The sequence below is a fragment of the Lagenorhynchus albirostris genome, chromosome 13 (assembly GCF_949774975.1).
Source record: "Lagenorhynchus albirostris chromosome 13, mLagAlb1.1, whole genome shotgun sequence".
In the NCBI taxonomy this organism is placed as follows: domain Eukaryota; kingdom Metazoa; phylum Chordata; class Mammalia; order Artiodactyla; family Delphinidae; genus Lagenorhynchus; species Lagenorhynchus albirostris.
This window is the reverse complement of record NC_083107.1, coordinates 15,335,688-15,407,776: the sequence shown is the minus strand read 5'-3', so window position 1 is coordinate 15,407,776 and position 72,089 is coordinate 15,335,688. Positions and strand designations below refer to the sequence as shown.

The following is a 72,089-nucleotide window of genomic DNA, read 5'->3' as shown; positions in this document are numbered from 1 at the left end:
ATTACAACAGTAAGCACTGCAATCAACTTGGATATCGTTCTCATCCTATTCATATCTCTAACTTCCTCATGAGAAAAAGCAAATGTGCCTTTTAGAGTCAAAAGAAAACAATTTTCTTTTCATTTAGCTTTTTCCATGACCATTAACAAGTCATTGGCACAGATTTTTGGAAGTCTAGTTATACTTTGCTAAAATGGAAATTAGATATAGACAGCTACTAACAGCTCTCTTAAGAGTTTGAATATTAGACTCATTAATTACATCAGAGAAGAGTGAGATTATGTACAATCAAATATGAATAAATAAAATACAATAGTACTTTATTAATATGTTATTAAAGTTTTAGTAAAATGTTAATACTTTATTAATGACAATTAAGATCCACTAGAATGGTGTAGGTTATAATGAGCACAGCTGATAAAAATATAATCCTTTTTCTCAGCAGATTTCTTTGCTGGTGGTGAAAGCAGGGTTTCTTATCACTGACTAATAATGTGCAAAAGGTCCTTCAATTTTCTATGATGGAAATCTCAAGGTCCTGGTCCACTGCAAACATCCCCAACTACTTCAGAGAGGCTATTAAGGTGTCTCCCCTGATGTGATTAATACAGGCCCTTCTGATACCATGTGGTGTCATTTTCACCTCCTCTGCTCTCACTGTCAATCTGGTTCTTTAAGGTCTCAGGCAAAACAATGTGTCATGGTGCATCTTCATCTCCAGCTGACACCCCCCAATGCTGTGCCCAGTGGCACCCAAACCACGCCCTGTGTGACAGTTACACAAGAGGGAAAGACCAGTGACCTGTCTGTGCTACATCATAGCATCCCTGGAGGTGGTAGACTGGACCACATGCAGGTACCTGAGCCAAACACATCCAATCAGAGTTCTTCTCCTGTATTTTCCAGACTAGAGTTGGAAGGACTGGAAACTGGGAACTGTGTCTGTCATTGATTGAGACTTTGGCACATGGTAGGTATTCTCACTGAATGAAGGAAGGAAGGAAGGAACCAAGGCACTGTCATTGGCACACTGTGTCAGCCTCAGTCTCTCTTCCCTCGGGATGAGTTTTCTCTACAGGAGCCTCATTTTCTCTTTCACAGGTGACGCCCACCCTACTAACCATCCAGACTTTCTAACACATGGTCGAATTTGGGTAACCATGGTTAGCTTTAAATTGGGACCCCTTTACCTGATCAATTACACTGAAAATGCAACAAGATGCTATGTGAAGTAGTGAATTACTCAGTACTCAAAACATATGGGCAGAGAGTGGAAAACCATCTGTTAGAAGTCGGGGGACAGCTTTTCCTTCCATTGGGGGGAGGCTGGGTTACATGACACCTAAGCACATTTCCAACTCTAATGTTTTATTTTCCTAGTAACAGCAGAGTAGTCAGCATCATATTCCCAGGTCTTGAAGACCCCAGCTTTGCTGAGAATCAGGGATTCCTGTAGGTAATGCTGATTTCAGGTACGTCTGCTCTTGGGAAACCAACTGTATTCTTCAATCTTAAGACATAGTTTTTTGCACATACTAATATCTCTGAAAGAGTTATGAGTCTTTCAATCAATAGCTTGTCATTGTTTAATTGCCAGTGCTTTTCTTTTTCTTCCTTAGTGGCCCATAAAATAATGGTGTGCCTTACGATTGATGACATCTTTGATTCAATTAAATATGTTAGGCCTTTTTCAGGCTCCTCTGTATGCATAGTCAATGTGTTCTTTTGTTTTTCTTGTGATTTCCGAATATATCTAATCAACACTCTTAAATATATACCCACAGGCTTTGCAGGCAAGCCCCTCTCCCATTTGATAGGGCAAGGACTAATGTTTTGATTACTCAACTACATGGAAGCAAAACAAGCAATGAAAAGATATTTCACAGCATTTAGAGATGTCTTTTTGCAGAGCTGCATTAAGTAACTTGTCTGTCCAGACTCATTGGTTACTAAATGAAGCCACTCAGGGGGAAAAGTTCAGTCCCACAACCATAATACACCTCCTATTAAATCAGTGGTAGATATTTGTACATGCTGGGTACTCCCAAATTCTCAGCTTGGAATTTTAGCCATCTTGTTAACAAAGACACTTCTACTTCTTAAGTACTGTAGCCATAGACCCAGGTCCAATCTAAATTTCTCTGTCTTGAAATTTTCTCTTCACCAGAGAGAAATTAAAATCCAGGGAAGAACTCGAAATAGTGTGAATCGTTAACCAAGCCCAAAATTCCAGACTCTGAAAGTTTCTAAAATGTATAAAACTGAGAGCCACTGAAGCTGAATCTTTGAGCTGCATGATATTCTGATTGTGAGATGGAGGGTGAATTTCACAAGAAGAAAAAATATTTGAAAAACAAAAGCCAACCTTCTCTGTCCTTGACCGTTTCTGGGCTCCTGGTTTCCTGTGATGAACATACCCTAAGGTGATCCCCAATGAGCCACATCCTTGTATAATCCGCTCCCCTTCAGTGTGGGCAGAGCCTGTGATTTGCTTCTAACCAATAGAATATGACAGAGGTGATGTCATTCCCACGATGGTATTACATTTTATAAGACCCTGTCTCAGCAGACTGGAAAGTGACGTTCTCTGCTGGCCTTGAAGAAGCAAACAGCCATGTTCTAAATTGCCTATGGGAGAACCACGTTGCAGGGGACCACAGGGCAGCCTCTAAAACCTGAGAGCAGCCTCCAGCCTCCAACCTGTAAGACCCTGGGCTCCTCAGTTATACTGTAAGGAAATAGATTCTGCCAACAACCTGAAGCTCAAAAGTGGATATTTTCCCAGATGAGCCTCCAGATGAGAATGCAGCCCAATTAACATCTTAACTGCAGTCTGGTGACACCCTAAGCAAAGGACCCAGTCATGCATTGCCCCCCCCCAGATTCCTGACTCTTGGACACTGTGAGATAATAAATGTGCATTGTTTTAAGTGGCTATATTTGTGATAATTTGTTATGCAGTGATAGGAATCTAACAGTCTCTCTCTTGCTCCTCCACCTCCCTCTTTTCTTTCTATCATCATTGTGTCTGCAAACATTTATTTATTCATTAAGTTAATATATATATTTTTTGAGAATCTACTCTGTTTAATGACCTGGACCAGACTCCCAAGATACAGCAAGGATCAATCAGACTTTGCTCTCCTGGAGTGTACATTCTGGTGAAGGAAGACAGACAATAAGCATAAAAACAACTATTTTTTGAAAAGTGGTTTGAGAAATAAAAATAACCAGGGACATGTTATTTAATTCTCTCTAATTTTATATTTGTTTTTAATTTCTATTCCCCTTTCTTATTTCTTTTTCAATATGGATAACTACACTTTGGGTAAAATAATAAAATTCATTCTATCAAGTGGATGACCCAAGGATTACTAATTTATCAAAGGAAAGATGGACTAATAGATGAAAGATAAATTACTGCAAAAATAAAATATTCCAGTGAGGCTAACAAAATAAACATGAGCTGGCACTAGGACTCATTAAATAAGAAGGTTTTTAATCACATACACTTCATCCAACTCCCTTTTTGCCTTTCTTTTCCACATAAAGATTTATACCAGCACATTCTGCCACATTCAGATATTTCAACAGTCCCCTCCAAGACTAACTAACCTTCCTCCTCTCCTCTCCTCTCTTCTCTCTCTCTTTCTCAACTAGTTGTAGACAGTGGTAAGGAATCTAGGAACCATGTTACAGAGGGAACATGTAGAGGAATTTGAGTTTCTAGCTTGGATAGGACTTTCCTTGTCCAAGTAACTAACAGGAAATACAACCAAAGTGCTAACAGGAAACTAGATCAATGAGCTCAGGTTACAAATAGATAGATTGCCGACAACTATAAAAATTTTTCTTGATAATTGGAATTTGTTCAAAACATACCAATACGCCTAAGAAACTTGTCCCTGGAGGAATTCAAGCAGAGCCTATATGCCTTCCTCTTACAGTTGTTATGGGCGATGCATTTATTACCCCTCTGTATCTAGGTTCGGTTGCAGAGGACAGAATTCACTCTGGCTACTTTAAGCAGAAAAGAATTTACTATATGTTGTTAGGTGGCTAGTAGAAATACCTGGAGGGCAGGCTCAAGGCTGAGATTTTAGGAGCAACTCGAAGAACAACAGAGCAGAACTCACCCTCTGAGGGAGCCTCTGCCATGCCAGAAAGAAAGCTGAGGAAACAGGAAGCTGCCATCACATCTCCTGGCTCCAGGACCACACTGCCTCTAACCTGATAAGCACGTCCAGAATGGAAGCATCTGCCTCTCTATGTCCACTCTGTCTTCCAAGTCTCATGAGGGTGTGTGCTGCTTGGTGGAAGATAGGACATTTGCAGAGCCCAAGATAAAGGAAGGCTGGGAAATGTAGGCTCTGGGTGCAAGAGAAGCTCTGTAGTATTTGGAAGTTCTCTCTTGGTTCTCTGAATCGTTAAAATCCCCCCAAATGTGGTCATTCCCAATTTTAAGTTCCTACTTCTTCCCACAAATGCTCCAACTTTTGCATGTGATCTAGTGAGGCTATGAGCTCAACCTCTGTTGTAAGCCCACATCAGAATCTGGAGCTGACTTTGATTATATCAACTCTTGGCAACAAGCGATAAGAGATTCTCTCAGGGCAGAAGAAACTCACTAGTTCTCTGACTGAGGCTTGAAATGAAATATTAGAAGTTCAAGGTGTTATTTTTGTTTGTTTTTAAATACTATTGGAAGAAGAAAGCCCATCCCCATAGTCCTTCTATTGCTATCCCAGTAGCCACGGTTCTAGTAGGCACTTTCTTCTGGATGAGCCTGGAATTTAGGTAACTTAAGTAACTTTTGTCTCTCCCTGTTATGTCTGGTTTCAGTGCCCATGTTTCCAAACAATACATCCCTTAAAATTACAAATCAAGAGAAGATTGCCTTCCTAACTTTTAATAACTTTCCATAATACTTAACTAAAGTTAAGGAGTTTCTGTTCCTTGCAACCACCGATCTCTGATTAGAGATCATAATATAGCAAATAGCCATTGAATATAAGAAGGATAGCGGTTGAGTGAAGGGTAAAGTTAGAAAAGAGTGTTTTCATGAAATCAGGAAACATGAGTTCTAATCCTAGCTCTGACTCTATCTCCTTGTGTAATTAAACAACTCACTTTACCTCTTGGTGACTACACTTTCTTATCTTTAGAATGAGAATAATATCATCTGTCCCACCTGATTTCCTAAAGAGTTATATGAGATATTGGATGGGAAAAGATTTTTTAAATCTACTGAAATAAAATTACAGGCCAAAGCACACATCAAGAGCCCTAGTTGGTCCTGTGCTTGAATTTAATAACCAGGGAAGGCTGGTCCAAGAAAGCAACTTTTGAGTTGGTAGATGCAACTGGTGGAGAGGATAAAGCAAAGCAGAGAGAGCAGGATTCATCCTGCTCATCCTGTTCACCTGCCCTATCCTCTGAGAAATACATTCAAATGATGCTTCAGTTACCCTGAAATGATCAGTCATTGGGAAGCCAAAGACAGAATGATCCTAGGATAATAAGCCAGTGGTTTCCAGATGTGAATACCAGATCAGTGCATCAACGTCATCTAAGAACTTGTTAAAAATGCAATTCTTGGGCTTCACTCTAGATCTACTATATTAGTTACCTGTTGCTTTGTACAAATTACCCCAAATTTTGGTGGCTTAAAACAGCAAATATCTATTATCTCACGGTTTCTATGGGTCAGGAATCTGGGCGTGGCTTAGCCAGGTGCCTCTGCCTCAGGGTCTCTCACAGGCAGTCAAAATGCTGACCAGGCCTGCAGTCATCCCACAGCTCGACATAGGGAGGATGTGTTTCCAAGTTCACTCACATGGCTAGTGGCTGGCCTCTTGTCCTCATTGGCTGTTAGAGATGTCAGTTTCTTGCCACCTGAGTCCTCTCCACTGGGCAGTTCACAACAGGTAGAGCATCATGGAAACCACAGTCTCTTAATCACAGAAGTGATATTAGACCACTTTTGCTGTATTCTGTTCATTAGAAGTGAGTCTTAAGCCCAGTCCACACTCAAGGGGAAGGGATCGCACAAAGGTATGAACACCAGGAGGGGGAATCTTTAGGCAGGTATCTCAGAGGTTACCCACCAGACCCACTGAATCAGCAAGTCTGAGGTGGGGTCCAGACATCTGTTATAATAGCTCTGCTGGTGATTCAGACACACACTGAAGTTGAAGATCACTGGTCTAGGCTAGAAACAGGTCTCTGCTCAGTGGGATCTTCCTAAAGAGTCTCACTTCTCACTTCCTCCCCAGCCTCACCACAAGCAGAACTGCAACCCACTCCTTTCAGTTCCACACGCGTGATTAGGACTCACAATCGGAGTTGGAGAGAGAAACACCAGTGAAATAATTCCTACTGTCAAGGACCTTACTAAGCCTGGCCACACAGAGTTCAGAGAGCTTGCATCTGCTTTTGCATTTACCAGCAGGTACCATTTGCTGGGTATATTCCAGGCATCTGCTGCTATGCTAAGTATTTTACAAATAGTATCTGTTTAATCCTCACAAGAACCCAGTGAGATAGGTATCATTATCCCCATTTAGTAAAGGAGGATTTTGAGGCTCAGGCCATGGAGTGACTTGCCCAGAATCACACACAGTAAGTAGCCAAGTTGAGAAGCAAACCCAGGCCTCCTGACTGCAGATTGAATGAGCACCTAAAATCCTAACATCTCTGTCTGTTTCTCCCAGTGACATGTCTCTCTTGAATATCCTGACACCCCACATAATCAAGTCTCAAAGCACCATGGCTCTGCTGCCTACAGACCTCATAAATCCTGCTTGCCCCACCAAGAGGAGGAGTTTAGGGAATCAAATGAGAAACTCCAGGTCCCAAAGCCCTATTTCTCTTCCGAAGCTTTCCAGGTCACAAGGGTTCTTTAGGGTCATTCCTTCCATACTTGTGTGAAGAAAGAAATGGATCATAGCCTGGGAGCAAAGCTTCTCTCCTTGTTTGTCAGAAAACTTAAAGTGGTCATCGCTATAGTCGACTGTGTATATTTAAAATGTACGATGTGATGACTTGATACACATATACATTGTAAAATATTTCCCACAATCAGGTTAATTCACACATCCATCACCTTGCATAATTTACCTTTGGATATGTGTGTGTATTCGTGTGTGTTGTGAGAACACTTAAGATCTACTCTCTTCGTAAATTTCAAGTATACGATACAGTACATTAACTACAGTCACCATGTTGTATGTTAGATCCTCAGAAATTACTCATCTTCTAACTGGAAGTTTATACCCCTTGACCACCATCTCCCCTTCCTCACCCCTAGCCCCTGGCAACCACCATTCTCCTCTCTGTTTCTGAGTTCGACTTTGTTTTTAGATTCCACGTGTTAGTGATATCGTGCAGTATTTGTCTTTCTCTCTCACCTGGGAGTTTTTGAAACATCTCAGTGGTGGGCCCCACCTCAGAGTTTCTGCTGTAATTGATCTGGTGCGAGATGCAAGCAGCAGTGCTATTTCAAAGCTTCCCCAGAAATCCTCCTGTGCCCAATTTGAGCATCGCTGCTCCAGTATTTCAGACGCTCTTTAGAGCTGCCAACAAAGGGAACAGGATTTCTTGCCTCCTACTTCTAAAGCCCATCACCCATAAGGACAGGAGCAGAAAGCAGGAGAGCACGGGCTCCGAGTCTCTCCCCTGCTCGCTGTTTCTTCTCCAGCAGAAATCAAACCAAGCACACTGTGGAGGCTCCAGATAGCTCAGAACAAACAGTCACTACATATGGACTGCGTGGCCTGCACTAGTTTTTAAAATTGTTACGTTTTTAAGCACTTATCTATGCGCCTGAGACAAATGATAAAAATACGTGGTCTCTGTTCTCTAAGAGCAGGAATGTGCAGTGAAATCATAATGTAACAAACAAAATAAACAAATAAAAATTAAGCCAGACACATGAAAAGATGCTCAACATCGCTAAATTATTAGAGAAACGCAAATCAAAACTACAACAAGGTATCACCTCACACTGGTCAGAAGGGCCATCATTAAAAAATCTACAAATAACAAATGCTAGAGAGGGTGTGGGAATGTAAATAGGTGCAGCCACTATGGAAAACAGTATTAGAGGTTCCTCAGAAAACTAAAAATAGAGTTGCCATGTGATCCAGCAATCCCACTCCTGGGCATATATTCGGACAAAACTATAATACAAAAAGACACATGCACCCCTATGTTCACAGCAGCACTATTCACAATAGCTCAGACATGGAAACAACCTAAATGTCCATCAACAGAAGAATGGATAAAGGATATGTGGTATATATATACAATGGAATGCTACTCAGCCATAAAAAAGAATGAAATAGTGCCATTTGTAGCAACATGGATGGACATAGAGACTATCATACTAAGGGAAGTAAGTCAAAAGGAGAAAGACAAATACCATATGATATCACTTATATGTGGAATCTAAAATATGACACAAATGAACTTATCTCGGAAACAGAAACAGACTCACAGACATAGAGAACAGACTTGTGGTTGCCAAAGGGGAGGAGGTAGGGGAGGGGTGGATTGGGAGTTTGGGATTAGCAGATGAAAAGTATTATATAGAGGATGGATAAACAACAAGGTCTTATTGTATAGCACAAAACACTAGAGTCAATATCCTGTGGTAAATCATAATGGAAAAGAATACGGAAAAGAATGTATATATATGTATAACTGAATCACTTTGCTGTACAGCAAAAATTAACACAACACTGCAAATCAACTATATGTCAATAAAATAAATATTTTTAAAAATTAATCCATAACATAGTGTGATTTTTACTCACAGATGGGAGCACATGTTCATTTATTCATCAAATATTCAATGTGGGCACCTTGTGTGCCAAACACCAGGTCTAAAATGGCAAATGTGGGTGAACAAAGAAAGTTATCTCTACTTTCATCAACCTTGCCGTCTATAGGGAAGATGGACATTAACAGAGCAGCATGCAAATAACTCTAAGCCGAATGTGTGTGCTCATTTCAAGGGTGGAAACAAGCAGACCGCTTCTCTGAAAGAATTAACAAGGGCAAGGAGGGGTTGAAACCTACCTCAAGAGATCCGAGAAGATAGACCTAAAGAATAGCCGGGAAAGACCACGTCAGGCTACGAATGTGCCTGTGGGCCAGAGGTGCAGAGAGAATAAGATGGGGGTGTCCCAGAGCTGGGAAAGAGGTTGGTGTGTTACAAAACACAGAGGAAGGAGGGCATGGTGGCTGTGAGTGAGGTGGGTGGAGGTGGGAGAGGGAGTAGGTAGACGAGTCCAGGAAATGGTCACACATGTAGGGTCTTTTGAACGGAGGCTTGAAATACATGTTGATCAAAACAGATGTGGTGGAAATCAAAGAGGTTTGCTAATGAGAAGCTCCCCGGGCCGGACCAAGTTTGGTGGGAACTGAAGTTTATGAAAAGAATGCAGGATGGGGAACATAAACTTGCCAGGGGCCCTGGAAGAGCCTTGGAAGGGCAGGGGCAAATAAGAGACGTGAGGCTTAAGCTTGACTGGTTTTGTGGTAAATCTGTCCACAACCTTGCTCCAATTCTGCTTGTCCTGTTGCCTGAAGTCGAAAGGGGGTGTGGGGTGCAGCACGGTGCAGGGGGAGCCTGCCATGCAGCTCCCTAATTAAGACTTACACCCCTTTCTAACCATATGCATTCCCATTCAAGCCAGCATCCCAAAGAAAGCACTAATATCAGGATTCGTTTGCCCATTGAACAAATATGCATGTATTTGCTAGGTTAAGTCTAAAATGTATTAGTTTTCATTGAAAATTATAGAGTACTTAATAGGCTATGAGCATGACCCAAAGAGACATATGTATTTCACATCTAGTGTGTACCAGGTACTATACTAGACTCCAGGGCTACAGCTGTGAATTAGATAGATACACTTGTTCACCTCATGGATTGAGCATCTTAAATTTGCCTTAGCAATTTTCGAGTACGAGAAGGTTTTAGGTCCCCTTAGTAAGTCTAGGCCAGTGACCTGGTCACCACAATTAATGACCTCCCAGAGAGGATGAAGTCCTATAAAAGTAGAACAATCTTGGGCTTCCCTGTTGACACAGTGGTTGAGAGTCCGCCTGCTGATGCAGGGGACACGGGTTCGTGCCCCGGTCCGGGAAGATCCCACATGCTGCGGAGCAGCTGGGCCCGTGAGCCATGGCCGCTGAGCCTGCGCATCCGGAGCCTGTGCTCCGCAACGGGAGAGGCTACAACAGTGAGAAGCCCGCGTACCGCCAAAAAAAAAAAAAAAGTAGAACAATCTTGAAGACTGCTCAAGAATCCTATAAAAGCAGAACAGTCTCAAAGACTGTTCAGCAATCTCATAGAAAGACTGCCTTGTGAGAGAAATGGTGTGATCTCTAGCATTCTGCTACTTGCTGCATTTTGCAGATAATATATACACACATATTATATAGTTTATTATATATTATAGTTTATTATGTAGTATGTATTATGCATATATATATATTGCTCCTCTGTGTAAGACATCTTAGTACTTAGCAACTATTTAGATTTTGAAGGCAGATAAAGCCTGGTGAGAAAAGAGGGGCAGAATTTCTGCACGTGGGTTTCCAGGTGTGTGATGTTTGTCTTTTCCAGCAGAAGACTAAGAGCAGGATTCGGCTGTGGCATTGAAGGCTGGATTCCCATGGGGTGATCCTGAGTAAGCCACTGCCCTGAAGTAACTCAGGCAATAATGACTCTGAGAGAAAAGGGAAAATATTGGGTCAACACTCATTTTTTTAAAAAATGCTTTTAGAGAGAGACACATCCTCAACTAGTATTATTATCTACTGTGCAAAAATAGTGCTTAGGCTAAATCGAGTTCAAGTTGAAGTTTCAACAGATTGACTTTGGATGTCTCTGACGTGGATGTGGGGTGGAGAGGTTATAGGTTTAAATACCTCCGGCACAGAATTTAGAACATTCAAAATCATCTGCTATTTTCTCTCTTTCCTCCATTTCCTTCCTTCCCAGAGTACAACAGTATCTCAAATAACATCTGTTCAATGACCTCCAAACAGTGCCTGGATCAGAATAACATACTGTAGTTTCACCCACAGTAGTCCTAATCACCACTGTCCCAGTTGGCTGAATTACATTCAACACACTCAAAATTCCTGTTGCTTCCTTCCGGTGTGAATTAACTTTATGGTGCATACTTGTCTAGTACAAGGTAAAAGCCTTGAATAAAATGTCTGGCATGGTCTCTTTTGGAGATCACTCAGACAGGTTTTGGTGTATGAGTCTAGGTGACTGGGGGTCTTGTACCCTTACATGTCACCTCCTTTCTATCAGATACAAGAGAAATGTAAGGTAATTCGGAGTATATTGGGAGCATAAAGAATATAGAAAACCACACCTTAGAGACATCATCAAAATGCAGAAGGAAGCAGTTTTGCTGGGGTTTGGCTTTTTTATTTCTGAACTTTGCACATAAAATAATCCCTTTGAGCCTTGCAGAATAGGGTCTTAGAAGTACTTTTTTTTCTCTTGAATATTTATTGAGCACCAAGTAAGTGTGGGGCATGACTGCAGGAGACACACAGAGACATAAAATGCAAGCTCTGCTCTTCAGAATAGACAGTCTGCTCAGGAGGCACAAGATAGAAAAGACTGAAAAAAAAAAAAAAAAAAAAGAAGAGGCCCAGCTGAACAGAAAGAGAAGCACAGACAATTTGGGCTCCAGGAAGTCAAATGCCAGCATAGAACCCATGAGATTTGGGGCAGATGGGGGATTGAGAATATTGATGAGAAGGAGGAGCAAGCATTTAGGTTAAAGTGCAGGACAGATTTAACTTACAAGAAGATGGATCTTAGGCAGGCAGGGTGGTCAGAGTGAAACACATGTGGTTTGTCTCAGGGTTCAGACAACGATGGCTCAAGGGTCGCATCCAGCCTGCCATGTGTTTGTAACGCCTGCAAGCTCAGAATGGTTTCTACATTTTTTCATGGTTGAAAACCATCAAAAAATATTTTGTGACACGTGAAAATTATAGGACGTTCAAACTTCTGAGCAGACCAAGTTTGACGGGAGCACAGCCATGCCTACTTGTTTAAAATTGTCCCTGGCAGCTTTCTCACTACAGCACCAGAATTAAGTGGTCACCACAGAGAGTTACAACTGGCAAAGCCTAAAATATTTATTATCTGGTTCTTTATGGAGAAAATTGCCACCCCTTGTTTCTCTGACGAGCAATCCCTTGAACAGACCAAAAGGCAGGGGAACTATCGGGGCCCAGATCCTGGTGAGTCTTATTAGGCTTTGGAGTGTCAACGTCACTCTCTTTTTTTTTTTTCTTTAAATAAATTTTATTTATTTTATTTTTGGCTGTGTTGGGTCTTTGTTGCTAGGTGCGGGCTTTTCTCTGGTTGTGGTGAGCAGGGGCTACTCTTCATTGCGGTGTGCTGGCTTCTCATTGCTCTGGCTTCTCTTGTTGTGGAGCACGGGCTCTAGGTTCATGGGCTTCAGTAGTTGTGGCATGCAGGCTCAGTAGTTATGGCTCACGGGCTCTAGAGTGCAGGCTCGGTAGTTGTGGTGCATGGGCTTAGTTGCTCCACGGCATGTGGGATCTTCCGGGACCAGGGCTCGAACCCATGTCCCCTGCACTGGCAGAAGGATTCTTAACCACTGAGCCACCAGGGAAGCCCTTCATTCTTTTAATAGGGACTCATTGAAGGTTCTTGAGCAAGAACAGAGAATGGGGAGAGGTGTGAAGATCAAGACAGGGAAACAATTGTGAGTACTTAGTGGTGGTGTGACCAATACAGACATGACCTGGTTCCCTTCTCTGTTCTCCTAAGGACATTTTCACATTCTCCTTCCTCTTAACCCTCCCCCACTTTCACTTTCAGCTGATGACCTTATCTACATTTCACTGAGAAATATTAAAAAGGAAGATGAAGCAAGCAAACAACAACTCCCTCAACCTCCCCCGTGGAGTCCATTGACCCAGAGTTTTGTCCCCCTTCTGCTACACTGAAAAGAAACCTGACCTGCAGTGCCTCCCTGAGGCTTTCAGAATAAGGTGCAAACCCAGACCTTGTAAGCAAGCAGGAACCTATGGGGCCTTCCTGGGACAGAGTCCTCCACCTGCCTCTTATTTGTAGAAAAAATTTAGCCTCCTAGGCCTTCCCCAATTTCCAAAAAATAAATCAGAGAAATTTAATCAGAGAAGTGAGAACATGCAGAAATAAAGGAGAACAGTCCAGCAGGAGAAAATAATAATAGTTTAGCCATTAAACAAAGTCAAGGACCTTTAGTTCCTCCTCAAGGACCATAGATAATGGTCTGAGCCGTGTTCTTTGAGTTGTTTTGCAGATACTGAAACCCCCACCAGGTGGAAGAAGTTAACTGTATGCTGCCCACAAGCATGTAGACCCCAGATGGAAGGAGCCAGAGGTTGATGATCCTGACTCCCAATTATCTCACCACCAATCAATCAGAAGAATGTCCACGAGTTGGTCATGCACCCCACAACCTCCCTCCCTTACCCTATCTTTCAAAACCTTTCCCTGAAAGCCATAGGGGAATTTGGGTCTTTTGAACACTAGCTACCTGGACTCCTTGCTTGATGCCTGCAATAAAGTCTGCACTTTCCTTCACCACAACTCAGTATCAGTAGATTGGCTCTACTGTATGCAGGCGAGGGGACCCAAGTTTGGTTTGGGAACAACATCAGGCCCTGCTCCTCTATCTATTCCCAAGTCCCATTGGATTGAATAAGCATGACTCACAGGATGCACTCCCAAGATGACTTTAGGAAGTGTCATGGACTGAATGGTACCCCCCCCCCAAAAAAAACAAAGAGCTCAGCAGCCTAGTTCCAGGAATATGTGAATGCTATTTAGAAAAAGGGTCTTGCAGATGTAATTAAGTCTCTTGAGATGAAGAGATCAACCTGGATTATCCGGGGGCCTAAGTCCAATGATAAGTATGTTTATAAGAGACCCAGGGGACACGAGACAGAAGAGGAGAAGATGTGAAGACAGAGGCAGAGATCAGAGTATGCAGCTACAAGCCTAGGAACTCCAAGGAATTCCAACGATGCCAGAAGCTGGCGAGCTTCCCCCAGAGCCTCCAGAGGGAGAGAAGATATGCCGACCTCTTGATTTCAGACTCTGGCCTCCAGACCCATGAAAGAAGAAACTCCTGTTGTTTTATTACCCAGTCTGTGGTAGTTGGTTATGGCAGAAAACTAACAGGGGGCTATTTTTTTTATCCTGCCCCAATGATTTTTTGGTTCCCAATTAAAAGATTCAGAACCCTAATATTCATTTAAATTACGGAATTGCTTCAGAATTTAGTAATTCCAAGTAATAATCAATCATTTCCACTCAGAGGTAAGGCAGTTGACCACTCTGATCTTCACCATCCCCACCCCCTCCCCCACCAGGCCCAGGGCCTGCTCCAGGCAGGAAGTCCGCTGTCCCGGAGGAGGCGGAGTTGGCCTCACCATCCCCATTTTCCTCACTTAACAGCTGCTGTTATAACCCTTCTGGGGTTGGAACAGGAGAGCAGAAAACTTCTTACTTGGCCAACACCATCATACACTGACTGTGCACCGTCCAGTCTGGGATGATGTTTGAGGATGACTCTTGTTCCCCAGGGGACTTTTCTGGGCTCAGCATCTCCTCCTCTTCACCCCAACCCTGGAAACCTGTCACCTGCAGGTGCCTTGCTGAAGTGACACAGTCTTCTCTGGATTACTGCTTATTCTTTCTCCAGTTGCTGGGACTCACCAAAGACCAACCAGATCACACAGCAGAGGCCTCCCTACCCACGCCAGTGTCAAAATTAAAGTTCTCGCATAGTGAATCATCATTAACTCAGCAGCTGAGATGTTTTCCTTTCCAGATCAGAATCCTAATGAGCTAAAAAGTTATTCAAAGATAGAACGCATTTATTGGAGTAAAAGCCAGGAATGCTGACCTCCACACTGTCAGATCAAATTTCTCTCGAATTACAGCATACCTAACCAGGCTTTTGATCTTGAGCAATTCCAGATCTGATAGAGCTGATAACAGATGCCCAGCCTGATAGAGCTTTGATGGAATTCCTAGTAAAGAAAATGATAAGGAACCACAGTTCCTTTTCCAGGCTGCAGAGACCACCTTGAACCATCCATCTCAACTGTCTGTAGTCAGCGCATGAGTGAGAAGAGTCAAGCTCTGTGCCACAGAAGCCAAAAACAAGGTTCTAATTGGTGCCCGGCCCTCCAGCTTTCCTCTGTCTTATGGCCATAGATCTTACTCTGACCATGCCCCCTGCCAGGGCAAGCCTATCCCTCTTGTTTGTAAAATTCAGGGGGTGGGCAGTGGATCACAGTGGTAATTGTTTGAATAACTGTTTTCTGTACCTTCAATATCCCTGAAAAAGCTATCTATTCCAAGCACCTCCCATCACCTCTAAACTGCTTGGTGATGACGAGCTCCCATGCCCTCCTTACAACGCTCAAGTGAAAAAGGGGTGACTGAGTCTTACTCCTGGGCTGACAGTACCCTGCTCTTCCTCTCAGAAAGAGCCTATCCCTCACCACAGCTTCCTGAAGGGGGTGTGAAGCGTTCAAGAAGAAACCTGTTAAGTCTAAGGAAGAAAAAATAGCAATCTTACACCAACTCTTTCAGAAAATTGAGGAAAAAGGAAAACTTCCCAATTACTGTATAAAGCCGATATTATCCTGATACCAAACCTGGCAAAGACATTACAAGGAAATAAAGTTTTGACAAATATCCATAACAAAATACCAGCAAAATATTCCAGCAACATGTGGCAAGGGTAAGATCATAACCAAGCGGCATTTGTGAACAGGAATACAAGTTAATGTTTAAAAATCAAACATTTAAATTGACCAAATAAAGGGGGAAAAATCATATAGACATTTCAATAGATTCAGAAGAATCAGTGGACAAAATTCATCACCTATTCACAATTAAAAAACAAACAACAAAATCATTCGGCTAACTTAGAATAAAGGGAAATTTTCCCCTATGTGATAAAGGAAGGACATCTATGAACATCCTTGAGCTAGCATCATCTTTAATGGTAAAACACAAGAAAAATCCTCAAGATTGAAAACTAGGCAAAGGTATCTGTTCTCACACCTATTCAACACTGTAGCTGAGTAAGTACAATATAGCAAGGAAAAGAGAAAAAGGGCATGAAGACTGGAACAGAAGTAAATCTCTATTCATAGTTAACATAAATTTTATATTAAAAAAACTAAGAAATCTATTTTTAAAAAATACTAGGTCTAATAAATTCCTTTGGCAGGGTCTTAGGGTTGAGGGTCAATGTACAAAACTCAATTTATGCTTATACATTTTTGCAAGAAAAAACTTGGAATATGAAAGACTCAATACTGTTAACCAGCAACCGTTTTCAAAATATGCTATAAAACTTAATCTCAATCATCATCCTATAGAAATGAACACGTTTATTCTAAAATTTATACGGTGTTACAAAAGGCCTAGTAGAGAGTCCAGAAATAGACCTATATGTTTATGGCCAACTGATCTTCTACACAGGCATAAAAGTAAGTTAATAGGAAAAAAAAAGAAAAAAAGGATTTTTCAACAATATTGATAGACCCACTTGAATATCCATAAGGAAAAAAATTCAGTCTTGACTCTACCTCCCCCACACCATGAACAAAAATTGATTCGAGGTTGATATATGAACTAAATGTATAACCTGATATAATAAAGCTTTTATAGGAAAACAGAATATCATCATGAATTTGAGGTAGACAAACATGTCTTAGGATCAGAACGTAGTAAACAGAAAAGAAAAACAGGTATGTTGCTCATTATCAAAATTAAAAACTTTTCATCAAGACACCAATAAGGAAACGAGTGAGCAAGACAGAGAGTGTGAGAAAATATTCATAAACTATCTATCTGAGAAAGGTCTTGTATCTAGAATATATAAAGAATTGTCAGAACTCAGAAACAAAAACCCAAAGAAATAGAAGGTAGACAGAAGACTTGAAAAGACACTTCACAAGGGAAGAAATACCAAAAACATAAACACATTGAAAAATGTTCAACATCATTTTTCTCCAGGGAAATGTTAATTAATACCCCTCACACCCCTTACTAGAATGGCTAAAATTTAAAAGATAAAAAACACCAAATGTTGATGAGAACACCAGACTCTCATATTTTGCTGGGGAGAAATTTTCATCCAGCAATTGCACTCCTAGTATCTAAGAAAAAACAGTTTATGTTCACAAAAGACTTGCACATAAAAGATCATAGCACCGTAATCTACCACAGCCAAAAGCTGGAAACCACTCAAAAGGGCCAACGACCAGAGAATCGGTAAACACATTGTGCTATGTCCACACAACGGACTAGATAGAACTCAGCAATAAAAAGAAATGAACTACCGATGCAAGCACTGACTTGGATGAACATCACAGAAATCATGCTGAGTGGAAGAAGCCAAACATAAAAGACTACATACTGTCTCATTACCTTCACATAAATTTCTAAAACAGACAAAAACTCGTCTAAGATGAATAAAAATACAGGTTACCTATTGGGGGGATAAGACGGAACTTCCTGAGATAAAGGAAATGTTCTATATCCTCAAGAGGGTGTGGTTACATACCTTCCTCCATTTGTCACATACGCACAGTTAAGACATGCATTTCAGCATATGTAAATTTTACCTCGACAAAATAGCTATCACAACAAAAACACTGGGGGGAATGGATGGAGGTACAGATCATACAATGATAGCAAAATGTGGATAATTATCAAAGCTGGGTGATGGGTACATGGGAGTTTATTATAATATCATAACCATTTTGTAAATGTTTGAAAGTTTCTGTAATAAAAGCTTTTAAAATGCACTGGGGTCGTGAGCTGAACTTTCACCTTTCATTTGTAGAAATGAAATCAGAAAAATCAGAACTGAATACCCTCCTCAGATATGTTTGAGCTGCTCAGACCAGAGGCGGCAGCGGTTGCAGGAAGGGAGAGAAGTGAGATGAGAGAGTGGCTTCTCAAGACGCTGGGACGGGTGGAGAGGGAAGGTGGGGGAGGGAAGATGAAAGGGGATGGGAAAGGGAAGATGGCAAGTGGGAGAAAGAATCAAGAGGGTGCTGAGCTTCCTAGTTAGGACCTGAGGCATGAGGAGGGAGGGGTTGTCTTGGGATGGGCATTTAGGGGACAGAACTGGGGGCTGAGCCAGGCCTGGAGCAGCCTGGAATCAGGGGTGGACCCTCAAAAGGATGTTAGGGTCACTGCCCCTCATCTGGATTGTGTCCCTGTCACAAAGCCTGTTAGACAAAAGAAGGATATGTTTGCCCTGGAGGAACCTTGGGTTGGAGGTGCCAACCAGAGAGACCGGAAGTGCCTTCCTCCTCAGCCATCATGTCACCTGGGTCGCCCTGAGCACAAGCAGGAGGCAAGTTCAAGACTTTATGGAGTGACACCAAGCCCTGGCCGAGTCCACTGCCACACACGCATCATGTATATTCTACCCAGGTACCCTGTGGGATGGGGGGGTCATGATCCCCACTTTCAAGACAAGGAAACAGCTACGAGCAGGAACTAAAGTCTACTTGACCCAAAGCCAATCACGACGTGGCCCTTGGCCCAGGCAGAATCCTTGGGCTGTGAAATACATCTCCCGACACCTGCTCTTTGTGTCTCAGCAGCCTGTGCATGGTTATGGGAGCTCCCAAGACACCTGTTTCCCAGCCCCCCAAGACCTCCTCCAGCCCCTCCCAGGGTCACTGTCCCCAGGCACCTCCTCAAAACGAGCTCTTCCTGGCTCCCTGCCTTTGCCTGGGTGTGAGTCCTCCTTTTTGCATGGCTGGTACCTCCCCAGCCCCTCAGGTACCTACTCATCTCCCTTCCCCAGGAAGGGCTCCCCAAACAGCCTTCTTGAGGTGCTCCTCCTAATATTTTTTGAAGTTCTTGTTTCTTCCAGGGCAGTTACACAATGTGAGAATATTTTGTCTCTCCACTGGAATTGTTTCCTGTTAACAAGCTCCCTTTTAAACAAAAGGATGGATAATAGGTCTCCTGCTTTCTTGCAGTGAATGGCTTAAACCTCAAACAAAGAAATGGAGGCTCTGGGTGGGGAAGGGCAGAGCCCTCCGCAGAACCACAGAAAAACAAAGCATCGTTGAAGACCTTCCATTTCCCAATTAGGCAAAAACTGAAACATGGATGAGCTCCTGCCTAAATCCTAGTGATGGTGATGATGATGATAATGGTGGCACTGACAACAATTAGTTTGCCTTATCACGTGCCAAGGACTTAATATATTTATCTCGAATCTTCAAAACTATCCTACAAGATGGGGACGATTCTATGTATACATGAGAAAAATGTAACTCAAAGAGATGTAAAATCACTCTGATAAAAGCCCAACTGAAATGTTTACACCCATTCTCTCAAAAGTTTTAGTTACAATGTCCCCTACAGAGCCCACTGAAACACACATATGCACATGCATGTGCACACATGCTCGTGCACACACACACACTTGTGCACACACACACACACCCCTCTATTTCTCCCACTCCCCCCAGCCCCACGGTGGAATAATAAAAAGCCTCCAAAACCATTTTCAAATCAAGTGGTAGATTTATTGGCTGTCTCTGTTATTCAGTGAGGTTAAAACGTCTCAGCGTAGGACACTCTAAACCTCGCTTTGGCTTCCCGTTGTGCTGCAAGACCAGCAACAGGAGCGCGGGTGGACAGTCAGTGGATGACAGAAGCAAACGGCCGCCGGCTCACATTGCTACAGTGATTCGTCCATAGGTTTAGGGAACATTTCGTTTGTTTTTCTTTCATAGCATCTTCCTCTTTTCAAACTCCTTCAGGAACAGGAGAGAGGGAGAAGAGAGAGGGGATTAAAGATTAAAAATCCAAATTACATTCACGGTCAAAATGATTCTTAAAACGTCTTGTTTTTAGGATCCAATGAGCAACCAAAAATTATAGAAGTAAAATACCAGGATGAGGTTACTGAACACAAAATGACAGTTTTCAAATGAGCGCGTGTCAGTCTGAATTTCACTAAGCTAGATGCGGAGCTTCAACTTTGTCTCCTAAACGCGGGGGCTGCGAGGCTCTGAATTACTCTTGTTTTCTATGGCAGTGTTATCATTAGGAGCTGACAGACCTGACTGTGCTTATCCAAACCTTTAACGCTACACGTGACACACACCAGCCCTTTTAATAAAACAATGGATTTGTTTAGTTTTTCAGAGAATAAAACTGAACACAGATTCAGTTCAGATTTAAACCAAACGTCAAGAACCTCAGAAATATATGAAAAGGAAACAATACTGAAAACCACATTTCTCTAGATTGTAACCATTAGAATGCAGCAAAATGTGTAGGTGCCTGCTGCCACCTACTGGAGTAAAATGGTAACACATGTCTCTGATGTGAATTCAAACATTTATTTGCTTTTTCTCCTCCTTCCCCTCTTTTAAACAAAATTCTTCACACACTCCCTAACCACCCAGATTTCTTTTAAACACTATGGCACACTGTGTCACATTCCACAAGACACGATCATGCAAGGAGTCAATAAAACAAGGAGTTAATTTTATTATCCCTAAGACAATGCCAAAGAAGATTATGCCAAAACACTGTTCCCTCCTGGGAAGACAATCGGGGCCTGTTTTCAGCATGTGCAAAAAGTTTTGTTTTTTGTGGGGTTTTTTTGTAAAGTCCATAATCATCAAAAAAGTAAAGAGAGAGAGAAAGAGAGAGAGCCTTAAATGATCACTCAAAGAGATAGGCCAAAAATCACTGCAAAGAGATTATGGAAGACACCAACTAAAATCTGAAAACCCCCAGCCTCTTTAGATCTCCCTCCATCCTGACTCCCAGTTTTCATTTCTTCTTAGTCGGTCTTTAACCTCTCTCCTTGGGAAAAAAACCTATGGAGTTAGCATAGCTATATCCCAAAGGCCCTCAATGGAAAAAAACAAAACACAAGGCAATTCTCTGCACAACCCCCAAAATGGAATTCAGGACACTTAACGGACTCTGAAACGCTTTTCTGTATATCATACCTTACTACCCACAAAAGAGCAAATCTAGATGTTTGAAGAATAAAGTTTTTGAATCAGAACACTATTCCTTGTCATGCCCGATTAGAACATTAGGACCAAAAGGTGGAGTTGCTAGAGACTGTTAAGCTGCACACCGGAAAGAAAGAAACAGGAGAGACCCAGAAGAAAACACCATGGTTTCCAGGCACCCTGTGTGGCCTCCCACTTTAAGGCCAGTAACTTCCGAGCACTCAGGCCACTGTTCCAGCTCACCTTGTATATGGTGGTTCCCAGCTGTGCAGGGGACATGCTGACCACAACTCCCGCACTCTGCAGGGCTGCGATCTTCTCTTTAGCTCCACCTTTTCCTCCAGCAATAATTGCCCCCGCGTGACCCATTCTTCTGCCGGGAGGAGCAGTTAAACCAGCAATGAAGGACACCACAGGCTTGGCCTTGGGACCCTGGAAAACGGGATTTTAGACACTCTGATGAAGAAGTTGATCGAAACTGGACCTCCGACTCATGACTCTGCCAGAAAATGGCAAATGGCTGGGGCCCTTCACTCATCTTCAATAAGAAAACAACACGGGCTTCCCCGGTGGCGCAGTGGTTGAGAGTCCGCCTGCCGATGCAGGGGACGCGGGTTTGTGCCCCGGTCCGGGAAGATCCCACATGCCGTGGAGCGGCTGGGCCCATGAGCCATGGCCGCTGAGCCTGCGCGTCCGGAGCCTGTGCTCCGCAACGGAAGAGGCCACAGCAGTGAGAGGCCCGTGTACAGAAAATAATAAATAAATAAAATAAAAAAAGAAAACAACACAAATATTGAGCTATGACTGAAACCACTGCATTCTCCTTTGAGATGACTTGACTCTTCCTACAAACTCAAAAAAACAATCCTGAAGCAAAACTGTCACCTGTTAAGATATTAAACTTCAAATTCACCCCCACAAGCTGTTTTACAAATACATATGTCACTCTTTCGTTTGAAAAACAAAAAAGCACACTTGAAAATACATAAGTTATGTGATTTGTGATAACGAATTAAGACACAGATCAGGTTGTTTTAGTTCAACATAACTCTGTTTTAATGCTTTTGCATTAAATCTACTGCAAATATGTTAGTTTGGCTGAAGTACAAGAGAAAATCTGGCCTCACACACATATGTACTTGGAAAAGGGAGAAGTATTTTAATATCTGTCAGATAACAGGATATTCCTTGGCACTACACAAACCTCTTCAAATGGTAACCTGAAACCACAGTCCTTTGTTACCTCAAAATTCATTCATCATTCTGGATCTTTTGCCTACAATGATTTTGTAACATCCATTGGTCAGAAGGAAAATACAGATTCACTGAGTTATGTAGCTCTTCCAAGTGCTGATACACTTCCTCATTCAACATCATCAAATCACTCTTCAGTATCACCGCCAATCTCCTTAGAAAAGTCTTTAGTAGGGTGAAGTTCATGGTGGCAGAAACAAGTTTTCCAAAAATATACATTTGCAAGTTCAAACTTTATCACTGTCAACGAATACGAGGAGTTGTTTTCCTTGACACAGCAGGATTGCTTTGTTCATTTTTGAGAAAAGATCCGCCAAATAAATACCAAGGTCTGAACAACCAGTCTGCCTGCCAGACATTCTTTCAAATAAAACGTGTTGCATGAAAAAAGCAGCTAGTTCAGCTCACAACTCAACTGGCAAAGTGCTTTACTTCCCACTTCATCACAAAATACTGACTCCAGGGTTGAGACTTAATAAAATTAATAATTCTTACTGCTTCATTAAGGACATTCTTAAAGGAAACTGGCTTTTTTAAAGTGCAAGTGCATGGCAGCGCAAGGTCACTGGCACAGTTCGCTTGGGCTAAGCTGACTCGCGTGAAGGCACCAGCACGCCAGGCTCCGCGTGTCTGACGCTCTTCACTCCAGTCCTGCCCCCACCATTCCTCCCCGCTCTTTACCCTCCAGGAATGCCAGACGGCTCTGCCTCTGGGCCCCTCTCTGCTGAGAAAGTTCTCCATCCTCCTTGGATACCTGGCAAATTCTGACTTAATTTTTAAGGCCTGGCTCAAGCCCCTTCTTCACCCCTAAGCTCTCCAACTCCCCCCCCCCCGCTCTCTCCACAAGTGCTGGTTAGCTGCTCATCTCCTGTTCAGAGACTCTGCTGTGCCTCTGACACATTTCTGCCGTTACCCACAGCACACTGGCTGTAGCTTATTCCCCACGTGCTCCCCTCCTAAACCATGAATCTCTGAACGCCGGGACTACGTTTTCACTTATTTCTGTATGCCCAGCATCTACCATAGTAGAGAACTGAGATGAAAAGACTCTGTAAGTCATTTACTTATTCACTTGTAGGCTCTGCAAAGGATGTGAGCACCTGGTATTCGAGTGGCACCAGTTTCCACTGGATCCCTCTGTCCCTATCCTCAAATGGTGGGAATATTACACTAGAAAGAAACAAGATTAGGATGAACCTAGAATGTCAAACAAATGTACACTCTGTCCTATTGACGAAGAAGAGTCACTTGAGATTTTTTAAGGAGCGTAAACTAGAATTGAAAAGACTATGAAAAAGCGTAGTCTGGGGCTTCCCTGGTGGCGCAGTGGTTGAGAGTCCGCCTGCCAATGCAGGGGACATGGGTTCGTGCCCCGGTCCGGGAAGATCCCACATGCCGCGGAGCGGCTGGGCCTGTGAGCCATGGCCGCTGAGCCTGCGCGTCCGGAGCCTGTGCTCCGCAACGGGAGAGGCCACAACAGTGAGAGGCCCGCGTACCAGAAAAAAAAAAAAAAAAAGTGTAGTCTGAGAACAGGATACAGAAATGAGAAGCGTGGAAGCCTAAAAACAGGAAGACAAGTTAGGATGGCATGACTAGAGTCCAAGCAGATGCCCCGGACTATGGACTCTTGTCCTTGAGCCCAGCGACCTGACTCCTGACCCCTCACAGCGTAAAGCAGAAGTCAGGCAGACCTGGGTAGGAACCTCAGCCCTGGCTGGTTTGCTGTGTGCCTGCCATCGGCAAGCTGCCAGTTTCCTTACTCATAAAAGGACAAAAACATCTAATCCGAGGGTCAAGATTAAACAACACCACTCCTGCAAATAATTACTGTCATCATGATGATAATAATAGTAGTTGTAGCAGGAGGCGACATTACTGAGTGTTCGCTCTGCGTCAGTTACTGTGCTAAGTGCTGAATATGTCACCTGAAATGTTCAAGCTAGAATCTCGTACACAGTAGGCCCTCAATAAAACTTAGTTCCATGAGACCAACCAGGAATAGGAATACATGTGCCAAATGAAACAAAATGTAAAGCTTAGTTTTTCCCACTAAATTCTAAGCTACTCAAGGTATTCATGTATTCTATATACGTTTTTAAATTACGGTGTACAGTTGGCCCTCCATACCCACAGGGTCTGCATCAGAGAATAGAAAATGTATGTGGGAAAAAGATTCCAGAAAGTTCCAAAAAGTAAAACTTAAACCTACCATGCTAGCAACTATTAACAAAGCATTTACACTCTATTAGGTATTATAAGTAATCTAGAGACAAAGTATATGAGAGGATGTATGTAGCTTATATGCAAACACTATGCCATTTTATATAAGGCACTTGAGCATCCATGGATTTCTGCAGGGGTACTGGAACCAAACCCATGCAGATACCAAGGGATGACTGTAATGTCATATAACCTAAACTTTTTTTTGTAAAAAGAAGTCAGTTTTTACCTAAATTTTAAACTTCACAAACTTTCTGAGCTCAAGAGACTCTAATAACATTTTACTCCCATCTCCTAACAATTTACTTTATTCTTTCACTATTTGCCATTTACTGGTTCCTAACATGCCAGAGGACTGCGCTGGGCACCAAGTACACCAGCTCCTTGCTCTCCATAATACAGTCTAGAGTGACAGTCAGGTGTTAACTAAGCACACCTTGCAGAAGGAACAAGCAAAGGCAAGTGAGGATGAAAACAACCGGCACATCAGATGGGACACGGATCTGAAAAGGAGGGTCAGGGTGGTGTGTGAGGGGCTGGAATACCATGCTAAGTCTGCCCTTTGTCCTACATGGATGGCAATAAGCAGGCTGGTGGGGGGGTGGGGGTGTGGGGTGGGGAGGTGGAGGGAAAGAGGAGCAGAGATATCAGGAAAAAAATTACCGAAGTGGTCCAGGTGAGATAAGATGAGAGCCTGCACCAGAGCAGAAGGACTAATTACAGATGACAATGCTCTCAATCTCCACAAACTGCTAAGATCTCAGAGACAGATCTCGGTAGCTGAGTGGAAGCAAGAGCTGAGGGAGAAATAAAAGATGGTTCTGGGGTTTCCCTGGTGGCGCAGTGGTTAAGAATCCGGCTGCCAATGCAGGGGACACGGGTTCGAGCCCTGGTCCGGGAAGATCCCACATGCCACGGAGCAACTAAGCCCGTGCACCACAACTACCGAGCCTGCACTCTAGAGCCCGCGAGCCACAACTACTGAGCCCATGTGCCGCAACTATTTAGCCTGCGCTCTAGAGCCCGTGCTCCCAACAACAGAAGCCACCGCAATGAGAAGCCTGCGCACTGCAACGAAGAGTAGCCCCCGCTCGCCACAACCAGAGAAAAGCCCGCGTGCAGCAACGAAGACCCAACACAGCCAAAAATAAAATAAAATAAATAAATTTATTAAAAAAAAAAAAAAAAAACGATGGTTCTGAGGTTTCTGCCTTGGGAACCGCATGAAGTGTGATGCTGATTATACGCAACGACCATCTGCACTTAGGGAATAGGCACTATCTGGGGAGGAATAAAGATGAGAAGAGCCAGGAGGATGAATGGAGGCCCTGGTGACTAGCGCGAGAGCAACGCCAGGGTGGACAGCAGATCCGACAGCAGCAGCAGCAGCAGCGAACAGCTGCTTACTAAGAGTGCTTACCACGTGCCCAGGGCAGCTCTCCTCTATGTTACTGAGCCGTAACATAGAGTCCTACAAGGATGCTGGGAGCAAGACACTACTGTATCCCTATTTTGCCAATGAGGAAACTGAGGCACAGTGAAGTTAAGGAACATGCCCAAGGTCACACAGTTTCTAAGTGGCAGACAGAAGCCAAACTGCTGAGGATCAGGGAGTGAATAAAAAGGAAAAAAGAAAAAGTAAGAGATCCAGAGAGTAACGGGAACTTTTAAAATTACCACAGAAGAAAATCAAGTAGACTCAAAATAGCCCTTGAAAATTCCTTCAATTACATATGCATCACTCTGTATACACTACCCCGCAGGTGATATTATCGGTTCCTTTAACTCTCCGTTACTCATTATTTTTCAGCGGCATTTAATTTTGATGCATTCACTCTCAATCTCTTTTACAAGCGTAGACACAAGTTATCTCCCGCCCTCCTGCGCAGCCTCCTGAAGATGCATCTTCACTCATTCGTCAGTGTCAGGGACATCCTGGAAACCATGTGAATGCTCTCCCCAGGTCTTTGCCACAGTGGTCCAGAGCACACGTTCACTGACTGGGGGCTGGCAGGCACCAGGCTGCTTCCGTCGTTACTGTGCCCTCTCTCTTTCTCTTCCCACCACCCTCCTTCACCCCAGGCACAGAGCTTAATTTCCTTAAGTTAAGTGAAATTATGATACAACGCCACACTATTCTTTTTCATTCGAAGGGAGAGGCAACAAGGAAAGCCTTCATAGGACATAGTTAATAAAGCTTTTCTACTTGACCTTTGAAGCGAAGTGCTACTCTACAAGGATAGACTGAAGCTAGAGGGAGGCAAGCTCCTGGAAAAGGGTATAAAGGACAGGTTCTTTAGAAGGTCAGCCTTGACAGAGAAAGAACACACATCCCCTGAGATGAGGAGAAAGGACACCGATGACAGGTGAAAATGGAAATACGCAGGTCAAATGACAGCTTTCAGGCTGATGGCCTGGAAGTTCTCCCTTCAGCAGGAGGCCAACTGACCTACCATGAAGTGTGAGGAGATGCCTGGGGGGAGGATTCATTCGAGAAGCAGAGAACAGGCCCCAGGGGAAACGGGGAGGAGAATCCACCCAGAAAGGGTCCCAAGTTCCCTGAGTGGCCAGTACTCCAGGTGCAGCTCAACAAGGTTTAACTTTATCTTTCACGTTTGCTTAAAAAATTTATCTTTGAAAAAAAAACAAAATAACTTCTAAAACAAACCGGTGATATTATTCAAGGGCAAAGAGCTATATATATATTTTTCCAAACCCAAACTTACTGAATTATGCTGCCTCAAAAATTCTGCAGCATTTTCTTCTGCATTACCACCAATTTCGCCAATCAATATGATACCTTCTGTGGCTGGATCGTTCAGAAAGATTTCAAGGCAGTCAGTAAAATCTGTTCCATTGAAAGGATCACCTCCAATGCCTGGAAAAGTCAAAGAATATCACCAGCTGAAAACTGGATGAATCATTTAATTCAGGTCAGGAAATGCTGTTTTACCTGGTTTCTTATTTTGCCTACCCCCCTCTTACCAATATTTTTAAATGTGTCATCACTCTTGCATTTAACATTTAAAAATCACAAAATGCTACATTTATTTCTGCTTATAATATCACATAAATGCTAAACGGTGGTGGTGGGTTCCTGTTAGTCACAAAAACAGCCGTCTTTTTCTTTAACTCCTTATCAAGACTCCTCTCTCCCACAAAATTATGCCTAGATAGTTCTTTAAAAATGAGCGTTCTATATAGTTTCCCTAATTAGGAGAACTTTACTTCTGAAAACACGTTAGCTTTTTCAGGGACATGAATTACTGTTTTCTATGTTATAACTTTTAACTTTGTTGGCTTCTGGTGAGTAGTTCATTATCAGTACCTTGTATATCACAGACGATAAATTCTGAAATTAAAAATAATCTGGATTAGCTAATCTGGCGTGTGTGTCTGTCTGTGTGTGTCTGCGTGTTAACATTACCTGCACTGTGGTAGTTCGTTGTGATTTGTTATTTTCACATGAACCGCAAACTTTATTACCATATTGGAGACTTAATACCACATTGGAAATAAATATTGGACATTTGTATTTCTTCTACAGTAAAAAAAAAAAAAAAATGAACATTTAAGAAAATGTGTATTGGTGAGAATATCTTCTCTGATTAAACATTTAACCCATTTCTTTGCACAAAGTAACTATTTCATGAGGGACATTGCACAGGAACCACTTGCAGGTTAAGACACAAGTCCCAGTGAGGGGAGGCGGGGGGTGTCTTGATCCCTCTTACCTCTGACCCAAAGTGGGAGATGACAAGAGAGACCACACACAGAGGCTCCACTATAAGCACATGGCTTTTTAGCACAAGTACTTGGATAGGACTCAAGGCAATATTCCCTACAGACTGGCTGACACTCTTAAATTTTTAAGTTATAAAAATGTATTTTATAATAGATAAATACGCAGGACTGGCTCCCTACTCTTCAACACACCACTCAAGAATGAAACTGAGGAAGAGAAGCGGCATCCACTGAGTGCCAGCCACGTGTCATGTCCTGTGCCTTAGCACACGTCGGGCCCGCCATTTCCTCATCCCTCCAAACTCTCTGTGACATGGCAATTATTACTCTTCGTTCACAAATTAAAAACAGAGGCTACAGAAGACAGAACTGCCAACTCTATTTCAAAATCTTTTCTTATTTTCCATCACGCTATCTTGTATAATAGATTGTGCTTCCGCGCATAGAAAAGCTCAATTAATGTTTCATAGTGATTTTACGAATTCGAGTCTTTTTTTTTTTTTTTGCGGTACGCGGGCCTCTCACTGCTGTGGCCTCTCCCGTTGCGGAGCACAGGCTCCGGACGCGCAGGCTCAGCGGCCATGGCTCACAGGCCCAGCCGCTCCGTGGCATGTGGGACCCTCCCGGACCGAGGCACGAACCCGTGTCCCCTGCATTGGCAGGCGGACTCTGAATCACTGCGCCACCAGGGAAGCCCACGAATTTGAGTCTTAATAAAAATACTACAGGGTTATATTTTATAATTTTTGATCATAAAATGCTGCCTTTGATAAGCCTCTAAAAGATATTCTAAAAGTTTGAAGGAATATTTATAAAATGAGAACTCTGCCTGGCTTTTGGCAACAAATACCAAGATTATTTCAAAATGTAAAAATTTTTTTATATTTGTAAGTGGGAGGCCGTATGATGTGGCAAAGAGAGAGGTTCCAGGGAGCTCAACCCTCCTCCACCAATAACACTGCCACAGGACGACACGCCAGCTCAGCGGTGCCTCGGGGGGTTGCCTGAAGAGTGAGATAATGATTGGCAGAGAATTCAGTGACTGTGAAGCACTGAGTGACAGCTGGTAATGACAACAAAATGCGAATTACAGTAATGAAAGTCCTATTTTGAAGGACCATTTCTTCCCAGCAAGCTAAGTAACAGCTGTTTTCAAGGCCCAAGGCTCTCCAGGAGACACACGTCCCAGGATATTTGTTCTGAAGCTCGGAAGTCAAATCCCAGACCATGAATCTTGAAAATGTAACAGTCAGCTTCACGTATAAGCAAATTAAATTCAAGATCACAACATCTTTTTAATAAAATGGCATCAAAATCTCACAAATAATCAAATCAATAATTATCATTATACTTATTCAGGGAAGATACTGAACTCCAATAAAATGAGTTTAGCAAAAAATCCCTCACCAATGCACAAAGACTGCCCCAACCCAACTTGTGTTGTTTGATGAACTGCTTCGTAAGTCAGGGTGCCAGATCTGGACACGATACCTTAAAGAAAGAGAATTCAATAATATTAGGTTGTGTTCCTACGACTATCATACAGTAAAATAAATTACAAACACAGGTACCTATAAAACCCATTTCACAATTTGTCAACCAAATAAACGATAACATCAGGTCATGAAATAAGAAGAAAAGGCCTAAATTATAGCAGGGAGGTTTTAAAAGTTATATAGAGAAGAAAGTGTGTTATTAGTTAGGGTTGTTTTATGACCATAAAAGCAGTTAAGAGAGACCTAAAGTATTCCACGTAAAACGACTGCAGACATGCAGTAAAATGGAACAATAAACCTATAAAAAGGTCCATAAAGAAAAAAAAAGAAGGCATAAGTTTCAAGTATTAATCTTTGGCTAATAACCCTGATTTAGGAAAATAAATTCATAGTTAGGCTTGCTGTCTCCTGACCACACAGATTCCTCAAGACAGAGCCCTGTTCTCCTACGCTGGTTCGGTAAGAGACTGCCAATGCTGTTGGAGATTCTGCAGTGACTGTCTTTCTTGCTGGACTGGAACCTCCAGGGGGTCAGTAAACAAGACTGTTTTCCCCACACCTGCGTTCCGAGTATCAAGCACAGTTCAGGCACAGAAGGAGCTCAGTAAATATGTACTAAATGGGTCAATATTGAAAATCAATGGAGAACAACCACCCTCTCAAACAAAATCTAATTCCAAGAGTTTTAAGACCTTTCACTAACTGGATCCTATTTCACGACAAATGACAACCACTAACACCAACCCCCATCTGTCTCATCCGTCAGTTTTTCCCTATTCTTAGAGCTTTCTTTCTATCTACATCGTCTCTCCTTAACACAGTCCCTCCTCTGTGGGACCTTTCATAACTGAGAAGGTTAGGTAGGTCATGCCTATGTACATATGCATTTGATGCATTTAGCTTTTAAGTAAACTATAATCAGTAACTTAATTGTATATCTTTGTGTGAATTACCTCGTCTCCTTTCCACTCCTGATTCTTATGAATAGAATTATGGTTGATTAATTGATTCTTATGATAGAATTATGTTCTTGTCCAGGCAACACGCTAGATTACTGGGCAGCACAACTGTTTTATTTATTCTAGTCTTTTAATGGAACAGTATAATAGTGAACAGTAGCACTAGGATTTTGTCATTTTGTCATTCTTTTAAGGGGCTTTCATCTAATTATATAAATGATATACAATTTATATAAATGCAAACTGCATACATTTAAGATAATGAAAGCAATGTTCTTAGGGTAAATTACTCCTGCCATCCTTAAAGTATATATATAGTAAAAGAGACTATCACTTAAAAATATCTATCATAGGGCTTCCCTGGTGGCGCAGTGGTTGAGAGTCCGCCTGCCAATGCAGGGGACACGGGTTCGTGCCCTGGTCCAGGAAGATCCCACATGCCGCGGAGCGGCTGGGCCCGTGAGCCATGGCCGCTGAGCCTGCGCGTTCAGAGACTGTGCTCCGCAACGGGAGAGGCCACAACAGTAAGAGGCCCATGTACCGCAAAAAAAAAAATCTATCATAAGGATACTTCTGCTTCCAAAAAGCAGGGGTATTTTCCTGTATTTTTCCTGCTAAGTACAAGTTAAACCCTGGATATCATATATAAAACAAATATAAGAAATCTATGAGGGGCTTCCCTGGAGGCGCAGTGGTTGAGAGTCTGCCTGCTGATGCAGTGGACGCGGGTTCGTGCCTCGGTCCGGGAAGATCCCACGTGCCACAGAGTGGCTGGGCCCGTGAGCCATGGCCGCTGAGCCTGCACGTCCGGAGCCTGTGCTCCACAAAGGGATAGGCCACAATGATGAGAGGCCCGTGTACCACAAAAAAAAAAAAAAAAAAAGAAATCTCTGAAAGATGGAGAGAAGACAGAGTCACTAGGGACCTCAAAACTCAAGCAGTGACACAATGGTGAACAAACCACAAAGAGGATAAATCCAAAGAAATTCCCACCAAAACTCCTAATAAATAAACTTCAGAAAACCAAAGACCAAAAAAAAAATCTTGAAAGCAGCAAGAGAAAAATAACACCTTACCTAAACAGGAAAAACAACTCAAATGACATCAGCTTTCTCATCAGAACCCATGGAAGCAAGAAGTGGAACAACATTTTTTAAGTGCTAAAAGAACTGTCAACCCTAAACCCTATACCCAGTGAAATTATCCTTTAGGGATGAAGGGGAAATAAAGACATTCTCAGATGAGGGAAAAATAAATAATCTGTCACCAACAGTTCCATCATAAAAGAATGGCTAATGGAAATTCTCTAGAAAGAAGGGAAATGATACCAAGAAGGAAGAACACAGCAATAAGCAAAACATGGATAGATAGAAAGACTTTCTCTTGAGTGTCCTAAAAGGAAGAAATAAAACTGTCCCTATTTGTAGATAACATGTTTGTCTACAAAGAAAATGCTAAGGAATCTACCAAGAAAACCCATTAGATTACAGCAACGTTGCAAGATACAAGATAAACAAAAATCAATTGTATTTCTATACATTAGCTATGAGCACATGGACACCAAAATTAAAATACAATAAAATTTACAACTGCTTTCTTAAAAAAAAGAAATACTTAGGTGTAAATCTAACAAAACATATACAGGACTTATATGCTAAAAACTACAAAATGCTTGTGAAAGAAATCAAAGACAATCTAAATAAATGAAAATATACTGCATTCATGGATTGGAATAGTCAACATGTCTATTCCCCCCAGACTGACAGAAAGATTTAACACAATTCCCATCAAAATCCCAGCAACAGTTTCTGTAGATAGAGACAAGATCATCTTAAAAATTATATGAAGTAAAGGAACTAGAAGAACTAAAATAATTTTAAAAAGAATAAAGTGCAAGGAAGCGATCTACCTAAAATTTCAAGACTTATCACTTAGCTATAGTATCAAGATTGTGTGGTACTGGTGAAATCCAGAAATAGACCAACACAAATATGCCAACTGTTTTTCTGACAAAAATGCAAAAGCAACTCAATGGAAGAAAGATGATCTTTTCAATAAATGGTGCTGAAGCAACTGAACACAAGTAGACGAAAAAGAACTTTGATCTATGTCTCACACCTAGAAAAATTAACTGAAATTGGATCATGGGATTTAAATGTAAAACTACAAAACTTTCAGGAACAAGAAAGGTATTTAAGGCTAGGCAAAGACTTATTAGACTTGAGGTCCAAAGCATACTTCACAGGAGAAAAAAATTAGTAAGTTAGACTTCATCAAAATGAAAAACTCTTGCTCTCTAAAAGATTCTGTTAAGAGCATGAAAACACAGCTACAGAGCAGGAGAAAATATTTGTAAGCCACATATCCAACAACGTGCTAGTATCTAGAATATATAAAGAACTCTCAAAACTCAACAGTAAAAAAGCAAACAACCCAATTAGACCATGGGCAAAAAAACATGAAGAAACACTTCACTGAAGAAGATATACAGATGACGGACAAGCACCTGAAAAGACGTTCAATATCATTAGCCATCAGGGGAATGTAAATTAAAACTATTACAATGAGATATCACTGTACACTTACCAGAATGGCTAACATAAAAAACTGTGATACTACCAATGCTGGCAAGGATGCAGAAAAACCAGATCACACATACGTTGGTGACGGAAATGTAAAATGGATAACAATTTGGCAATTTCTTAAAAAACATGCAACTATCATCCAACCTAGCAACTGCCCTCCTGGGCATTCATCCCAAAGAAACGAAGACTTGGATTATATAAAAACGAGTACACAAATGTTTATAGCAGCCTTACTTGTAACAGCCCCAAACTGGAAACAATCCCAATATCTTTCAACAGATGAATCATTAAACACACTATGGCACATTCGTACCCTGGAATACTACTCAGTAATAAAAATGAATGAACTACTGACACAACAATCTGGTGAATCTCCAGAGAATTGTACCGAGTGTAAACAGCCAATCCCAAAACGCTACATACTACATGATATTATTTATACAGCACTCCTGAAATTTAAAATTTTAGAAATGGAGAATTATTAGTTTCCAAGGATTAAGAAGGGAGTGGGAGTAGGAGGGAAGTGGGTGTATCTATAAAAGGGCAAGATGAGGGATCCCTGGAGTGATGGAAAAATTCTTTATGTCTGTATCAATGTCAATATACTAGATGTGACATTGCATTATAGTTTTGCAAGATGTTACCATTGGGGGACACTGGATAAAGGGTACACAGAAATCTGTCTGTATTATTTCTTACAATTACATGTGAATTTACAATTATCTGAATATAAAAAGTTTAATTAAAATAAAATTTTTAAAAAGGATGTAGAAGTCAAGCATGTCACATGTGGTTGAGAGTAAAAAAACGTCTAACATAAGTGAAAAAACATTGTATAGGTAAATATCAATTTGGAATTCAATCTCTCTTCAATAACATTCAATTAGCTGTTATACAGTTTCATTAGCTATCATTAACACAAACGAGAAAGCCACTATACTATTGTACTGCTGTCATATTACATTACATCCCATTCAGAAATACCCAAGGAACTGAAAAATCCTTCCTTTCCCTAAACTCTTAGCTTAAGGACTGGAAGTCAATGAGGCTTCTGAGAACATTAGTACTAGTATCAAAATAGGAATAGTTAGTACAAAAAATCATCTTTTCTCCTTCACCTCCTTGAAAATCTTGTAGTGTCATATATTTTCTTTTAGGTGAATTTTTTTCTAAATCCTCTGAATTTAAAGGCAGTCTCCCAGAGGACTTCCTCATCAATGTGCTATGGCCATCTGGAGAACCAAGGTCTAAAGGACTTCCCTGAACTTTTCTTACTTGTTTTTGAGGTTCATGGGCACCTTAGAAAGCAGGGTAGTGATCAGAAAGGCAACTCAGTACAGGACACACCTTATTCCATGCTCACCTAAGTCTACAGTAGTAGCCATTCCAAGCAGACTGCAGAGTGTAAAGAGTATTCAAATATGTGCAAAAGCATCAGTGGCTATGTGGATCAGGCCCCGACTAGAAATCAGATGGCCTATGGAACTCCCTGCATCCTCCCTCGTAAGAGAACTTGGTAAGTTCTCGACCGGCAGCACGGCTGACAGCTCTAAGAGCCATTAGTAATAAAGAAAAATCATGACCATTAACCCAGTCCTGTAAACTACACAACTGACATTTACTGACTATGTTTAACTATTCTTACTTAGTATTTACAGTCACGGTTTATAGATAAAGTACTGTAAACTCTATTACGGTGGAGAAACAGTATAGCTTAGTGAGAGTTAGGTGTGAAGAGTCTAAAAACCGCCATAATAGGCTAATTCTGAAACATTAATTTGGTTATTTCCTTGAGGAACTAAACAAGTAGCAGTACAATTTTCCCAAAACATTTTGAGAAAGCCCATAATATCCACTGAGGCAAAGTAATTCTGACAGGACACAGAAAGACTAACAATAAAAATATCCACAGCATGTGTATGTGACAAAGAACTTAAGAGCCGGAATATTTACAGAACCCCCTATAATCAACAATTATATAAAAATTATATTAAAAAGACTACCCAATAAAAAATAATGTGTAAAACACTTGAACAGATATTTCACAACAGAAGATTTATAAATGGCCAATAAGGACATGACATCATTAGTCATGGGGGAAACTCAAAACCATAATGAGACATCATTTTACTCCCGGTAGAATGGCTAAAATTACAGACTAACAGTACTAAATGTCTGTGAAGATGTGGAATGACTGGAACATTCATACACCGAGGGTGAAGAACGCACAGTCACTTTACAGAACTATTTGGCAACTTCTTAAAAAGCTGAACATGCTTTGACTCTATGACTTAGCAATTCCATTCGTAGGCATTTAACCCAAGAGAAATACCCACAAAAAGACCTGTACACAAAAGTTCACCTTAACCTTATTCATAATGAATCAAACCTGAAAACAACAGAAACATTTGTCAGTGGGAGAATGGACAAATTGTGGTATTCAATAAAATATTACTTACCGATAAAATAAACTATTGATACACGCAAACACATGGAATAATCCATAGTGTGCTGAGCAGGAAAAGAATCTTTAAAACAACCCCAAAAAACATCTTCACTGATTCTAGAGAATTAGCGTTTCTCAGGCATCAATTCAGGACACAAAATCAATTCACTATAAAACTTCCCTGGTAAATTCTCTTAAAGTTGAATTAATTAAAATGAATTTGATTTGCAGAGTCAAATTCTCTTTGTGAGTTTTGAGCTCAGGGCAAGGAATTTTGTTTTTAATCTATAAGAAATATATACTCACCAATTCTTCCTTTCTTGTGAATATGGCCAGGCATGATGCCAATTTTGCATTCTCCAGGCTGAAGGAAAGTAATTCATGGTTTCAGAAAAGTGAAAAAAAAATTGTAACTTCCTAGGTCATACACACAAATATACTTGGACTGATTCAAAGCTAGTTAGCCTTCAGAGGGCTTATTTTTGTTTCGTACACTCACATTGATGACTCCAGGGCAGTTTGGACCAATCAGCCTGGTCTTTTCCTGGCGCAGCAGTTTGTGCTTGACCCGCACCATGTCCTGCTGTGGGATACCTTCAGTGATGCACACGACCAAGGACACTTCCGCCTCGATAGCTTCATTAATGGCAGCAGCAGCAAAAGGAGGAGGGACATAAATGACAGACGCTGTTGCTCCGGTCTGTTCTTTGGCCTGAAACATTAACCACGAAGCACTTTATTATTGGTTAAGTCAGAAACATTGTAAAAGAAATTCAATACCATGATTTTAATGATGTCTTGGGGTCAGGAAAGGACATCACCAGGAGACATCGGATGTCTTCATTCTTCCCATTAACAAGTTCACTTTGCTGTCAGAAAAGAGCAGAGTAATAAGCACGGCCTCCTTTCTGCCCCCTTGGGACACCCTTCTGCATTGAAAGTTTCTGTGACCTCCCATTCCCTCAGGTGACAGCATGTCAGTACACCTGCAAGCACCGCCTGATTTGCATCTGTGTCCCCTCATTCCTGGGCCATGTTTATTTCTGTTGTTCTACAAGGCACTTACCACCTGTTCAGTACCAAAGACCCTGCATCTCCCCGGGAGAAAAGGACTGGTGAGCCCCAAGCTCCAGAACCCAGCTCTCAACCATCTGTTTAAAAATACATCCCACTTAATAAATAATATCAAGAGGCAGCAAAATGAAGTGGTTTTCTTCCTAGCTGTCAATTTTTACTCTAAATGCATGCTGATTAGAAATAAACTAAAATACACACGCATAAACGGCCACGGAATAAGAATGGGTCAAATAAGGTTAGTCTACTCTACATCACCCCTCACGATGCAAAGCACTGAAAGACCATCAATTTGACCACGGTTCTCTCTCAGTGGTTTCTACGTACTCTCTACATGTATCAATACACATGTAGCCTTCTACCCACCTCCACGGTAGCCACGTCTCTTCTCCTGAAAGGAAGCTCCTTGAAGACAGAGACTGTCAGTGATCTCTGGCTCTCCAAGAGTGGCAGCATCTATTCCGTGAGAGGCCCTGAGAGAGACTCTATACAGGCCTCGGATAAGGCTTCACCACAACCCTGCATGCTTAGCATCCCCAGCTACGAATCAAGATGCTGAGGCCAAGAAATATTAAATAACTTGCACAAGGTCACATAGCTAGGAAGTGGTACAGGCAAGATTCAACAAGGCAAAAGTATATCTGATTCCAAAGCGTCAGTTCCTTTCAGCTACAGCAGGCTGCCTCCCTATAAATGTTAAAATGTAACTTAACCAAGATGTAAATCAAAACTTTTTAGAAGGCTGTGCCATGGGATTCATAATGGATGCAAAAACCAAGTTACGGAACACACAGGTACAACCAGAAGGGACAGAAGTAAAAGACAGTGTCTTTGAGAATCATCCCCAAATGACTCCCCACGTTCCCAGCAACTTAGGGGCTTTCTCTACGGCACCCCGAATAAAAAGAGGTATCTTGACAGCGAGAGAAGAACAAGTCAAAGGATGCTGACTTGCCAGGGGTTAAAAATAAGTCAAAACAATGTTTTTAAAAACTATGTTCAAGATGATAACAGAGAAGTGGGAACCAAAGGAAAAGAGCTAGGTTGGAACCAAGTGTAGGTATTTTATGGAAAATATCAATATATCCCATGGGTGCCTACCCCTTAAGGCTACAAACACTTTCAGCAGCTGGACTGTGACAACAGGGTCTGTGCTGGCAAATAATACTGTATGAAAGGTGTCCGTCCTACTCACTCAGAAAGCTCTTTGAAAGAGCAGAATGGGTGAGAGACAGTATCTGTCAAAGAACTTACATTATATTCCAAATGTCATATCTATTTGTATCAAAATTAATAATAAATGAATTGCTTAGCAATGAAAACTGTTTTCAAAGGAAAGCAAAAACAGCTCATGACAAAAGAAATCTGCCTAGAGAGATTTTTTTCTAAAAATGCAAATCAAAAAAAAAAAACTAAATGATTATTCTACAGAATACATGATTTTTTTTACTCTTTAAAATACAATACACTCAAAACACACATACACGTATACAGTACACCCTATTTTCAAGTTTAAAGTAAAGTGAAAATTCCAAATTTGAATATTTGTTTTTTTCTACATTTTAGGATTAAGAATACAAATTAACTTCAATTAGAAGTTAGGGGCTTCCCTGGTGGCGCAGTGGTTGAGAGTCCACCTGCCGATGCAGGGGACACGGGTTCGTGCCCCGGTCCGGGAAGATCCCACATGCCACGGAGCGGCTGGGCCCGTGAGCCATGGCCACTGAGCCTGCGCGTCCGGAGCCTGCGCTCCGCAACGGGAGAGGCCACAACAGTGAGAGGCCCGTGTACCGCAAAAAAAAAAAAAGTTAGTATTCCATAAAGAGAGTACATCTATAAATGTGTACTGTAAAAAGTGCAATTCTTTAAAACATGCCTTAGAAGTATGTTTATAAAGAGGAGGGGTACATTTTTTAACATCAATACATCAATCCCAAGTACTAAGTTTATTTCCTTGATTTTTTAAATTAAACAGCCAAGAATTTGTACTATGGTTTCTTTTATAATACTACTAGTATTGTACATATTCATTTAAGTGTAGAAAGAGAATGAAAGAATACACATTGAGCTTAAATTAGCTCTCTATAAAAGCAAAACCTGAGAAATGGAAAACACTATATAAAACTTAACTTTACATACTTTTATATCATCTGAAATTTTACGATAAGCAATTAGCTTTGTAGCGAAGAATTAAAGTTTAGTTTAAAATCAATTTAAAAAGTATTAAGCAATCAGCAAATTGGGGAAGAGACTAGAACTCTGTGATTTGTCCATCAGACTCTACAGTCAGGTTTCTCCACACAGGAACACCATACACTACTTACTTACTCTGAGCCAGGCTAAGTCTGCCACTTATCGGTCATGACACTATGTGCAGGACCCTCAACCTGTCTGCTCCTGTCAGCAGCTGGACTGTGACAACAGGGTCTGTGCTGGCAAATAATACTGCATGAAAGGTATCCATCCTACTCACTCAGAAAGCTCTTTGTAAGAGCATCCTTGTCTTTAAAATGGGGATGATAACAGTACCTACCTCGGGCTTGTGGTTCGGCCTGAATGAGGCCATGAATATGAAGCACCTGGCACAGTGCCTTGGCAAAGCACCCACTCGAAGTGTTAGGGTAGGGGGTGGATGCTGACATGTGCACTTCTAACACCCCAGAAGAAGAAATGGGAAGGAAGGAAAATAAGCCAAACAGAAGCCAAGCCACAGCACTTCTTCCCTAAAGAGCCGATATATACCTACAGACAAAAATGACCCGGGGGGCTTCCCTGGTGGCGCAGTGGTTGAGAGTCCGCCTGCCGGTGCAGGGGACACGGGTTCGTGCCCTGGTCTGGGAGGATCCCACATGCCGCGGAGCGGCTGGGCCCGTGAGCCATGGCCGCTGAGCCTGCGCATCCGGAGCCTGTGCTCCGCAGCGGGAGAGGCCACAGCAGTGAGAGGCCCGCGTACCGCAAAAAAAATAAATAAATAAAAATGACCCAGGCTGCGGAGAAAACATCCTGAGCCTACCTGACTAAAGTGAACACACTGGTTTTTACCGCAATTCAAATTCCTCTAGGTTACTAGAATTTTAAAAAGCAACTGACTCTCCCCAAAGGGGCACAATTAAGATCTTGAACCAAGGCGTACTAGCTCTTCCCCTGCTTTTCTTTTCTTGCCAAACTCAGGTGCCATTAGTTACCTCCTTCACAGTACTGAAGACCGGTAAGCCCAGATGCGTCTTGCCTCCTTTCCCTGGAGTGGTTCCTCCAACTAATTTGGTGCCGTATTCCAATGCCTGCTGGCTATGAAAGGTGCCCTGAGGAGAAAAAGCGAAAGACTAATGAGAAAAGGCAGGCTGGGGAGCCTAAAGGCAATCTTCAGCAACTTGGAAAAGAAAAACAAATAGGTTAAGTATTTCCCAGCAAACAGCCGTAACACATATCCAAGCATTCTCATCACCTTATTGAACACAGCTTTCACCCTTGAAGCAAAGCGGGCCTCTGTGGGGCCAAAATCACTGGTTTTTTTTTGGGGGGGGGCAGTCTCTTTTCCCTGTTTTCAAATTTGGCTGACGATCAGAAACCCCCTGGTGTTTAACCTGAAAAGAACACCTCTTTTTCACTGTTCCTCGACTCCTGGTGTCCTCACATCCCTCTTCTACTCAGTGTAAAATCCATGGCCAGTCACTACAGTCACACACCACCTTGGCTCTCTCTCACTTCAACTTACACATCTGGCAAAATCACAATCTTGGTTAAATCCAATTCTCCACCTACTCTGAGACTGCACATGCGCCACTGAACAGTAGCTGGAGGAAAAATAAAATAAAACCATGCTAACTGGTCTCCCTTTAAATTAATGATCCCAAACCTTAAGTGAGCCTTTAACGCTGCCCAGCCAGCATCCTGGATGTCCCTATCCATTTACTCTCCCACCTCCACCTCGGCACTACTGACACTCTGGACACACTGATCCCTGTTATGAGAGGCTGTCCTGTGATTTGTACAATGTTTACCTCTACTCAGTAGATGCCAGTACAATGCCCTCCTCCCTAACCCACTCAGCTGTGATGACCAAAAACACCTCCAGGGATTGAAAGATTCTTTTTCACTAAGCTTCTGGGGCTCCGCCTCCCTGTTTTTCCTCTTCCTAGACTTCTCTTTTTCATTTAAATGTGTGCCCTTGGTGAGTTCACCCCTTATCGTGGCAATAAGTATCATCCATATGGTGACCTCTCCCAAACACACAGACACACACACCTCCCACATACCTAGGCGAGACCTTTGCCTTGAACTCCATGCTCACACTGCCAACTGCCTACCTGACATCTCCACTTGGAGAACCAGTAGGCATCCCAAACTTAATGTGCCCAAAACCGAGTGCCTGATCACTCCCCTCCATGGTTTACCCCATCTCAAGTAATGAGAACTCCACTCCTAACAGATGTTCAGACCAAAACTACTGAAGTCATTCTTGATTTCTCTCTTCCTCTTATATCTCAAATCAGGATACATTAGTCAATCTTACTGCCCTGCCTTCAGAACGTAACTGACAACATCTCACCCCTTCTACTGCTACCGTCTTGGTCTAAGTCACCATCAACTCTTGACAGAGTACTGCCCTTGCTCCCTTTCAACCTATTCTCAACATGGCAGCCAGACTGATCCTGCTACATGTCCCTTCTCTGATCAAACTCTGCAATAGTTTTCCGTCTCATTCACAGCAAAAGCATCACACTGGCCACCAAGTCAGTATTCAAGCTGCCTCCTCACATCAGAACCCCTCAACTGCCCGACCTCGCTTCACCCGCTGTTCTCCCATCATTCATTCTACTCCAGTCATGCCGGCCTTGGGGCTGCCCCACACAGCAGGCACGTTCCCCCCTCCTGGCCTCACTGTCCCCTCTGGCTGGAACACCCTTCCCCTAGACATCCACTTGACTCACCCCCAAAGCTCCTTTAGAACTTGACTCAGAGGTCAGGCTTCCCCTGAGCACCCACCCCAACTGCCACCACAACCCCACACACATACAGACACCTCCTTTCTCTGGTTTAGTTTTTCCACGGCACTTATACTTTCTACTGTACCACATAATTTACTCATTGATTTTGTTTCTCTCCCCTGCCACTCCATGAAGGCAATGATTTCTATCTACTTTGTTCACTGAGAGATGGCACCTAAAGCAACACATTCCATACAGCAGGCACTCAATAAGTAGTTGTTGAAAACTGAGTGGATCTATGCGGTCATTCTACAGGGACCAGAAAATGATGACTCAACTACTCAAGTTCTATTTCTTAATTCAACGTCTTCATTTTTCAAAACAGGAAACTTAGTCCCGAGCATGTTAACTGACTTATCTTAAGTCAGTGATGGAGTTTTGGAAAGGACCTCAGACCAGTGCTCTCTCTTTAGAGAAATGCCATTCAAAGTGTCATCTGTATACGCTAACAGTCTACAGTGAGATAAACACAAAACGAAAAAAGAATGACAAAACTAATAAAGAAAAATCTAATAAAGAAAACAAAAATAAGTGAGAATGTTTGCAGACTTTTATAGCAATATAATATTGCTATGACTTTTACAGTATTTTGTAAAAAATATTCATCTGCATTAGATTAGTGATAAAACAAAGACACACCCAAACTGGTCTTTCATTCCAGATAGTTAGAGAAGCACTACCCTAGACTACCACACTGTTACATAAATTCCAATGGACAAATTTTTAGTCCTAATGTAGTGCTAAACAGGGATAACACTTCCCGTTAATAAGCTTCTTTCCCGTAATTTTCCCATTATCACCATCCAGTGCAGAGTTAAGAATAGTAATAGCTTTTAGCAGCTCATAACAGCCAGTTCAAGAAATACCACCCACTGGAAATCTGCATTTTGGGGATTTGCTCTGAAATACAAATATTCCTCACTCAAAAAAAAGAACTAATGAGACAAAACGCAGATTCTCTACAGAGATAAACTCTAAATTTCAGACCTCATCGTTACATCTATAAACAGAAACTTAAAACCAACAAATCGTAAGGCTCCCAATTACTCTAAAAAAAAAAGTGAATGAGAAACAGTGTATTTGCCGGTAACCCAGAGACACTGAAACCAACCCTGGATTTCAATATGTAGGCAAATCATCATCTAATTTATGAATCAAAGACAGTTCCAAATAGTGCTTATAGCATGGACAATGGTTCTTAAAAAAAAAGGTCAGAGGTTAAAATGTTGCAGGATTGTATAAAGCTTAGTAAAAAGAAAAACAAAATCATACATAATAAACTTAGGTGGAGAATTTGGGTTAATCAAACATTTGATTATATGCTAATAAAATTAACATCTATCCAAAAAGGGACTAAATATGATTTTAATTGGCAGAGGAATGATAAAATGTACTTCATATCTTAGATGAGCATCAACTTTCTTTAGAATGTATATATGTGGAAATGATATTCATAAAACATACGGCTATCAGAATAAGTAAACCAATTTTACCTATGAACAAAATTTCTAAGTTTGGGGTGTTTCTTTTTTCATTGACAGTGGATTGTTTTTTTTAAGACAGTAGAGGAATGGGAGAAAAAGAAGCAAGGTCCACTGCAATTCACATTTTTGTGCCCAATTATTTCAAAAAAAAGTCAGAAAGCAAAAGTACATTTCACATGAACAACCTTCTAATCTAATTCATTTTTAAAAAAAGAACTACAAAATTTTAAAGCAATTCCTAAGTACTTTAGAAACAAAAGTTATAGAATTCTGGATATTTAGGTATCATCCTCTAGATCAGGGGTTAGTAAAATATGGCCTGAAGGACTTGACTTGCCACTGGTTTCGTGAATTAAGTTTTACTGGCAGACCCATTCACTGACATATTACCTATGGCTGCTTTTGCTGTTCCAATACTACCGAGTAGCTGTAACAGAGACTGCATGGCCTATTAAGCCTAAAATGCTTACAATCTTGTCTTTACAGAATACGCTTGCCAACTCTTGCTCTAGATCACCAAAATCCTGCAGAATGGACGTGATAATTCTTTTAATCATAGAAAAATCATTAACTTTTAAATTACACAAAAGTCATTAATCGCTTTTATTTTGCCATATCTCCTTTAATAATGAAGGAAGGGATACTTTGGGTTAAGGCTGATGGCTATCTTCCAATTGATTTGGTAGTATTCCCTCATTTAAAGCAAAAAAATCTGTGCATCTACTATGGTGAAACCATAAATGTGTACAAATGTTTTAAAGGGCAACTTAGCAATAACTGTTAAAATTTTAAATACACAGAACCTTTGACACCCATTTTTACTTTTAGGAATCAATTTAACAGACATATATGTATGATATATATTATATACTGTATAATTTGTTTGTGTGTGTGTGTGTGTGTGTGTGTGTGTATATACACACACACACACACACACACACACAGAGAATGAAAGAGAGAGTGTTCTGTAGAACAAACTCTGTAGAATGCCCATTATATAAGTGTACATATGTTTGTATGAGCAAGAAAAATATCTGGAAGGATACATGTCAACTTGTTATCAGAAGGAATTCCAGAGCAGTAGAATGGTAGGAAGGAAGGAAAGGAGATTCTTATGTTGCATTTTTTTGTGGAATCACGTCACAGTTATATTTAAACTTACATAAGTTCTATGATGTAGGCAGAGGATAGGGACAGAGAATGAATATAAATGAAATACTTCAGGCTGTTTTGCCCGCTATTCCCCTGAAGACCATTTGCCCAGAGAGTACAAGACGGGAAAAATCAATGTACTACTTCCTCTTCCCATCACAGTTCCCATGAGCCTCTCTGGGTTTGAGCATTTCCCCACACTGATCTGTGCTTAGCTGAGAATTTTTTTTGTACAAGGCCTAAACACAAGCCATCTGCCTTACCTAGAGCTTAATTAAAGAAACAGTGATCTGTTCCAATGTTGGAGAAAAACCTGTTGTGTTATACTTGCTGAAAGAAAATATGTGGGTTTCCAACATAATACTGTACTCCTAGGGAGGGATTTTCAAGGTAACAGTAAATACAATTTTCATCTTAGAGGCTAACTATAGCACCTAACCCCCTCCTGAGATACAACTCCGCTGCTGTACTGTATACTCTTGTGCTACAAACTGTATTATAACTTTTGTGACTTTAAAACAATAGAAAATAATTCAATGTTTTTGTATCTCTAATATACATCTTTTAAAAAGTCTTGAAACACATACCTGCTTACCAGTGAAACCCTGGCAAATAACCTTCGTATCTTTATCCACATAGAGATGCTTCCTGGAAGCTGTATAGGAGCAATGCCGAATTCCATTCTGTTGCACTGAAAAGTAAAGAAAATATGACACATTATCATTTTTCCAAATTTTTGGACTATGAATTTAACCTGGTGACAAAAAAAAAAAATCCTCTAATTCAGGAGCTATCTTGTGATAATGGCAACTTTAAATGTCACTTTTTAAATAAGATGTATTAAATACAAAAACTAATTAAAGAAACAAACAAGCAAAGACACTGTTCTATTCTCCAGAATCCCCTCTTTACTGAGAACCACAATTTTGTTGCTTTTTCTGAACTGAGAAAGAAGAGGTTACGTTTATAATTTTTATTCCTCAGCAAGAAACCAGGGGCTCACATAAACAGCTCAAATTAAATCCAGGAACTAAAAACTAGGTATCACTCTTACTAATAATGTTTACTAAACAGCCACATGCTTTCTCCATTTGACCCAACATCAATAAGCAAAACATCAATAAGCAAAAGACGAGCTAAGAGGCAAACTTTGTCACAATTACTAAGAACTACTTTGCAACTCATTCCCCAGTAATAATATTAACATTAAATGTTAAGTCATAGAATAAAACTTATCTAAAGTATAATCCAAAATTACTTAATTTGGTCTCTTCTGATGTAAGTCTCAAGACCTCACATATAAAGGAAGTAGGGAAAATAAAATAAATAGGAAAAGTAGATGAGGGAGAAACATGTAAAAAATATCTAAGTTACTGTCAGCAAACTACCTCAGTGGAAACTGAGAAATCTTAAGTAGCTCCTAAAGCCAGCTCCCCATATTTCAAAAATCAGTAGAGAGTAGAGCACAGATGATTTACGTGGGCTGCCTTCTAAACCCCCATTAGAACCCCAACCTGCTGTCTCTGTGGTCCATTCCTGGCCCTTTCAAAATGCCAGCATCTATCACTAAGGTAGCCCATGAAAGCTAGGCCCAGAAAAGAACATCTCATCATAAACTTGTCCAGGGTCCACTCAATGCTTTTTCTCCTGAATCACTGCTCATACCCTCCTAAATCCTCAGATCTCAGATTCCGTAACTGATCTGCTTCTGGCCCTTTGAACACCCCTTGATTCATCTTCAACTCACGTACTGACCTCAGCTTCCACCAACTTTGAATCCTGTAGTCCCCTGTACCTCTAAGGAAGAGACAGGCCCGGAATCTGCCCTGACCAACCAGGAGAGGAGTATTCTGTGTGCACACAGATCAGATGCATTCTTGGCCTAGACTATGCTGAACAAGGGACCCTGAGGGGGCACTGAGGGTCCAGTCCTGGCCCAGCGTACGCAGCTAAGCACCTTAACCTGGGCCAGCGAACACTACGACAGGAACTGTGGCCTGAGAGCCCACCCTAGCCAGGGCTTGCCCTTGGTTCCCAGTTCTCCCAGCTGGAGAGACAGAACCACGATACCTATGGCAGAGCTTTACTCCCCTCTGCTATTCTTGGCAGGACTTGCCCAACAGTCTCTCCCACTCCTGGAATATTCAGTAAATAGCCCATCTATTAGGAGTTTCCAGACAGGAAAGGTACAAGATATGATTACAAGAGCAAATAAGATCAGGACATCTGGAGCCCATACTTGATAAAAGGAAATACTTGCTTTTTGAAGGTAAAGTTTAGTCCTCCACAAGTACTCTTACACTCTACCTTAACAAAGGAGACATCAGACAGTTCAAGTCTCCTTCCATGGGGCAGAAGTGGCCCTGTCACCCTGAGAAGGCACAGGTCTGTCTACATTCATAAAGCATGGTCTCAGTACCCGAACAACTCCTATCACTACCTTCTCCTCTTCCTTCCCCTACTCCAGACCTCCTGGATCAACCCTATGGAGCTCAAGACTTCACAGCACCAGAACTCTGGTGCTCATAAAAACTACATCTGCCAAGTATGATGAAGAGCAGCTCACCTACCAGACAGCCTTGTGGCCCAAGTTGACAAAGGGCCACAGCCTTGTGGCCCTTTGTCAACTTGTGCAATGACCCTGCCGTTCTACAGCATCTAGTGAAATGGATCTTGGGAGATTTATCATGCATATGTGTGTGCATGTGCTCTTCCCATCTACGGTATGAGCCCATACCTAGGCTTCAGGTAAGCTAGAACTAATAGACTACCATCACCTTTGAGCCAACCCCAAAATACATGTTCAAAGATAAGGAAATGAAATTCCTGACCACATTCTGTCCCAACAAGAAACCTGTACAATGCCAGACAAGGTAACACTGGTACCGAAATGAGGGGATGCTAGAATCAAGCACTTACGAAACCGAGAGAAAAACCTGAGGCACCCAGCAAGCCACGGTGCTCCATAATCACCATACATGCCTTTTTAATTCCAGACACTGGAAGACGAATCTGCCCGATCTCTGGCCCTTTACACCATGCACACTCTCCCAGTTGCCATGGCTGTGAGAAGGACCCCAGACACCTGCCACTCCATGCCACCATGACACAGGTAACAACTGGTGGCCCTATTTAAGGTAATACTGTTGTCAAATCAATGATAAGTCTTACCATTGGTGACATCAGAGAATCAAGGAAATTCTTTCCCTTTTGCCATTTGTTTCCATTCAGACAGAAATAATGCAAAATATGTTTATAGTCCAAGTAAAACTCACCAAATTTTAAGTCACTTATGTCATTTTCCTTATTCTTCCCCACCACAGACAATCCAAGCCCAGAATCACAGGTTGGAGGCTCCCCAGCAAAAGCAGCCTCTCCTCATCTCCACCTCTGCACCGCTTCACCTTCCCTCCCACAATCCCACCACTCTCTAATCTAGCAAACTACCAGCTGCTATAAATATTAAATCTGTCAGACTGGTCACTTTCTTTCCCTGTTTGATTTCTTCTCCATCCAAATTATCAATCAAATGCCTTAATTTAAAAAAACAAAAAAACCAAAAAGCCTATTCTACCTCTGCTGAAGAATGTAAAGAGGTTTAAGTACAAATCTTCAATTGTCCGTCCACTGCTTAAAGAAGCCCAATCATATTTTGGTTTTAAACACAAACCTGATCTCTATGACAAAAGCACCAAGTAACTACAGTAAGCTATTTCCTAAAAAAAACCTTGAACACAGGACATACGTTAGTGGCCAAACCATCTTATAAATATTTCTCACCTTTCAATCAGAGTCAATGTACTCAATCTCCTGAGAATTTCTCTTGCATTAATTCATATAAGTTCACATTTAAATAAAACATTGCACAGTGAGGAATCTTTAAATCTTCACATCACAGTCATGACTTGTGAATATAATGGGGGGTTTGTAGGGGATCTGAGATTAAGAAGAATGGAAACTGTGAACACGTTCATGCGGTATCTAATCATAAGCACCACACCTGCCCACTGGAGAGTGCACACATTCTGTTACATTCTTTACTGCGTTATTTCTAAGTAAAATTTTTTCAGGCTAAGTTTTCTTTCAAGATTATTTTAAGTCTCGTTTAAATACTTTCAGAACTTCTAACTATAAATTCCATGAGTGTAAGGACCATGTCTTGTACACCTTGGTGCCTCCCATGGCATACGGTACAGTGCCTTACGGAGTACGTGCACAGGAAATGTTTGACTGAATTTCAGGACAAGAGATAGGATCTATGAGAAGAAACACATATAAATATCAGAAGTTCCATCTCTTTCTGTGTGAACTGGAAAAATGTCCATCTTGAACTCCCATTACCAGGAAAGGGGAACAAAACCTACGTCTATTTTTGTACATGCAGAGATTCTTGGTTTCCCAAAAATTCATACAAAGAGTCCAGCCCTAAATGCTACTAGCAATCCTCAAAGCTGTATCAATGTAGTACAAATTCCATGCTAAGCTTTTTTTTTTTTAACAAATGAAATCCAGGAAGCAGTAATGTAATACGAATGGACTATTTCACTACAGAAGAAAAGAACCTAAAGCAAAACACAGCATAGTCAGAGGTAAAGGCAGTGACAGACCAGGAGAGTGGTTTCATAACACCTAACAGGCAAGGAGGACAACCTTAGCAACCTGAGCAACACCAGGGGCCAACAGGATGGAGGGGACCAAAGCCGAACAGAAAAATGGACAAAGGCCATAAACAAGAAACACAATTGGTGACGGATAAATCGACATATGATGTGATATCTGACTTCACTAATATTAAGAAAATGAGTATTGTTAATTAAATATTAGGGCAGCAGAGAGGCCTGAAGTCGGCCACCAGGCAGAATTTCCCAGTGGAGAAGGCCTTGGGTCATCTCCACAGAATGTGGGTGGAATCACTTTCTCTTCAGGTTCTGAGAAATAAGCTAGCCTAACCTTGGGACTACATCCCAAGCAGCTGAAAGCATAGCCCAGGAACCAGACAGGCCTGGGCTCGAGTTTACGGGGCAGGTCTTGTGATCTCCCTTGGCCTTAGTCTTCCCTTCTGTAAGTGGAATAACAGCTGCTCACGAGGAGGCTGTGATGTTGATATGAGATGACACCTGTCAATTGGGTAACAAAGGGTCTGGTACACTCCCTAAACTGGGTTCACATCCTACCTAAGCACAAAAGTCAATCATTTCCTAAAAAGAGAGAATATATAATTCATATTTTAAAATCACATAAGTCCAATCAGAAGTGTTTTATGTCTCATGCATATCCTATACATGTTTATGTATAAATATAGTAATCCATGTCTACATATAACATATAGTAGGTACACATATATTAGTAAATTTTTACCATCTAAAACATTTTTAAAGGTGCATCCTCACTGTAAAAACGGGGATAATAATATTATGTACCTCACAGGCAATATGAGAATTAGATGAGTTAATAATATATAGGGCATGCGGAATAATAATTAGCTATTTCACTATTAGCTATTTATTACTGACACAGAATGAAAAGACCAAACTGCTTTGAGATGTTCACTGTGCCAGGATGACTGCCAGACACAAGGGGTTCAGGGGTAAATAAGATGGACTGAGGACCACGTGAAGTTTCCTGCCCTATAAGACAACTAAACATTAAACAAAGAAACACAAAACCACAAAAGTGCCCACTGTAATAAAGGCTGTGAAGTAATGGGACTGCGTAATCTGAGAGAGAAATTTGTATCGGTCAGCCACATGCAGAGTCCTCTCCCCTGCAGAGAGCAACCACATCGTTTACAAGATGGCTGCAGGGTGGATGCAAGCTGCGGCCAAAAAGCACCTGCCCAGATGGGACTCAAACCACAGATGGCATTGTGTGACCAGTACTGTGCTCCTAACCAGTAACCCGAGACTGCTGATGAAAATACTCCTCCAACTCCCCTCTCAAACTATGTCCTTGTTACTCATTTATTCCTGCATGTATTCCTGATTTTAACAAATGTATATTTATTAATCATATGTATGATGCATATATAATCTGCAGGCTATTGGGGTCCCTACCTACAGGACCTTAAAGTATAGCAGAGTAGCTCAGCAGCCGCTTACTTCCAAACCCCAAACAATCCACCGTTCAGATGCGAAATTATATATTCATTCAGTATTTACTTACAAATGAAGTGTAATTGGCTCTAAGTATCATATTTCATCAAATCTAAAACACCACTGATTTTAAGAAGCACTATTAAGCACCAGTATGAAAAAAAATGCTGCCAATTTACTGTAAGATACCATCAATTATAAGATACATCCCAATTTTATAAATGTTATAATGTACAAAAATGTGGGTCTATGGCAACAAAATGCCTGTCCTTTGGTGAAATGAGATTCTTCCCCTATACTTAGAGAAATTATTTTTAACATCCTCAATTAAGTTTTTATGGAAAAACAAGTTTGAGGTCAGAAAATCAAGTCACTTTCTCATGGCTACATTGATACATTTAGATCGAGGCCATTTTGTACTTCTGGAATAAAGATTTGGTTCTTGGATGCAATGACAAGAGACACTAGGTATCAGAAACATCACTATTGAGGGTCCCCTTTTCCAAGCTACACTTCTAAATGTCTTCCGGATTCCAAAAACAGTCTTACACAACTTGGCAAACACATGGAAAAGGCAGGTGACACCTTTGAGCGGAGTAGTAACCTTCTCAACGAACCAGTGAGGTTGCCAAAGAAAAAGAAAAATCAGAGCTTCAAAAAAAGAAGGCTCAGGTCTTCCCTGATGGCGCAGTGGTTGAGAGTCTGCCTGCCTATGCAGGGGACACGGGTTCGTGCCCCGGTCCGGGAGGATCCCACATGCCGTGGAGCGGCTGGGCTCGTAAGCCATGGCCGCTGAGTCTGCGCGTCTGGAGCCTGTGCTCCGCAACGGGAGAGGCCACAACAGTGGGAGGCCCGTGTACCGCAAAAAAAAAAAAAAGAAAGCTCAGAGTATCACCCAGCATGTATTTAGTAGAAAGGACACTGCAGAGTCAGAAGACCTGAGCTCTAGTACCCATTCTGATATTGCCTAGGAATCTTTTGGGGCTTATTTTTGCCAAACAAAGGTATGGGACCTTTTGCCACTTTTGCCAAACGAAGGTATGGGACCAACTGGCATGCAAGGTTCACTTTTTGGCAGCAAAATACCGTAATTCTGAAGTTCAAAAATACTGGCTCTTGGGCTTCCCTGGTGGCGCAGTGGTTGAGAGTCCGCCTGTCGATGCAGGGGACACGGGGTCGTGCCCTGGTTTGGGAAGATCCCACATGCCGCGGAGCGGCTAGGCCCGTGAGCCATGGCCGCTGAGCCTGCGCGTCCGGAGCCTGTGCTCCGCAACGGGAGAGGCCACAACAGTGAGAGGCCCGCGTACCGCAAAAAAAAAAAAAAAATACTGGCTCTTGAATAGACATTTTTCCAAAGAATACATACAGATGGCCAACAGGTACATGAAGAGGTGCTCAACATCACTAATCATCAGGGAAACACAAATCAAAACCACACTGAGATTTCACTTCACACCTGTTAGAATGGCTATTATCAAAACGACAAGAAATAATAAGTGTTGGTGAGGATATGGAGAAAGGAAACCCCTGTGCGCCTTTAGTAGGAACGTTATTGGTGCAGTCACTATGGAAAACAGTACTGAGGTTCCTCAAAATACTAAAAATAAAACTGTTATATGATCCAGCAATTCCACCTCCAAGTATTTATCTGAAGGAAATGAAAACCCTAACTTGAAAAGAAGCCACGTTCATTGCAGCACTATTTACAAATAGCCAAGATATGGAAACAACCTAAGTGTCCATCGATAGAAGAATGGATAAAGAAAACGTGGTATATTTATTAATATGCACACACGGACACACAATATGGAATATTATTCAGCCATAAAAAGAGAAAATCTTGCCATTTGTGACAACACACATGGACCTTGGGGGCATTACCCAAAGTAAAATAAGTCAGGCAGAGAAAGACAAATACTGTATGATCTCACTTATATGTGGAATCTAAAAAAAAAGAAAGAAAGAAAGAAAGAAAGAAAGAAAAACAGAAACCTGAGCTCACATGTAAAGAAAACAGATTGGTGGTGCCAACGTTGAGGGGGAGGGGACAAGTGGCTAAAGGGAGTCAAAAGGTACAAACTTCCACTTATAAAATAAGTCATAAGGATGTAATGTACAGCATGGAGACTATAGTTAATAATACTATATTGCACATTTGAAAGTAGCTAAAAGAGAGCAGATCTTAAAAGTTCTCACCACAAGAAATAAAAATGTATAATTATGTATGGTGATAGATATCACAATAGACAGAGAGACATTACAATATATACAAATATCAAAATATTAGGTTGTACACCTAAAACTAATATAATGTTTTACATCAATTATACCTCAATAAAAATAAAAAATACTAGCTCTTGTTCCCTATTATCAAAGATCCAACCTACAGGAACTACTGGCTTATGTTTAAAGCAACCTTGCACTACCTCATACTTCTTGAAAAGTTTCACTATTTCAGTTTCAAAGGTGCTTATAAAATCCTTAAGCTTTCTCATGGAAGAAATCTTTCTTATTTTTCATTTTTTTTTCTCTCCCCACTTCAACTGGGTTCTTTCTCTTTTTTCCTAAGAACTGTTTTTTTTTTGGCTCAGTAATTTCTATTGATAAATATTCTAAGCTGCCCCCAACAGGTCTCTGGAAGGCATCTACAAGTGTTTGGGGGTTTTTCCTAACTCAAATCAACATTGCAACACTCAAGACCTTCACCACTCCCTAGCAACTCTAGTTCTATTACTAACCTCAGAGCCTAAATAATTTGTGACTGCCTTGAAAAGAAGTTTGCAATGTGATACTGTTGTGGCAGCGGTCTTTCTAGTGTGAGTGGAAATGGGCTTAGAAATGTGGCATGGGAAAAAGATTTGGGAGATTAAAGGTTTTTAAACATTAACCCTAGAGTTTGTAACCTCTCTAATATAAGAGATACCTTGGTTTAGATCTCAGACCTCTCAAACCATTAGTGACAGAGTAATCATGTGACTAGGATAATTCAAGGCCACTCCAGCAAGAGAAGCTAAACTAGATAACCTCTTAAGCCCTCAGGATCCTGAGAGTCTAAGAATAAAGAAGTTCCAGCTATGTGAGAACAGGACTGTTAAGTATCGCTAAGGGTGGATTCAAGATCCTGATCTTTTAGACACTCTTTCTTCTCTAGACTCTGCTCCTAAGACAGCAAAGGATTTTTCAGAAATTCAGACAAGCAAGACCCCAGAAGAAAAAGACATGGGTATAACAAATCCCTTTTCTCCTTCTGCCTACTAAATTATCCTTTAAATTATATAATAAAAATCTCCAGAAAACATTCCCAAATAAACCCAACTTCCTACTTGCTAAGGTTTGTCCTCAAGTGATCTGGTAACTAAGTGTAGCTACAGAGTGTACAGTCATCATTGTACACTTTCAAAATGTAATCTTCTCGAGAAATGAACTAAGTCTCATCCAATATTCAGTAGCAGCAGTAGAATTAGAAGCAAAGCAGAAGAAAGGGAGAGAGAAGAAAACTAACTTCGGTTGAGCGTCTATCGCATTCCAGGTGCTTTATATAAATTGTTTCACTTATTCTGCACGGTGAACCCAGATCATCCTGTACTTCATCATTTCTAGGATGCACATTTGTTTCATTTTTTTAAACATTTCTTAAATCTGGATGCAACTGATAACCAATGGTGTGTCATAATTTTAATTAGCAATCATTTCCCACTTTTAGTGGTAGACCAAACAGCAGTGCATCTTACAAGTGATGGTGTCTCAGATTCATTAAAATATGGTAATGTTTTCAAGGTACGTGAAACAGAAATTGAGAAATAGATTTAGAAACATCCCCCAGAGTTATTACATAGACTGTACAGGACTAGCCAGACTTCAAACCCTGATGTGGCTGGTTCCAAAGTCTTTTCCTACACCACCTACCTAACAAACACAGAGACTTTGAACACAGCAAGAATTTTCAGCAGTCAGCGTTACTAGCAACCTTGGGTGTTAAGTTTTCAGGAACTGAAGAATTCACACCGCCTGATGGAGATATTACAAATAAGTTGGTTAAGGTCCCAGCCAACCCTAAGCTTCTAGGAGTATTCTGGGCTGTGCACCCTTCTGGAGAATCACCCTACAGTCTACAGAAAAGACAATTAAAAGTGTACGACAGTCCTGTTCAAGGCTCAGCCTCATCCTCCAATTTCCTACTGATATCCTCCCCCTACCTCTCAACCCACTCACCCTCCCAGCTTAGTTCATCCTGGACCACCTCACCTCTCACGCCCCAAAAGAGCCTGTCTAGATGCCGCCCCCATCCCGCCGCCACTCATCACCGTGGGATCAAAGGTGTGCCCCCGGATCTGCAGGACTCCAGACCCGAATCCTGGTTCAGCCACTCAAGGTCCCTGCCCGCCAGCTGCCTAAGCCAGGCCCCCGCCCCACATATCCAGCAAAGCTCCCTCCATCCCAGAGGGTCCCCGACTTGGGACCCCCGCCGAGGTCCGGCCCCGGAGGGCCCAGCCGCGTCCTAGACTAGGACGCCGGGCCCAGGGGGTCGGGAACTCGCGGAGGCTTGGAGGAGAGAGCCCCGATCGGACTCACGGAGGAAAACGCGGGACAGGAGGCGGGCGGCGGCGAGGCCGCTGCTGCCAGAAGTCATGGTCGCAGCAGCAGGGGTAGCAGCTAGGGCTGCGGTCATCCACCAATGACACTCCCAGGCCCCCTGGAAACCAGACAGGAGCCGAGGCGCGAGGAGGAAGTGGGTAGCCAGAGCGTTCGCCGGAATGAATGTCCCTCCGCAGAGATGTCTTCACCCAACACTGGTTCTTGCAGATGGAGGAGAAAAAGGGCATCTTAACGAAGAAGTAGACAATAGCTCGTCTCTTCCCCGGAAACGTGGGTTTGATTCAACATTAATAACAACGGCAGCTCAAGGGAAACCCCACTGAGGCCGGCCGGCGCAGGGTATTGTGGGAAATGTAGTTCGATGGCCTCCACTTGTTAGTAGTTTAAACGGGGGCCTGCGGGAAGGGAATAGAAGGAGAAAAGGGAGAGTCAAACCCAGGGGACGCGGTGTCAAAAGGAGCGAGGAAACAGTGAGGCGAGGTGCAAAGAGCAATGCAGAACTTTCCAAGGCCCTTCCAAAGCCAAGGTGCCGACCTTTCTTCATTTCCCCGTCTACTATATAGAGAGGATCATACTCCTCACCCCCTACCCTTGCGAGGACCGGGAAGAATTACCAAAGGGAACAGTGACTCTGAACTCACGCAGTGAAGATGAGGATGTGAAGAGAAAGACCAAAAGCTACTTTCCTGGCACCTAACTTCTTGGAATATGGATCTTTTGGTTAAGCAAGCTGTCATGCAGCCTTCGGCTAGCACTAAGTGAGTGAGTGCCTCTTCCCTGGAGATCCTGGAGGACTGAAGTTACAGGTCAAGCGTGACCGCTCCTTGTTCGGAAGGAGCCTCCGAGAGTTCTAGAGTCAAAGGGTTAACAAGAGATAAAGGAATCCAACTCCCTGCCTCCAACCATGCTTCTGAGAGTCCTCATCATTATCATCAATGAAGTTATGATTCTAACTCACTTTAGTCATGATAATTTACACGGAGATACGTGGTGTAGGAGTGGGATTACCCAGGGAGATTGCCCAGTATTTCCTCTATGACCCAGATATTGCCATCCCTGCTTGGACTTGACTGCGCACAAAATCCCTCCCTCATCTAAGGGATCATGTCCTTGCTATCATTTAAATACTCTCAGTGGTTTCCAGATATGTCCAGTATGAAGAATTATTTTAAATAGCAATGTTCTTCTGAGCTTTCACATGATAATAGTTATATTTTTTATTTCATTTCATTAATTAAATGCATGATGACAAAAAATATATAATTTTGGCATGATTTTAATGAATTTTTACTTCTGCAAGGACCAGGATTTTAGTTTGTTTTGTACACTGATGGTATCATCAGCACCTAGAACAATGCCTGGTACAAAGAGAGAACTCAGTATTTATTGAATTGAACTGAGTTGACATATAAAAGAAATACCATATACATTACGAATAGAATCTACACACAATGTTTGATGGACCTAAGGATATTTCAATCCCTTGTAATAACTACACCTCCACCCCAATTCCATAGCTCATTGGTGGGAGGCTATTGCACTAGACACTAACTATACCATTTATCTTTATATGCAGATTGATTTTGGAGTCAGACAGGTCTGGACTCAAATTCCAGCTCTGCCACTGGCTATGTGACCTCTGGGTCTCAGGTTTTCTCACTGAGATGGGGATGAAACTCTCTAACTCATAATAGGATTATGACCAGTTAATGCATTAATATGTAAAGTTTTTAGTACCTTGTAAACATTCAATAAATAGTAGCTATTAAAGATAAGAACTTTCTTCTTCACATGACAGGATGATATTTTGAAGTTTTTACTGATGTCAGTAACCAGATGTGGAATAGGATATTACCATTTGGCAACAAGCCATAATTACCTCCACATCCTATGAAAAGGAGCCTAGAAGCTACCTCTCTCCAAATTTCCTTAAGTGGTGCCCAGACTTCTCTTTGGATTCTCATTCTCACTCCTTGGCACCTCTAATAAGAAAAAGACTGGAATTCATTGAATAAGAGACTTTTTTTTAACATCTTTATTGGAGTATAATTGCTTTACAATGGTGTCTTAGTTTCTGCTTTATAACAAAGTGAATCAGCTATACATATACATATATCTCCTCCCTCTTGCATCTTCCTCCCACCCTCCCTATCCCACCACTCTAGGTGGTCACAAAGCACCAAGCTGATCTCCCTGTGCTATGCGGCTGCTTCCCACTAGCTATCTATTTTATGTTTGGTACTGTATATATGTCCATGCCATGCTCTCACTTTCTCCCAGCTTACACTTCCCCCTCCCCATATCCTCAAGTCCGTTCTCTAGTAGGTCTCCATCTTTATTCCCCTCTTGCCCCTAGGTTCTTCTGACATTTTTTTTTTCTTTTAGATTCCATATATATGTTAGCATACGGTATTTGTTTTTCCCTTTCTGACTTACTTCACTCTGTATGACAATCTCTAGGTCCATCCACCTCACGACAAATAACTCAGTTTTGTTCCTTTTATGGCTGAGTAATATTCCATTGTATATATGTGCCACATCTTCTTTATCCATTCATCTGTTGATGGACACTTAGGTTGCTTCCATGTCCTGGCTATTGTAAATAGAGCTGCAATGAATATTTTGGTACATGACTCTTTTTGAATTATGGTTTTCTCAGGGTATATGCCCTGTAGTGGGATTGCTGGGTCGTATTATAGTTCTATTTTTAGATTTTTAAGGAACCTCCATACTGTTCTCCATAGTGGCTGTATCAATTTACATTCCTACCAACAGTGCAAGAGGGTTCCCTTTTCTCCACACCCTCTCCAGCATTTATTGCTTGTAGATTTTTCTATGATGGCCATTCTAACCAGTGTGAGATGATATCTCATTGGAGTTTTGATCTGAATTTCTGTAATGATTAATGATGTTGAGCATTCTTTCATGTGTTTGTTAGCAATCTGTATATCTTCCTTGGAGAGATGTCTATTTAGATCTTCTGCCCATTTTTGGATTGGGTTGTTTGTTTTTGTGATATTGAGCTGCATGAGTTGCTTGTATGTTTTGGAGATTAATCCTTTGTTATTTGTTTCATTTGCCAATATTTGCTCCCATTCTGAGTGTTGTCTTTTCATCTTGTTTATATGGTTTCCTTTGCTGTGCAAAAGCTTTTATGTTTCATTTGGTCCCATTTGTTTATTTTTGTTTTTATTTCCATTTCTCCAGGAGGTGGGTCAAAAAGGATCTTGCTGTGATTTATGTCATACAGTGTTCTGCCTATGTTTTCCTCTAAGAGTTTGATGGTGTCTGACCTTACATTTAGGTCTTTAACCCATTTTGAGTTTATTTTTTAGTATGGTGTTAGGGAGTGTTCTAATTTCATACTTTTACATGTAGCTGTCCAGTTTTCCCAGCACCACTTATTGAAGAGACTATCTTTTCTCCACTGTATATTTTTGCCTCCTTTATCAAAGATAAGGTGACCATATGTGTGTGGGTTTATCTCTGGACTTTATATTCTGTTCCATTGATCTATATTTCTGTTTTTGTGCCAGTACCATACTGTCTTGATTACTGTAGCTTTGTAGTATAGTCTGAAGTCAGGGAGCCTGATTCCTCTAGCTCCGTTTTTCTTTCTCAAGATTGCTTTGGCTACTTGGGATCCTTTGTGTTTCCATACAAATTGTGAAATTTTTTGCTCTAGTTCTGTGAAAAATTCCAGTGGTAGTTTGATAGGGATTGCATTGAATGTGTAGATTGCTTTTGGTAGTATAATCATTTTCACAATGTTGATTCTTCCAGTCCAAGAACATGGTATATCTCTCCATCTATTTGTGTCATCTTTAATTTCTTTCATCAGTGTCTCATAATTTTCTGTATAGAGGTCTTTTGTCTTCTTAGGTAGGTTTATTCCTAGATATTTTAATCTTTTTGTTGCAATGGTAAATGGGAGTGTTTTCTTAATTTCACTTTCAGATTTTTCATCATTAGTGTATAGGAATGAAAGAAATTTCTGTGCATTAATTTTATATCCTGCTACTTTACCAAATTCATTGATTAGCTCTAGTAGTCTTCTGGTAGCATTTTTAGGATTCTCTGTGTATAGTATCATGTCATCTGCAAACAGTGACTGCTTTACTTCTTTTTTTCCTATTGGATTCCTTTTATTTCTTTTTCTTCTCTGATTGCTGTGGCTAGGACTTCCAAAACTATGTTGAATAATAATGGCAACAGTGGACACCCTTCTCTTGTTCCTGATCTTAGAGGAAATGCTTTTAGTTTTTCACCATTGAGAATAATGTTTGCTGTGGGTTTGTCATTTATGGCCAAATGTTGTATATATTGAGGTGTTTCCCTCTATGCCCACTTCTGGAGAGTTTTTTTCATAAATGGGTCTTAAATTTTATCAAAAGCTTTTTCTGCATCTATTGAGATCATCATGTGCTTTTTATTCTTCAGTCTGTTGATATGGTGTATCACATTGATTGATTTACATATATTGAAGAATCCTTGCATTCCTGGGATAAACCCCACTTGATCATAGTGTATGATCCGTTTTAATGTGCAGTTGGATTCTTTTTGCTAGTATTTTGTTGAGGATTTTTGCATCTATGTTCATCAGTGTTATTGGCCTGTAGTTTTCTTTCTTTGTGACACCTTTGTGTCACAAAGTGATGGTGGCCTCATAGAATGAGTTTGGGAGTGTTCCTCCCTCTGCTATATTTTGGAAGAGTTTGAGAAGGATAGGTGTTAGCTCTTCTCTAAATGTTTGATAGAATTCGCCTGTGAAGCCATCTGTTCCTGGGCTTTTGTTTGTTGGAAGATCTTTAATCACAGTTTCAATTTCAGTGTTTGTGATTGGCTTGTTCATATTTTCTATTTCTTCCTGGTTCAGTCTTGGCAGGTTGTGCATTTCTAAGAATTTGTCTATTTCTTCCAGGTTTTCCATTTTATTGGCATGTAGCTGCTTGTAGTTATCTCTCATGATCCTTTGTATTTCTGCAGTGTCAGTTGTTACTTCTCATTTTTCATTTCTAATTCTATTGATTTGAGTCTTCTCCCTTTTTTTCTTGATAATTCTGGCTAATGTTTTATCAATTTTGTTTATCTTCTCAAAGAACCAGCTTTTAGTTTTATTGATCTTTGCTATCGTTGCCTTCATTTCTTTTTCATTTATTTCTGATCTGATCTTTATCATTTCTTTCCTTCTGCTAACTTTGGGGTATTTTTGTTCTTTTTTCTCTAATTGCTTTAGGTGTAAGGTTAGGTTGTTTATTTGAGATGTTTCTTGTTCTTTAAGGTAGGATTGTATTGCTATAAACTTCCCTCTTAGAATGGCTTTTGCTGCATCCCATAGGTTTTGGGTAGTCGTGTTTTCATTGTCATTTGTTTCTAGGTATTTTTTTATTTCCTCTTTGATTTCTTCAGTGATCTCTTGGTTATTAAGTAGTGTGTTGTTTAGCCTCCATGTGTTTGTATTTCTTACATATTTTTTCCTGTAATTGATATCTAGTCTCATAGCGTTGTGGTCAGAAAAGATACTTCATATGATTTCAATTTTCTTAAGTTTACCAAGTCTTGATTTGTGACCCAAGATATGATCTATCCTAGAGAATGTTCCATGAGTACTTGAGAAGAATGTGTATTCTCTTGTTTTTGCATGGAATGTCCTATAAATATCAATTAAGTCTATCTTGTTTAATGTATTATTTAAAGCTTGTGTTTCCTTATTTATTTTCATTTTGAATGATCTGTCCATTGGTGAAAGTGTGGTGTTAAAATCCCCTACTATGACTGTGTTACTGTCGATTTTTCCTTTTATGGCTGTGGGATCTTCCCAGACCGGGGCACGAACCCATGTCCCCTGCATCGGCAGGCAGACTCTCAACCACTGTGCCACCAGGGAAGCCCCCCCACTATTATTGTGTTACTGTCAATTTCCTCTTTTATAGCTGTTAGCAGTTGCCTTATGTATTGAGGTGCTTATATGTTGGGTGCATAAATATTTACAATTGTTATATCTTCTTCTTGGATTGATCCCTTGATCATTATATAGTGTCCTTCTTTGTCTCTTGTAATAGTCTTTGTTTTAAAGTCTATTTTGTCTGATATGAGAATTGCTACCCCAGCTTTCTTTTGATTTCCATTTGCATGGAATATGTTTTTCCATCCCCTCACTGTCAGTCTGTACGTGTCCCTAGGTCTGAAGTGGGTCTCTTGTAGACAGCATATATATACGTCTTGTTTTTTTATCCATTCAGATAGTCTATGTCTTTTTGTTGGAGCATTTAATCCATTTACATTTAAGGTAGTTATCAAAAGGGAGTTCTTCTGAGTCATGAGTTGTCAGTTTAATATTCTTTTTTCCCACTTCCAGGCAAGTTGATGTTCCTAACAACAACAACAACAAAAAATAACAGACATTAAATCCCAGGCTAACTCCTTGAAGAAATTTATGAGCCCACCGTTGTGCCCTAGAGTAGATCAGGTCAAAGAATACTCAAAAAACTTGAGTTTGGTTGGCCGACCTAACCCAGAGATTGTTGTCTGCTTCCTGCCTGGAGAACTCTAGGCAGGAGGCTGGTGGAGCAGCTTTCATCTACAGGCAGGGCAGTATTTGGTGTGGCAAGGTGTGTAATAGTCCTGTGGCTGAAATGGATGTTAGGAAAGAAAGCTGAGCTTCCCCCTAAGAGGATCATCTGCTGAGACAATGAACTCTAGAATAAAAGACCATGGAAGACCCTCACCACCTGGAGCAGGAGGGCACAGAGGGAGTTACAAGAGGTCAGCCAAAGAGCACACAACTCACATCAGGATACTATGCAGATGGAGTTCCCTAGTCAGGGAAGGAGAAGAGGAGCTATTGAAAAATCCACAAAGAGCCAGAAGCCTAGAGCATGTGGACCCTCAGGATAGAACCACAAATAGTGCCATCAAAGAGATTTTATCCAAACATCACCCCACCCCTGCAGGCCAAGAGCAAGGGAGTAAAGGGGAGGAGGAGTAAAAAGAGAAGAAAAGAGACCTTACTCCTTTTAGCTGCAGATTGGGGAGCCATAGATCATGCCAGACCTGTAAGGGGGGAAGGAGCTTTGAATTAGGTATACTATTGAAGTTTAAAATTGGATTGAATGGGACTTATCATTATTCATTTTTTAAATAGGTTATTTATCCCCATGGATCAAAATTCAAAAGGTACAAAAATTTATATAGTGATAAATCTTCCTTCCACTTGTCTCCCCACCACCCAGTTCTTATAGCCTCACATGGCAGTAAGAGGATGAGAGAGCTCTCTGGAGTCCCTTCTATGAGGGCACTAATCCCATTCATGAGAGTATCATCCTTGTGACCTAATCACTTCCCAAAGGCCCCCACCTCCTAATACCATCACACTGGAGTTTAAGGTTTCAACATATGAATTTTGGGGAGACACAAACATTCAAAACATTGCATCTAGTCCCAATTCTGCCAACTTCTTTCTGGAAAGAAAACTACCCTCTAAAGGGAAAAATGACTGCTTTATCTCTAGTGATAAATGTACACTTAAAACTGTATTGTAGCCAAGAGAAGCTAGTGCCTCTGGGGCTGATGAGCCAGCCTAAACCCTCAGGTCCCATTGTAAGTATCACTAATCCTTTCATAAAACAATGTTGAGAATAGGGAGCTTGTATCCCTGGTCTTGTTTATGGGAGACACAAATCAGAAACCCTTAGCCTCAGAGAAAGCTTCAGCTTTTGGAAAATTGGAAGAAGGGCTGGGGATTATTTTTCTCTCAAGTACAGCTTCAAAATGGGACATAATCACACAGCACAATTTTAAGAAATAACCAGCTAACAGCACTGGCTGATGTGAGCAGAGGCAGGCTCTTTCCCCTCTCTCCTTGCAGGGACTGGTACAGCTAGCTCAGCTGCCTTTGCCTAAGAATGAGGACAAAGAACTTTCTGACATGCACTCACAGGACCCTCCTCAAAGCCTGTTATAATTCTTTGAAGGGTTATAGCACCTCTGAAGGGGAGGTTTCATCTGCATTGTACACTTACAGAAATGTCAAGAGCTTTGACCTCTTCTTTAGAAGAAATGGTTTCCAAATATAATTTCTTTTCCCCGTACTTGAGCCCTGTTTCAAATTTGGTCCCCTAGGAAGGAGACTCTAAATACCCTGTGCAAGAGTACCCTGGGGACCAGGTCTTATGGAAGGGAAGAGAAGAGAGAAAGACTGGGCAGAGAGGGAGAGGTCCAGCTGCAGTGCAGGCCCAGTGCCAGTCTTGGCCAGTGCACTTCAGAACTGCCCTGAACTGGGCAAGATGGTCAGGCCTCTATACCCACCACATGCGTCATCACCACATGTGAGCAGCCCTGGGAGGGGCATGATCGTGGATCCAGGAAATTCTCAAAAGGGCAGTGGTGGTCGGGGAGACAGCTGAAGTCTCTCTACCGACAGCACTCCCAGTAGGAGGGGGTCAGCACGTCTTCCAGTGAAGGGGCATCTGGGTGGCCCATCACGGTATCAACCAGATGTCCCTTCCAGGAGAAAGCCTGGTGAAAAAGCAAGGATCCTCAGCACAACCATAAAGAAGACAACTTGGTTTGAGTGTCACTCCTTTGCCCACTCTGTGACCGTCTCCTACTGAAGGGGGACTCCTTTCCTTTTCCCAAGATAACCAGCACTCTAGTGTACTATCCAGCACTGGGCCAGCCATTCCATCACAAGATTTCTCATCGCCTTGAGAAGCGGAGCAATGCTGTCTCCTAGAGATTAGATACTCTAGGACTATGACCTAGTTTAACAGATAGCCCCTCCCAAATTATACGTTCGCATTTTAACAAAGATAGCCAATGTCTTCACACAAATGAGTGATTCGTGTTGAGAATTTCTGGAATTATAGCCGGGAAAGCTGTTTTCTCACAACTCTCTGATTCTTCTAGGATAACTTTCTGTCTTCATCAAGAAAACACCTTTAAAAGTTTTCTCTTTCTCTCTTTCTCCATATGTATGTGTATGTGTGTATGCATATATATGTGTATATATATATATGTGTGTGTGTGTGTGTGTGTGTATGTCTGTACATGTGTGTCTGTGCTTACTTTCTTATTTATTTATTTTTTTTTTGTAGTAGATGAAAATCCAAGACACAAGGAAAGAGCAAGTTTCCTTGAGAATCTAGGATGTAGCTCAAGACGTAACATTGTGTCCTACTCTGCAGCCTAGTGGAGGGGCAAGAAGAGCCTGCAAGAATTAGTACTAAAAGGAGAGAAAAGCAAGGCCCTGAGGCCTTGCAGAGGAAAGAAGAGAGTTCTTGGGAAGCTGGTTATAGCCTGAGAGAGGACCCCAACCTGGAGGAGAATTACCCATATTCTTGGAAGACAAAGGATTCCACAGAAAATGACTCCAAAGGCTAATAGGTCATGGAGGCTCTGTCTCAGGCTCATCACTCATCTGTATGCAGCATTTTCATAGCCCAGGGCTCTGAAAATGGCCTTTTCACTGAGGCTTTATATATTTGTGAAATGAATGAGAGTGTTGGGCTTTGAAGAATGATATCACCTGACAGAAGTTGAAAGGCTCTGCATGTACCCAAGAGGATGCACACCCTTCCAATTCCATTCTGGAACACTGTCTAACATGCCCACCAGATTGTTACTTCACTCTCTAGAAGGATGAACCTATATTTAGCTTTGCTTCATGTTTCATACAAAGGTAATATACTTGTTCATTATATTACATTTCACAGATAATTTCTACTTTTGGATTTATGCTTTTCAATATCTTCCAAATACCTTCCAAGGTTAACACATTACTTTTCTAACCAGAAAAAATAATCAATAGTTTGGGTTTTTATGGATGAAATGATGTGGTTAGGACCCAGACTCTGTGACACTCTATGTTAGCTTATAGATTTTTGTCTGGCAGAGATGCAAATTGTTTCTATCCAGCAGAAAAAGTAACTCCAAAGTTTTGAACCCCCTCCCCCTCAAGTTTTATTGCCCTGCTGGATAATTCCCAGTTTTATATGTCACTTGGAAATATCTGTGCCTCTGTTTCCTCACTTATAAGTAGGGTTGTCGTGTAGATGAAATGGGATATTCCATGTAAAACACTAAGAAAAGAGAATAGTAGATAGTAAACACTCAGTAAATGTTGCCCATTATTATCACAGGCTCATTTAACTGAAAAATCCAGGGCATATCCTTCAGGCATAACTCAAATAAATCATGAGGACTTGTCTCACTCCAAACTTACCTCCTCACAACTCCAATAAAATCCTTCACTGAGAGAATGCTTCCGTCTTGGTTCCTCTAGCAAGCGCATTGGGACTAACTGATTGGAAAGACTTGCATGCACTTGTACGTGCAGGTGTCAGTGGGGTGGGCAGAGGTGGGCAGCAGGCATCCCTGGCAGAGGCAAGGCCGCAGAAGTGACTCTGTACCCTGGAATCTGTGTCCTGCTATCATGGCTCAAGGCCCTAAAGTCATGCACCAACCCCAATACCTCTGCTTATGCCTACTTTGTAATTTTAGCCTATGACTTTCAAATGCTTAATTAGTAACAATTAACATGGTATCTTTCCTTAAAAATGATTCCCTATGAATTTAGCCCTAAGAGACACAGGACGAAATGGTAAATAGGAAAGAGACAATATTTAAATTGAAAAACAAATGAAAATATCCTCTGCTTGTCCACCCAGTGATGGTGAAAGGGACACAGCTCACAAATATATGGAACAGAATATACATGGATTTCACCATCAGAAAACCCATGTTACCAAACAGGGTTCTTGGTCTCCTTAATCAATAGAAATTTATCAGAGGCCAGACCAGAAATTCAGGCAAGTCTTTATTGGGGGCCCTCCTGCAGCAGGGGGTAATGAGAACGAATAACATGTTCGCTTGCTTTCTGGCTCACTGAGGAAGGGGGAGCTGGTTCCTTATATGGGTGAGGGTAGGGGCGGGTCCAGGGGTCAGGCCGGAGGGGTGGCTTAGGTGGTTTGTCCACCCCTTTGATGGTGTTGTGTGCAGGGGGCATGCACAGTACCCTGCTTTTGCTCCCAGCTCTTCAGAAGTGTCAGTTGGGGGTTTTTTTTGGTCTTTTTGTATCTTATTGTCCATATTTGCCCCAACTGCGTATGCACACAGTTATTTTTAGTCCCTTATAGTTTCTTTGTATTTTGTTGCTTGCAGAGACATTTGTCCAGGTGCAAACACTGTAGCAAAGGGTCCCAGGTCCCAGACTGTCTCACCCGGAGCTCAGATCTCTGTCCCAGCTGTTTTCAAAGGATCCCAGGGGATTTCCTGTGCTGTGACATAGGTGGCAATTTCTTTTCCTAAAGAAGAGGGAACCCCCCTCCAACACACAGACACATATACCTTCACAAATTTAATCTCCAGAGAGTACCCCTCTTGTATGGCTTTCACGAACCATATACTTTTTATAACTATATATAAAATATGGATCATAACACCTACCTCACAGGGTTATTATAAGGAATGGAAAGAACAACGCACACAAAAAGTACATTGCACACTTCCTGGCACGTGGAAGGTCCTTGGTCAATGTTAGTCCAATACCTATTGGTATTGGAACTGACATTTAAGGAATGCCTCCAGGCAAAATAGATGGCCAAAAGTTTTGGATCTTCCTGAAAGTGAAATAGAACCAGACAGGCACTTAATGTATCAAGCTACTGAATAGCATCACCTCAAGTGAGGAGTTGCAAGCAGGTTGTTTTCCCAGACCTGTAAACCAACCTGGGCTCTGTCAAGCCCAGTACTCACCATCTCACTCATGAGAGGCAGCAACCCCAGATTCACAGCTCTGTTTTCACCACCACCACTATTCAGGAGATAGCTCCTTGGGGCAGACTTGAACCTCACTTATCAGGGCCCGGCAGACGTGGCTCTGAATGACACTCCAGGTTTTGCAATCAGTTTGTTCTCATTGTCAGAGGCAATCGTAATGTTCTGAGCACAGTTTCTGTAGAGGGGGCCTGGGAGACTTTCCAAGCCTCCCTGGCTTGCTTTCCTGCCAGCAGGACTCAGGCCCCCAGAAGGAGGCAGTTAAAAGCCCAGGTGTCACACAAGTGGGAGATGGCAGTGAGGGCAGCACGTTTTATTTAACTCCAGGTTTTTCTTGCATTTTATTTTACTCCGATAATTAATCCCCAAACTGGGGAAGCAAAACCCCTCTGTCATCAAAACCAATATACTAATGAGAGAAAAGAAAACTGACACGCCCTAGGTCATATATTTAGAATGAAACAGATCAAAGATTATCACCCACACCCCTTAACACCTAGGCTCAGCGCTGAGTCAGAGCAACAGTTGGAGCCAGTAGGAACCACTGCAGCATTGGCTCCGTGATGCTTCTGCAGGATCTAAGCAATCAGAACCTCCCAAGGGAAGCATCTCAGGAATTCGTATTTTTAAAAAGCTCCACAGCTGATCCTCATGTAGCCCTGGCATTTGGCGACTCCCTGCTTTTGGCCAGTAGTACTTAGGAGTTCACAATTGCTTATCCTCTGAATGCCTGTTACATACATGCCAGCCCTGCCAGCAGGTATTGACAGAATGTTGCAAAGAGACAGTGTTTCACACTATTTACCAATTGGGAAACAATTAGAAATGAGCTCAGTCATGTTGGGTGGTTCTCTCTGTTTTTATCCGCCCCCTCCACCTTGCCCCCCAGGTTGAGAATATACAATCACCTAGCATAACCATGAGAAGATGAGGAAGAAAACAAAGTTTTTAGTTTTGGGTTTTTTTTTAAGAATGATAGATTTATAGGAAATGCAATGATCATTCAGGAGGTGGAGGATGCCTTGTTATATTGAATGATGGTGAAAGTTCTGCTTCCCATTTGCCCAACTCTGACACCACCCAGGAAGAAAGGAGGAAGGGTGCCTCATTACTGCTGGGTGGGGGTGGAAGTTCAGCATCCCACGTGGCCTCCACTGATACCCTTGCGGGCTTTATTATTAATGAGTAGGGATGGAAATGCCAACTCCCCACAGGTCTTCTTTGAGGATAGGGGGCACCTTGAGCAAGGATGGAAGTTTAGGCTACCCACTTGACCTTTGTTGACAGGCATGGGGCTGGGGTCATGTTTTTTCCATGGTGTTTGACTGGAGTAGGGTGGTGTCTTAGTCCATTCAGGCTGCTATAAAAGAATACCATAGACAGCGTGCCTTATAAACAAGAGAAATTTACTTCTCACAGTTCTGGAGGCTGGGAAGTCCGAGATCAAGGCACTAACAGATTCAGTATTTGATGAGGGGTCACTTCCTGGTTCACAGACTCATGTGTCTTCATGTTCAAAAATGCTCCATCACCATAGGATAAATATTTGTGAGATACTAAGTTTTAAAAAAGAGGTTAAAACTGTGACTTTATACAATGATATTAACTTTGTGAGATAAGGTGGAAAACATTTTATTTTAATGGCTACTAATACTTATCGCTGAAGTCTTCTGTGATATTAGTTTATCCTACACACATCCTTACACTACTTCTTTCTCAAACATAGCTTAACATTTTCCACCATTTTGTACCTCTGCTTTAATCATAAAATATAAGGATCCCAATGCCTTGAGGGGCCACCAGTGGGGAATAAGACTTAAATGGTGCCAAAGTAAATTCGAAGTTCCGGGAAAATATAAAAAGCCCATCCCCATCATCAACTCCTGAGTCTGTCTGCCCCTTTCCAGCTTCACTCACACTTCAGCCCGCAGACTTCCTGCCAATCTGTGCCGTCCTCCATCCACCTCAAGCTGCCTGCTGTTCATTCTGACCTGCTGCCACCTGGATATAGCTGGGGGAGGGGTGGGAGAGCAAATGGACACTGTGATTGCCCAAGGCCCTAATCTGCTTTTCCACCTGGGGCTGGAAAAAGTCAGGAAACTGCCTCCAAAGGGAGGTGCCTAGAGCTTGATAAGGAGCTGAATTATCTTGTCTGCTGGTTAATAGCTAACTGGCCTGCCTCCTTTATTACCCGTACAGACTCAGCTATCTTCCAGGTTTGCCTGACTGTTAGCCTTTCCCATGTCAAGAAAGGAGGAGTTTCCTTTCACTGCAAAGGCAGTAGAAGAACAAAACATTGAACAGACAGGAGACAAAGATACTAAAGGAAACCTGCTCTACAAAACTATCTGCAGTGTTCCCTGGACCCAGTGGTTAAGAAGGAATTTAATGACTAGAACCAATGAATCACTTGTTCACTCAACAAATATTGATTCAGGATCACCTGTGAGTCTGGACCAGCCCATGATGGTGAGCGAACGAGGCTTCCTGATACTGAGAGGCCTCCAGCTGGGGGCACCAGAGAACAGCCAGGCCACAGGTCTGACGTTTAGCGTCACCCAGGTATTTACTTCTCTTTATTACTTGATCACCATGGACAGAAGTGGTGGATATGGTCTGGAAGTCAGGAGGCCCGGGATTTTGGTCCTGGTACTGATTAAGACTTTTAAAGGTACAACTACTTTATGTATTAAATTTCCCCGTCTCTCAAATGGCAACATGTATTCCTGCCCCTCCTGTTGTCCAGAACTATTTTGAGGATCAAATGTGGACAATAATAGAAGGTGCTCTGTAAATGTAGGTTATGATCATATTATCTGAATGCCTCAAATTCCAGCATCCAAATTATAAGTGGCAAGGGCTGGGCTGGAAAATGAATGAATGAAAACCCAGCTTATCCCTGACAGCTTGAGAAACTGCAGTGTTGTTCAGTGCCCCATAGCCACACAGCGTCTGGCTCAGATTGTATCCCTGGATGACAAAAAGTAATTCCTGCAACACCAATGAGCCGTTGCCTCTGTTCTTGAAATGAAGGAGACAGAACCAAAGTTTATTTCATGCATTACAGCCATAGACAACATAGGAAAGATTTGTTGCTAAATCCCAAGCTCTTGCCGACACTCACCACATGATGGTAACGATGCTGGGTATGGATTAGAGGCCTTCAGGGTCTGCCCTTGGTGAATTCCTGCTAGAATTTCACAAACGTGATTTGGGTCCCACTGAAAGAAGCAGCCAGAGGGCAAGGACTGGACCCCTTTCCCAGGTCAGCAAGGGAACAAAGTCAGCACTGCCAGCCTGTTGCTGAGTTGCTGACAACACTCTTTGGACCTGGTACCCAATCCCTGTCTATAAGGAAAGCTGTAAAGACAGGAAAGTACATCTCTGGAGACAGACACCCTACTCTAGGACATCATGACCCCATGGGATATTTGTATGGGTCAAAGCTGTCTTTTTAAAGGGTTCTGTCTCTTGTGTTCTATGTTCATTGACATACTCTAAAGACACCAGCCCACTTTTATACTCAGATTCGGGAATATAAATTGGGTACTTCGTTCTTAGACATGAAAAGAAACTTGTCCTAAGAAAATAATTCAGATGATTACAATTAGTTATTTAAATAGTTCTTAAAAGCTTAGTCTGCCTTCCCCAACTAGTCATAGGACAGGAGCTACTTTTTCTATTTACATGGTTGACTCTTGAACTACATGGTCAGAAGTCTAACAGCAAGGTGTTGGTACCGCTGCATCCCTACTAGAGGCTCTAGAAGAGAATCATTTTCTTTTCCAACTTCTAGAGGCCGCCCACGTTCCTGGGCTCATGGATCCTTCCCTCATCTTCAAAGTGCATCACTCCAACCTCTGCCTCCTTCATCTCACTTCTTTTTCTTTAATTCTCCTGCCTCCCTCTTATAAGGCTGCCTACGATTACATCGGGCCCATCTGGATAATCCAGGATAATCTCCCCCCATCTCAAGATCCTTAATCACATCTGTGAAATCCATTTAGACGTGTAAAAAACTGCCAAACTATTTTTCAAAGTGACTGTACCTTTTTGGAGTCCCATCAGCAATGTGTGAGAGTTCCAGTTTCAGCTGTATTTTTAACATCGTAACCTGCTTACTTTGGTTCCTGTGCCAGGCATACTTTCCCACACAGCATCTTTTTGCCTATCCCTCTTGGTCAATAGAGCCTTAATTTGGCGGGGATGGGGGTAGGCATATATGTCTAGCCCTAGGTAATGGATCATGATGGTTCCTAGTCATTTATGACAATCCTGTTTCCTACCTCTTCAGCTAGATGTAACCTTTGGACCCTATTCTGGCCAATGAGCCATAAGGAGAAATCTAATCTGTTGTAGAGGCTTCTGGGAGAGCTTTTGCTTTTCTGCCATAAAGAGGCAAATATATCCTTTGACCTTATTCCCTTATTTCTCGCTTGAATGACATCATGGCTGGGACTGCAACAACCCTATTGCCATCATAATGAAAAGGCCAAGAGAATCATAAAAACACCAACAACCCTGTTTAATTAAGCCACTGTTAATTGGGTGTTCTGTTACTTGATATCGAACACAACGCTAATGGATACAGTCTTTTTCCTCCCTACTGCCTGGAAGGCTACTGCTGTTAGTTAATGCACAGGATTTTTCTTTCTTTTCTTCATCTTTGCTTTATGGCCAGATATTTGTATTTCAGACATATTCGTCTAGATTTTATTTTGGGGAGGATGCCATTGTGAGAGGCCAAGAAAAGTTAGTGTGTGTTGGGTCTGCTGAAAGCACCCAATGCTCATTGAAATCTCATGTATTTTTACCTCCATGAGTTGGGCAATCCCTATTTTAAACAGGGGAAAAAGCTGACTTAAAAACTTTCTGGATATAGAGTATGGATTTAAAAGGCAGACATGTAGAAGAGGCAATGTCATTCATGAGGCATACCAGGACAAGTTGATTTCAAATGACAAAAATCTGTTCAAACTTATGCCTTTTTGAAAAAGTGTTGGCATTTTTTGGCTCACACAACCAAACTTTGGAAAACACAAATAGCTTTAGAGGTAATGGATCTTGGCATGAAAAGCCATGGGGACTCTAGACTGAGTCCATTTCCCATTAATGCATCTCTATGTGG

The 72,089-nt window shown here is 41.6% G+C and overlaps 1 protein-coding gene across 1 annotated transcript; it reads right to left on the bottom strand.

The window, feature by feature from the left end:
- Positions 1 to 19,622: 19,622 nt before the first annotated feature.
- On the bottom strand, positions 19,623 to 55,312 carry SUCLG1 (succinate-CoA ligase GDP/ADP-forming subunit alpha). The gene is made up of 9 exons (XM_060169391.1): positions 55,163 to 55,312; positions 45,086 to 45,189; positions 40,060 to 40,176; positions 36,300 to 36,512; positions 36,107 to 36,164; positions 29,722 to 29,805; positions 27,297 to 27,448; positions 21,340 to 21,528; positions 19,623 to 19,875 (listed from the first exon to the last, which is right to left on the bottom strand). Exons 1-9 carry the CDS (start codon positions 55,257 to 55,259, stop codon positions 19,849 to 19,851), a joined length of 1,041 nt encoding a protein of 346 aa, XP_060025374.1. The 5' UTR covers positions 55,260 to 55,312; the 3' UTR covers positions 19,623 to 19,848.
- Positions 55,313 to 72,089: the final 16,777 nt, after the last annotated feature.

What these genes read in the sequence shown, in the direction of transcription:
- SUCLG1 (XM_060169391.1), bottom strand. Translation starts at nt 55,259, where the DNA reads ATGACCGCAGCCCTAGCTGCTACCCCTGCTGCTGCGACCATGACTTCT. An exon ending in TCACAAGAAAGGAAGAATTG is followed by an intron (nt 29,806 to 36,106) that starts GTGAGTATATAT and finishes TCTTTCTTTAAG; the next exon opens with GTATCGTGTCCAGATCTGGC. An exon ending in GGGGCAGTCTTTGTGCATTG is followed by an intron (nt 27,449 to 29,721) that starts GTGAGGGATTTT and finishes TGACTTTTCCAG; the next exon opens with GCATTGGAGGTGATCCTTTC.